The sequence below is a fragment of the Meles meles genome, chromosome 15 (assembly GCF_922984935.1).
Source record: "Meles meles chromosome 15, mMelMel3.1 paternal haplotype, whole genome shotgun sequence".
Lineage (NCBI taxonomy): Eukaryota > Metazoa > Chordata > Mammalia > Carnivora > Mustelidae > Meles > Meles meles.
Window position 1 is genome coordinate 19,494,163 of NC_060080.1, and position 65,476 is coordinate 19,559,638.

Consider the following 65,476-nt stretch of genomic DNA (forward strand, 5'->3'; position numbering starts at 1 on the left):
TCCGATGAGAGAGATTCCAGCGAAGGACGCCCATTGGTTCAGTTTGGGTGACACTCCCAGCTCATGGGCCATTCTGGGTGGCTAGGAAGCAACGGAGACTTTGGCAGCTCGTCTTGAAAGCGTGTTTGGGGAGAGTAGAGCAGTTCCCCAAAAGAGCATTGTGCTTTCTCAGGTGAGAACATACATCATTCATCATGAAAATTACAGCCCTCATGTGAAGGCTTCCGAGAGACCCTGCCTTCTGCGGGTTGGCCCTGCAAGGCTTTCACTTCCAAATTCTGGGTTCCCAACAGTCTGTTACTTAAGGATTCTTGTTTCCAGGGACCAGTAACTGAATGAGTAAGTTGTTCAGCCGAGAGCTGCATTATTAAAATAGGATGGTAATAGTTTTATCTGAATTTAAAATGCAACACAATATCAGTTATCTTTTTTTTTTTATTATTTGACAGACTGAGAGAGATCACAAATAGGCGAGAGGCAGGCAGGGAGAGAGGAAGAAGCAGGCTCCCTGCTGAGTAGAGAGCCTGATGCGGGGCTTGACCCCAGGGCCCTGAGATCATGACCTGAGCCGAAGGCAGAGGCTTTAACCCACTGAGCCACCCAGGCGCCCCAATATTAGTTATCTTTAAGGAATCAAGACACGGGGCACCTGGGTGGCTCAGTGGGTTAAGCCTCTGCCTTCGGCTCAGGTCATGATCCCAGGGCCCTGGGATCGAGCCCCACATCGGGCTCTCTGCTCAGCAGGGAGCCTGCTTCCTCCCCTCCTCTCTGCCTACTGTGATCTCTATCTGTCAAATAAGTAAATAAAATCTTAAAAAAAAAAAAAAAAGAAATCAAAACACTTTCACCACGACTTAAGAAGGTTAGAATTACCTGATGGACTGAGGAATAAAATTTCCTCCATTTCCCAACTGGAAACTCAAGCAAGATATCCTCTGTAGGGCTTCAGTTGGTGAGGGCCTGGGCTGCTTCTAGACTAGTACGTTTTACATTAAAGACCAGCATCTAAACAAAAAAGTGCAGGCCACAGGCCGGTGTTCAAGTTTTGGCTTTATTTTATAAAAATACACAACTTAAATACATATGACACTCTCTATACAAGACATAAACAACTGTTAGATTTAACATTTTCAGTTATTTCAACAGAACGCAAATATGCAAATTACCTCGTAAGAGCGAAGGGTATCGTTAGAGACTCTGCATTCACAGTCAGAGGGGACGATCGCCCTGCAGGAAGCCGGACACTAACCCAGACCGTCCAACCTGCCGACAAGTCACTTCACACCAGGGCCTTTTTGGCACGGCTTAATATTGCACTGCTTGTTAGACACACTCTAATTTCCCCATGTCACAAATCTAAGCTTTTGTCTTCTCTAGAAACATTTAACGGAAAAACCAACGTACAAACGTTACATTGTGCTAATACCAAACATGAGAAGTGTGAACCTTTTTTCACTTTGCAAAACTTGCAGTGGAAGGTGGGTAGCTCTCTTGTGCAGCTAAACTCATTTTCCAGAAGTTTTGCAAAAATGTTAGCAGACTCAAGAGTGAGCTAGGTGGAGTGCGGTGGGGCAGGGAGTGACAGGCCAGCGCCCACTGAAAGTACCTCTGAGAAGGGCGCTGTGACTGTCAGCGGCGATCCGCGCGCGGATCCACGCTTTCTAACGTGGGCCCAAACTACCCTCCTCCCCCTCGAGATTCTGTCACCGTTCCAGGAGGAAGTGTGGCCCTGATACAGGGCTGACAGGGGCTGCTTACTTACTCTGGCTTTCTTTCAGAAATTTAGCTGCCTTATCTATGGCTCTTTTAACTAGCAGTGAATTAGATACTGGTTTCTGGGTAGAAAGAAATTATTTACCAGTTGGGAATTCAATGCATGAGAACACACTAGAGTGAGTTTCCTGAGGTAAATGTGAGCCTCAAGAGAAGTGTGCCAACGACAGGATCTCCGCAGCTTTTCCTGGGTGGCAGCACAGTGCTCGAGGCCTGGACTTTGAAGTTCACAGGCTAACAGAGCCGAGGACACATGTGTGGGGGAGACGGGAGACGACGAGGCTGAAAGAGAACGGTTGACAGGCGAGAACATCAGTTCAGAAAAAGCCTCAAAGGGGAAGAGGGGGAGAAAAGGACGGTGTATTTTAAAGTGCTTAGGTAGGCTGGGCAATTAGTTAGAAATACCTCAAGGGATTTCTAACAAGCTTTAAAACTGCTCGTTCTCGATGACTCAGACGTGGAAGTAATGGCTTTAATACGAACTGTTCCAACTTCTTATTCTTTCCTGAAAAACAAGATTCTCCATCAAATATTTTTAGCCAATGGAATGATTCTGCTAGTTGTTAATCTCACCAATGTATTTTGAGATCCTAACTGGCTGAAGGAATTTCATAAAGTTGAACTACAAAGTATATATTTGCACCGAGAATATAAATTTAATGCACAGAGGTCTACAAAGCTTTGTATTAAGTTAGTACCAAAAAACTTTGCATTGCAAATCATGCTTTACTATCCCTTAATAGTCTACTCAAGGATTATGGCACTCCGACAAATTACAGGACCCTGAAGCTTAACTTTCTTCTTTTCTTTCTTTTACATAAATGAAGTAGTTCATGGCCATCCTTAACATTAATAATGAAGGTGTTAGGAACTGAGTTCTAAGACCTAAGAACCAAAATCAGGCTAAATTTCCACAAGTCACTCGTTATATAGGAACGGAAGCACTAAGAAATTCTGTTGTAACTGTTCGTCTGCACAATGTAGTTGAATGAGGAGACCAACCCGGTCTTTAGCAGCAGTGATGAAAACGAGCAGAGGCTCCAGACAGGGCCACACACTCAGTGAGCGGTCATGTCAATTTGGGCTGACGCTTCCATGCAGTCCCTCGTTTATTTAACTTTAGTTCCTTTACAAGAATAGACCCACATTTTAATTACTTTAGGCGTGATGAAGGCCTTAAGTACAATTTAAATTCAGAAGCACTTTGGGTTGGAGTTTTATAGTCCCAGAAGCTATTTAAAATTACAAGTCCAGAGGAAAGTCCCCAGGAAATCATGTATTAGACTCAATTCGTAAAAAAGAAGCATTTTCAGTATTACCAAGATGAAAAGCCATACTAGAAAACAATGCTCTGGTTTCCTGAAAATAAGCTCAATGCAACCCAAGGGCAGACACGCAAAGGGAAGCTGCTTTGGAGAGGAGCTTCCAGAAGACTGCAGAGGGCTGGAATTAAACCGAAGTGGCTTTTCTTTTTAGGTAGGTGAATGCTATTTGGTGATCAATATGGGATGGCTGCTTGAAACTCACATTTTATGCACCTTAAAGCCCAATTAGTGCAGGGTGGTTGCAGCCAAAAATGAGTAAAGTACCGAGATTCACAACACAATGGGTCAAACAGCGAGACCAGTTCTGAAAGCTCTGGAGGAAGGGCCAGTCCTAACACACTTGATCTTCCTCTGTTCTGTGGATATGAAGGAGGAGACTATGGCAAGAGAATGGATTTCTCTACATTACATTAGCTTTCATAATCTAGAGTGTAAATATATTACTATTTAGAAATATGGAGCCCAAGCAAAAATTAGAGATTCTTCCCACACAGGCTTTATGATCTCTCCCTCCACCAACACCCAGAGGATCCACACTTGACTCCGGTCAACCAGGGCTTGTGCGGGAGGACTGTAAGGTGAAGCCTCGTGAGGGAGGATGGAAGAGGCAGTGGCCAAAAGCCAGGCAATCAAGAGAAAAATGACAGATGTGGTACATTAAAAAAAAATAAATAAATAAGGAAGAGAAAAGGAAAAGGAAGGAACTCAAGTAGGTAAGTGAAGAGGCCAGGAGGTAGAGCAGTGGCCCTACGTTTCCTACCTACCTGTGGCAAAGGACGCAGGAACAAGAAAAGGCAGAAACCTCATCCACAGGCTCTCTGAGGGGCGTCAGACAAGTCCAAGCCAGGCCGGCTGTGCACTTGCCTTGCCTCTGGCCTTGCCTTTGGGGATGCGTACACAAGCTCTCATGTGACCTGCAAGCACGTCTGTTGTGGGACCTGACTCCTGCTTCCTGGGTGCCCGATGCTCCCTACTGCTACCGGCAAGGCTTCCGGGGCTGGAGAAAGGCCTCAGATCCAGGGGCAAGATGAGCAACAGCCAGTGTTCCAGAACTAGTGGCTGCCACTGCCTTTTCTCTCCTAGGACTAGCCTGTCTCTCCCCCTGGTGGCTGGAGAAGGGCACAGAGTGTATGTCCACAAAGGACTGCTCAATTTGGAACGGTATTACCTTGATTCACAAACTTCCAAAGGGCTCTCCAGAGTTCATTAATTATAGATGGATCGGTGGTTCAAATCCTACTAAGGAACTTGTAAAAGAAGCGACTTGCTTGTGAGGTCCCACCACACTTTGGGGGATTTTGTTATCGTTTTCTTCTGTTTCTGCTGTCTCCTTCTCCAGTGAACTTTTAAAAAAGGAAAAGAAAAGCGAAAGGTCCTCCTGCGCCCCTTCCTCCCTCCAGAAGCCTCCTGGACTGTCCTGAGTCAAGTGCATGAGGGATGCTACCATTACCGAGCTCACAAATGGAGGAGGAACAAAATTCAGATTATTTGGAAATGAAAGGAACTATACGTACAAGTGGCGCTTGGTTGTCTTCACTGCTCTGTAAAATGTCTGAAATGGTCACAGGCACCTGAATTTCTAATTTACAAATGACAACACAAGAGAAAAAAGCAGTAAGATTTTTGTGGAGAAAAAAAAAAAAAATCCATGGCGGTTATTTCACTTCTAGGGACAGTCAGCTTATACTTGAGGGCCGCACTTGTCTTTTTCTCTGACTTCCTACTTGATGTTTTTCAGGAGGGCTGTCCGGGCATTCACCACCGCTTTGAAGGCATCTTCACTACCAGGCGCCACGCACTTGTCCGGGTGAAGCAGCACAGCGAGCTTCCGATAGGCTTTGTTGACTTCATCCCTACGAGAAAGAATCCAAGCTCTGTGTCAGCGACAGGGTCGGCCAGCCCCCACCCACGGCAGTTTGATGTCTGGACTTACATCATATCTCTTGCATTACTACTTTTTCTCAAAAGTGGGACTAAAGGGGGCGCCTGGGTGGCTCAGTGGGTTAAAGCCTCTGCCTTCGGCGCAGGTCGTGATCCCAGGGTCCTGGGATCGAGCCCCGCATCGGGCTCTCTGCTCAGCCGGGAGCCTGCTTCCCCCCTCTCTCTGCCTGCCTCTCTGCCTGCTTGTCATCTCTGTCAAATAAATAAACAAAATCTTAAAAAAAAAAAGTGGGACTAAAGGACTTGGAAACAAAAAATAAGTAAATAATACGTTACAGACGAGTAGAGAAAGAAATATAATGTGGAGTATCGAAATGCCAAGAAAATGCCTGGTAAAAGAAAGATCCACGGAAAGGTCCTCGGCACAGAGCAGGCATCTGGCAAATCTTTGCTGTCTGAAGCGATGAGGGCACGGGGTGATCGGGGAAGGTCTGTGGGGTAGGGTTCTGAAGGAGATGGGGGGACACTGAGCCACCGGGAGAGAGCCGGCCGAAGTTAGGAACCACGAACAGCATGGCCATGGCATGAAGTTCCACAAGGACACTGCCAGGGGTAACAAAAACAAAGTTGGCCAGGAAGCACAGGCCAGAAAGAGAGGGGCCTTGAAATCAAAACAACAAAAAAGTAGACTTGATAAACAATGACATTAGTAAGTGTTTCATGACAAAAAAGGTGCTGAGAAAGCTGTTTTTCGAGGTTAGGAGATTGTTACGAGAAGCCAAGTACGAGTACAAGAGTCTGGATCAAGGGAGGCTAACGGATGACACACAGAAAGAATCGGCAGGAGCAGGTGACGAGCTGGACATACAGGTCGAGGAGATGGAAGAAAAGGGGCTGAAATGAGTTCCAGGGTCAAGGGGACGCTGAGGCTCAGGGAAGATGGTGACACCATTGACCAAGAAAGGGACGCTGCAGATGGGGGTACCCGAGAGCTCCAGTGAGCTCCTGGGACCAAAGAAGAAAAAGAGAAGGGAACATTACCCATAAAGGAAAGGGGCAGTACAGTGAGTCCCAAAGACCAGGAGAGCTCCAGGAGACCACCTGTCCCTTTCCCTGCTCTTCATCATCCTCTGGTGTTAGGCCTCCAGAAGCTTCTAAGTACCCAGCTCCTCCTCTGGTCAGATGTAGTTCTGTCCTTACCAGATAGTTTTATTTCCCACCTTCTTTTTGTAATTCAGGTGTCCAGTTATGCTATTAGCCTGGATATGGTGCTTTCCCAAACACTCTAGTTTTTCTCCTTTATGTTTTTTGAGAAGGATTTCTACTTGGCTCTCCGAATTAGAGAGATGGTCTAACGTCTTGGGTGTCCACTTGGAAAGACTGAGGTCACAGGGCCATGTTCATAGTCCTCTAGGCTTGGGTCATGTATTCTAAGGCTTTTTCTGCTTTCTGCTCTTAAAAAAATCCTGAATTCTCTTATTCTTCTTTTTTTGTTGTTCTTTAAAGATTTATTTATTTATTTAACAGAGAGAGAGAGACAGTGAGAGAGGGAACACAAGCAGGGGAAATGGGAGAGGGAGAAGCAGGCTTCCCGCTGAGCAGGGAGCCCGATGTGGGGCTCAATCCCAGGACCCAGGATCATGACCTGAGCTAAAGGCAGACACCTAACGACTGAGCCACCCAGGCACCCCTTGAATTCTCTTGTTCTAAAACATGCATGGGGCTTTTTTACATAGACAATTTTGATATTAGCTAACAAGAATCATATTCTCCCTCTCTGAAGAAATTCGAATTGCCAGAATTCTTCTCCAAAATAACAAATGTATTAACAAATACATTTACAAAGTAACAAATACCTTAATTCTGCTGAAGATGAAGATTTTCTTAAAGTTCAAGAACAGTAAACATGACACTGAACAAACATTAAAACTCTTTATAACTTCAAAACGCTGTTTCTAGGTTCTGTTCAAATGTGCTCACTGCCATACAAAATTAGTTTGATGGACCCAGAGAAAGAGAGGTAAGAGGAGCACATGTTTGTGTTGGTCAGTGATAGAGAACTTGTGAAGTCCCGTATATTTTGGTAGATTCCAATTAATACAGATAGTGAATAAGTAAGGAACCTGAAGTTTCTTTTTCCTTAATAAACACTGTACTAACTTAACTAATAAGTTTCTTTCTTTTAGAGCCAATCTCCCTTGGAGGTAAACAGAAGATGTTAGAATGAGACTATGGAAATCCCAAAGGACATTTAAAAGACACCAATTAACTGTGCTATTTACACAAGATCATCTGAAATGTTCGTGTGTTTAAAGCCTTCTCTGTAAGGCCTGGCAAGTCGAGGTGACCAGTAACTGTTTTCTTCTTCCCCTGCCCTCTAGCCTTCTGGGCCTGAAGACAGGCTAGGAGACCAAAGTGGAAAAGAGAAACTTAACGCCATTGGTATCAACAAGGTGTTTCAACACGTACTTTGTGTGCGTGTATGTGTGAATCAAGGTGACAAAGTAGAAAGGGACAAGGATGGGGAGGAAAGTTATGGTGCAAAATAAAAAGACCCGAGAACACTTACAATTACAATAAAAATCATAATATGTATAGTAACAGAAGCCTTCTATTGTTAAAAGTTACATAATCATACCAAACAAGGATTTATTCTTGCACAAGCAACAAAGAATAGTGATTGTATTTGTCTTCCTCCCAAATATTTCTTTTGGCTAAAAATAAAACCATTTAACATAAATTCATACACAGACGAGGACCTAGCAGGATTCTGAGGGCCACAGAAAGAGACAGAGCCAGGCAGACACACAGTGTTCAAGGTCAAGAACCAATTCTACCATGAACTCCCAGGGTCCTTGAACATGTGTTTAGTCTCGCTGAATTCCAGTTTTCTCACCTATAAAATGAAATGTCTGCAGAAGCTGCTAATATCCTTTTCCTTTTCTAAAATTCTATGATTTAAGATTTCTCTTTTGTAAGGTATTTTTTTAAGGTTACATTTGCTTCAAGGCTCCTATTCAACACAGACCAAAGCAGAGCACACCATTACCGAAAGTATTCATGCAAACACACTGCAGAGTTCCTTCATCAGGCCACTGTGTCCTCTACTTTGTTTCTCTGGCTTTCAGTTAATTCGCTGAAGAAAAGTTATTACATAAGCTAATGCATTTCCACACATCTTCATATTTCCAGTCAATGACAAGAAGATCTATCAGACCTACGATGTCGACAGCTGAGTTTTTCCCCAGGACAGAACTTGGAACTAAGATCCTAGAGCACCGCTTACCTTGAGGCCCCAGGTTTGACTCCCAACATGTCCCAACTGTCTTTACTGTTTCGAATTCTGCGAATGGTGTCTGCTTGTTCTTTGGTGAAACTAGCATTGCTATTCGTGATAGGACGTTTCCCTCCATTTTCACATAAGTCAACTATGGATACATAAAAGGTCTGCAAAAAGAAATCATCCCAGAGGAGAACTGATTTTATGAGAATAGGAATTTCTTTTAAGCATAACTTAAAGAATTTTAATATATTACAATAACTTAAAATTCACCATAAAGCAAATATATAGTTTGGAAGGTTTTTTTTCTTTTATCTTATATGCGTGTTTATGTGTATATGCACATGCTTATGTATTTTTTTAACACACAAAAGTACAAGGAATAAACTTTAAATGGCTCATAATCTTCCTCTTAAATAACACTCTTGAGGTTAAAAGGTAGTAGGTGAACACTGTTAGAAAAATTCAAATAGTAAATAAAAGTGTAAAATGAAAACTGTCTTCCTGCCCCTCAAGTTCCTCTCCTAGAAGTAACTATTATTAATATTTTTTGAGTATCTTCCCAGAAAAATTTTCTATCAGAATACCAGTATATCAGGTGCCTGGGTGGCTCAGTGGGTTAAAGCCTCTGCCTTCGGCTCAGGTCGTGATGCCAGGGGCCTGGGCTTGAGCCCCGCATGGGGCTCTCTGCTCAGCAGGGAGCCTGCTTTTGCCTGCCTCTCTGCCTACTTGTGATCTTGGTCTGTTGAATAAATAAATAAAATCTTAAAAAAAAAAAACAAAAAAGAATACCAGTATATCCATCTCTACACTGAACACTGACATAAGAGAAAACAGGTTAAACATACTGCTTAGCTCCTCAAACTTTTTCACATAAAAATACAGAGGCACCTGGCTGTTTTAGTTGGTAGAGTGTGCAACTCTTGAACTTGGCATTGTGGGTTCGAGCCCCATGTTGGGAATAGAGATTACATTAAAAAAAAATCTTTTAAAAAAATACACCTTGGACTCTTTCTCTAGAGAGAAAGTGCATATAGACACTTTCTTCATCCTTTTTAATGACTGTTCAGTATTTCACTATGTGACTGTAGCTTAATTTATTTAACCAACTCCCTATTTCCCCAATTGACAAGTCAATTATTTCCAGGTGTTGCTATTACAACACAGTGCTTTAATGAAAACTCTGTGTGTGTGTGTGTGTGTGTGTGTTTGCACACTAGTGGAGATACTGCTTTTGGATAAATTCCTAAAAGGAGAAGCACTAAGTAACAGTGTACAGGCATTTTAGTTTTTGATTTTGACAACTTTCCTACAAAATGACTGTGCCAGTTTACACCCCCATCACAGTGTCCGACACACTATTTCTCTATCTCCTTGTCACTATGGGGTATTCTCGCACAGCTTCACTTTTGCCAAACCTATGTGTAGCTCACAGTTTGGATTTAAAATGTCTTTAATTATAAGTGAAACTGAGTGTCTTCTCATATGCTTAGTGCCTTTCCCTTTTCTCTAAATTGTTCAGATTCTTTGCCCATTTTTTTGATGTTTTTCAAAGCGAAAACTGTTTCTTGATCCTGCTCATAGTTCAGTTACTATTGTTAGATAACTTTGCTCAAAAGACTCATTTAATACACTATAATGCTCTCAAATTGACACATCTCCTCTTCCCTCCATCTCTTTTTTAATTTCTCTTCTTTTTCAGATATTTCTATAATTCCTGTCATTGTCCCAAATTTTTCCATTTCTCTTAGACTCCTCCTTCTTATCTCCAGTAATAGCTAATAGACTTGACAACCTAAACAAGAAGACCGATTTCTGAGGAGGGTGCCAAAGGAAAAGCCACTAGGTACCAAGACAAAAGAAGAGTTAATGTGAATAGTCTGTCTTACTCTCTGCTCACAATGTGAAAAAGACAAAACTAAGTTCCTTTCTGACATAAAGTGTCTATAAGTGGATAGGAAACAAAGAAAATATTTATTAAATTGAGCCAGCAGGAAAGCACTGCTTCTAAGCATTTGCTTACATAGGTTTTTTTTTTTTTTTTACATTCCTTGTTAGCCTGTTTTTAAACAGACTAATTTATCCCTGAGTGCTGCTCCAGATTTATCTGAAAGGATAAAAGCAACCTAAAAGTCATCACAGTTCACTGATGTTTGCTTGTGCTTTGTATCAGTAAGGTTTTCTTCCAGTTTATCAGTTAAACTAAAATATAAGCACTCCCAGATCTCTGAGGACACAAGCATTCACTCGTAACACACATGGTTTAGACGCGCCAGCTGTGGTGTGGCGTACAGAACAGGAGAACGGAATTCAAGGGTCTGTTTACATTTACATTCCATGTCTGACTTCCAGCCATGATGGAGTGACAGGGACCGGGCTAGAACTCCTGCCATAAAATACTATGAAAACGGACAGCCAGAGGAAGCAGCTAGTTCCAGGTAGTGGACAAGAGCAAGCACAGTACTGCCCCTCGGTTTCTACCTGGAGCCCATTTCCTGGCCACGTCACAGAGAGCTGGTCTGAGCAGTCCCACAGTCCCACTGAATGAAAGAGACCGAGATCAGAGTTTAAGGATACTAAAGGGGCTGGAATCTGCAGAGCGGGGCATTGGAGAGGAAGGAGAAAGGCAGGATTGGGCCCCAGAAGTCCATGTGACAGTTCCCCACTAATCTATAGCTGCGGTCCAGGCTATAAATGCACAGGGTGAGATCACCTGAGGCTGACCATGGGATTGAGAAGAGAACCAATATACTAGAAGTCTAGCGGTGCTTTGGGAAGAGGCATTCCAGGAACAGTACAGTTTGACTTTGCTAGAGTGCAGACATTGCTTACTATTTCATTAGTATCCTGGGTATCTAGCTGAGACACCACAGAAAGACTATGGCTTGGTAGTAAACTCATCCTGACCACAGAAAGATTATGGCTTGGTAGTAAACTCATCCTGACAAAACCAAAAACCAAGAGTTGACAAGGTCTAAAAGGAGACAGAATTTGAAGGCTAAGTTCTACCAAATTAGAAGGGCTTAGGCAATAATTTGGGCTTCCTTCAGATCCTTGCTATGAAAGCAAAAAACCAAACCCATGCAAATTCAATGTAATCTGTTGGTAATTGCCTGCTGAAATAAGAACCAGTATTCTGCTGAGGAAAATAAAGAATCCAGAGCCTCTACAATGTATTATCCACAGTGTCTTGGTATTCAATCAAAAATCACTATTCATACAAAGACACAAGAAAATATGATCCATAGTCAGGCAAAAAAAAGAAGAAAAAAGCTGTCAACAGAAACTGAGCCCGAGATGATTCAGATATTGGACTTAGCAGACAAAGACTTTAAAGGAGCTATTATAAATATTTCAAAGAGATAAAGGAAAATATAGTCTTAATAAGTGAACAGATAGAGAATCCCTGCAGAGAACCAGGATCTACACAAGAAAATAAAATGCAAATTCTAGGACTGAAAAGTACGGAGTTGAAAAATTCACTCAGATTTAAAAGCAGCTGAAAGTCAGACCAATAAAGACTATGCAATCCAAAAAATAGAGAAAAAGGAAAGAAAAATAACGTAGTCTCAAGGACTATGGGACAAAATCAAATTGCCTAATATACATGTAACTGGAGTCCAGGAAGGAAATGAGTGAAAATAAACTAAACAATTTTTGAACAAATGATGATAAAAAACACCTGCTTAGCTCTCCGAGAAACTCAACAAACACCAAGCAGAACAGATATAAGGAGAATCACATCTAGTCACACAGTCCAAAGCCAAAAGCCAAAGATAAAGAAAAACTCTTGAAAGTGGCTAGAGGGGAAAAAATCCCCAACACATTATGAACAAAAAAACAAGAGTACGAATGGGTACTAACATCTTATGAGTTGCAAGGGAGGCCAGAAGAGAATGGACCAACATCTCTAAAGGGTTGAAAGAAATTTAATCTTCAATGGTCATTATTTATACCCTTGGACAAGTCATTTCAGTACTCTTGATGTTATAAAATCTGAAATGAGAATAAAACCTGCTACACATTAAATCTCAAATGAGATGAAACAAGTAAACTTTTCCAGAATAGTAAAACACTATTCAAATGATCAAGTACCGTTATTGCACATAAATAGGTACAAACTCACACAGGTTCATGTACTCAATAGAACAGGATGTGGCAAGCCAACATCAACCTTATTTGGTCTTGAAACAGAAGCTATGATGCCATATTCAAACTGTCAGCCAAGGATGAAACCTGTCTTCTAATAGGGGCAGTGACATCTTAAGAGAAAGAAATTCAGCATAAAAGATTAAATAAAATCCCACTCAATAATTAAGAACAACTCTTTATAGTATAGTTACATTATTTGAAATGCTAAAAATTCCCAAAAATATCAAGATATATTCATAAGAGAAAAAAATGCATAATTCATGTCACCACTTACTTCCAAATGTATCTGTAACCAAGAGTTGACTTTATAATTTATTATTTTAAAAAAGCCTTGTTCTGGGGTGCCTGGGGGCATGGTTGGTTAAGCATTGAATCTTGGTTTCAGCTCAGGTCATGATCTCAGAGTCATGACATCGAGTTCCACATCAGGCTCCCTGCTCCGCTCGGGAGTCTGCTTGAGTTTCTCTCTCTCCCTGTCCCTGTGCCCCTCCTGCTCATGCTCTCTCTTTTTCTCTCTCTCTCTCTCAAATAAATAAATTAATTAAATCTTCTTTAAAAAAAAAAAAAAAAAAGTCTTGTTCTGGGCACCCAGGTGGTTCAGTTGGTTAAATGTCCAACTCTTGATTTCAGCTCAGGTCATGGTCTCAGGGTTGTGAGATCGAGCCTGCATTGGGCTTTGTGCTGGGCATGGAGCCTGCTTCAGATTCTTTCTCTCCCTCTGGCCCTTACCCATCTTTCTCTAAAAAAAATTATATAAGTAAATAAATAAACCTTGTCCCTTAAAATTATTCAAGATTAGTAATTTTTAAAAAAATCACCATCCATTCAGGTTGCAATATGAGTACCTCCTTCCATTGTCTACTTGGTGGGTAAGACCTTATTTTTATGTGTGATTGGTGGGACTCTACAATGCCAGGCTCCTATTCTCTAACTGTGCTCCTGCGATATAGGATTATATCAGCTATGGCAAGGCAATTTCGCCAAAGTAATCCTTCCATCTACCTATTCATGCAAATGTAACACCATTAACCGAAGGTGGTTCTCAAGAAAATCTTTGTTCTATTATAAGTATACAATAACTGTTGCTAAACTTGATGATCATCGGAATCACCTGGAAAGCTTTTCCAAAATATAGATTCTCGAGCTCCATCATAAGCACTAAGCTTCCAGTAGTTCTGGAGCCTGGAAACCTGTGTTTTTAAGAATTTCCCAAAGTAATTCTGATGATCAGCCAGTACAAGTACACAGCAGGCAGATACCACACACAGACACACACACACACTCTCTCTCTCTTAATCTTTTTCTCACCAGCTTCTGAAAAGAACACACTTATTCTAATGAGAAATTCCTATTATATGTTTGCTTCTCATAATTTAAACTAAAATTTGGCATGGTCAGCCTCGGAACAAACAAAACAATGCCACCTTACCTGGAACATCTCATTGATTCCCTCTCCAGTCTGTGCTGAAGTTTCAAAGTACAGGAAGCCTTTGCTTTCGGCCCACAGACGCCCTTCACTTTCATCTACACAGCGGTGCTTGGTACAGTCAATCTGAAATAGAAAGTTGGGGGGCAGAGAGAAGACCCCAACCTTGACCCACTAGCACAGGCCCTGAGGTCTTCATCAATCTTCTTCTGAGGCAAAAACTACTCTTAAATGAACCCCAGCACCAGTATATACAATTACGAGGACCAAAAGAGACAAAAAAAAATTTGCCAATATTGAACATAGACTGATTTTCTATGGCAAAATGACAAGTGCCTGCTCCCACACTTCCCACTTTATCCTTGAAGAAAACTGCTCACCTCAACTTCACCTCTGTGAAAGTTGGCTTCATGGTATCTCCCACACTCAAGTCTGCTTTCCATTCCTTTCCATAATCCATGCTGTGTACCTAATTACTGTCCCTTCTCTAATCAAGGCCACAGTGTAATTATTAGGATCCCCTTCTCCTGCTCTGTCACTAATATCCTTCCCCACGTATAGCACCAGAAAAAAATGGATAAATACCCCAACATATGGGAATTTGTGTTTTTATTCTTTATGTTTTAGGGATGTATGTTTTGAAAATCTGTTGATTCCTATAGTATAGAATAAGGATTTCTTTTTTTATTTTCATTTGTTCCCCAAAACTCAGAGCTGCACTCTTCCCATAATGGATCCGGAAAGTTGAGCATACAATGTCCAAAGCAGTTACCTTGTTGGCACACACTGCAAATACAATATTTTCCATGTTTCCGTGAGGTCCAAGATCCTGCTTCATCTCTGCCAGCCACGCATCAAGGGCGTCAAAGGAATCTTTCTGCCCAACGTCATAGACCAGTATTACACCCTGTGTATCCTTGTAAAACTCATTACGAACCTTCACATAAAAGAACAGATGTGCAAATTGGAGGTTTTGTGATTTTATAATCTATCTCACAGTCATTAACATAACAAAGGGCGTTCTTTTGTGCATACATAGTATTTGCTATTGTATCTCAATATCTACTGGTCTTTAGCGGACTTTTTATAAAATCAAAGTAACATGATAAGAAAAACCCTAGGAGGACAAGGTCCTGTGATGAAAGTAACAGCTTCCTGCCTCAGCCCTTCTCACCTCCAGCTCCACTCCCTAGAGGCAATCCATCTTTAGTTCTCATTAGTAGATCTTAAAATAACACAAATTCTATAGAATAAAGCTCTTCTCAGGAAGAATGAAGAACTTCAGGCAAAAATGACATGAGCATCAGCAAGAGGTACGGCCATTTATGTACCAGAGCCTGGAGGAGGCTCCCCAGGATGCTGGGCAGAGCTTCCCTGACTCTCGGGTCTCCACACCAACTTCAGAACTCCAAACTCAGAGCCCCAGTGATGTGATGGCTATAGAGTCACTCTTACTTACTAGTTGTGTGATCTTGGGCAAGTCACTTAACCTCTCTGTGTCTCAGTGTCCTCATGTATCAAATGGGGACAGTACTACTTCCTTCACGGGGTAATTCCGAGGATTACATGAGATGATGAAGGCAAAGTACTTAACAGCGCCTGTGAAACAATGTCTATTTGCATCTTCTGCCTTTCTCACCTTCCTCTGATGGTCCACCTTCGATATTTTTGCTAGAAATGGCAACTCACTTCTGGGGCATAACTATAATTCTAGGAAGCAGCAGCACAAAGCATAGGGCACATGAAAGTGGCAGAGGAAGGACAGGTCGAGTGGGTGTGGAGTAACATTGACAGACCAGGGATTTCAGGCCAAAATTCCAGTAAGAACCTTGACAGAGGCCATGTATTACTCATTTGTCTCAGAGAATTCCAGTAGGCACACGCCCATACCAGTCTGTAGTAAGAAATGAAGACTTCTTACACACATCAGGCATGAAATTTAGGTTTCTGGGTACAGACAGACGCCTGGGCCAAGAAGGCAAATGTCTATTAATTTGTAGAAACAGAAGCAGTTATCTCCTAAATTAAAACCAATTAAATCACAAAGAATTAAAGTGATGAACAGCAGGTCTTCTCCCCTCAGTCCTCAAGGTCCTCAGCCCACCTGCAGAAGTGAAAATGGGCCTCTGCCTTCTTCCCCGAAACTCTCGCTGCCTTGGCTCCCATACGCCACGTTCTCGGGTTCTTTCTTGTGGTCTCTTACCAACTCCTCCTCTCTCCATTGCTCCCACTCCAGTTGGCTGCTGTAATTCCCCTAATCCCATCCCAGGCCTGCAGCCTTTCTTTTCCAATCCTTCCTTCCAACTCAGACAACATAACCACCTGCATAATTTCAACTGGGAGAAGCTCCAAGGTGAGCCTTTTCATTTGTGCTTCCAGACCTGCGTTTCTAGTTAACCCTAGACTCTCCCCGCTCAATGTCTTGCTGGAATCTCAAATTCAATATGTACAACAGGAAACCCTCCAACTTATTCCTTCCCAATCTTTTCCTTCTCTTGAACTTCTAGTGATGAAAGGAATGCACCATTCTCTGAGCCATGTGGATTGAAAGTCTAGTGTTAACCTTTGCTGCTTTCCTCTCCTTTTTCACTCTGCAGGTACAAGCAATCCCGTAGGGCCTGCCTCCGCCAGATTCCCTGCACCTGTCACTTCCTTTCCGTTTCTGTGTGCCAACATTAAACTACCTCTTGACTACTACTGTAAGAATTTTCTAAGTAACCTCCCAGCAACATTATACACATTACATATTTATCTTTTCAAAGCCCTGGTTCAAAAATTCTTTAGCGTTTCCCTACTGCCAACCCCTTAAATTTCAAATTCTTTTAACTGGTGTTGAAAGTTTCTGATCAGTCCTCCACCAGCTTTCCAGTCTTATCCTCCTCCTACCTCCTGTCCTTCAAAGTGGATAGTCTCTCATTCCCTAAACCTGCCCTGTGTCTAACTCCCTCTCGAAACAGACACCTCTTTATCTTTAATCTTTCTTTTTTTTTTAAAGATTTTATTTATTTATTTGACAGGCAGAGATCACAAGTAGGCAGAGAGGCAGATAGAGAGAGAGGTGGAAGCAGGCTCCCCGCTGAGTAGAGAGCCCGAATGCGGGGCTCGATTCCAGGACCCTGGGATCATGACCCGAGCCGAAGGCAGAGGCTTTAACCCACTGAGCCACCCAGGCGCCCTTTATCTTTAATCTTTCAAGTTTAGCTATAACACTGCATCTTTCACGGAGTTTTTCCTTCCCCACACCTTATCATCTAACCCCCAACCCCTGCCAAACAGGCTCTAACCCCTATATCCCTGAAATACCACAGCCTTTGTGCTTCTAGTAGTGTTCATATTACTTCCTGTCTGGTTTTATAGTTGGTAGCACGTACAGCTGCCTTCCCCAGTAGGCCGCAAGTGACAGACATGTGTCTTGATATGTCCGTCTTTGTGTCAGCCAACAGGGCCTACCAGGTGTAAGTATTCAAGACATTTTAAATCAAGAAGAGCTGAATGTAGGGAATGTAAGAAGAAGCCAAAGAATTTCAAAATGCAAATTATGCTATCCAGAGGGAGATTTGTGTGTAAATAGAGGTTTAGGCAAGCCTCATGGATTTCTCTTTCAACTGACTCAAGTTCAAGTCTGGGCTCAGCAACTGGCTACCTCTGTCATCTTGAGTAAGTGGTTTTGCCACCTCCAGCTTTGGTGTTCCCATCTGCAAAATAAAAACGGAGAAGCCTCAACAGTCCCCCATGGCTCTCTTATTCTCAGCCCCCAAACAGCTCTCTGATGTTAGTCCTAGAAGTCTTGCAGCACCCAAAGTTTAATTAAATAGGATGCTAAGGGATTATTTCTTAGGGCAGAGATGGCAAACTTTCTAGCTTGTAGGCCACAGAAAGCTGTTAGTTTAATATCACTCGGGTCTCATACCAGCAAGTCCCAGAATGATGTGTGCATCAGTGGAAGCAAAATCACTGTGAAGATACAGGCCTGGCATTCCCTCACGTTCCTCTCTTTGACACTGTCCTCTGAGAGTGGTCTCTCACAGGCTAAGCACACTGGCCTCTCTCAGTAGGCCCTTTGGGTAAACCTGTCGAGAGGACAGATGACAGTAGTAGCTTCAACGGAAGACAGGCCTCCAGGACGGGGGGAAGCCAGGGGTCATGACAATGGCTACAGACGCTTCACCCGCTGTGTGCTGAGCAAAAATATACTTTGGTCAGTTTGGGGCTTAGGGAGGAGATGGCTTTGGTCTTGTCAAAAAGGAGGGTTTGAGTTACAGACAAGTAAATACTTGACAAAAAAGAAAAAATCGAAGCTATTCAGAGAAAAGTTACTTCAGAAGTGGTGATTTCAAGAAACTTCTATTAATTACACTGGGGGGACAGCTATTGTAATTTCAGTTTGCATCGATAAGACGTCTAGCGTCTAATGACAGAAAGTAAAGGAACACTCAGTGTTTTTCACAGACAATATCTGGAATGTCGTGCTCAGTTGTCAGCTTCCCGTTAGCCAACTAGAGGTTATCTACCAAGGATGTTGAGAAGCCTAGCTGGCTGGGGCAGGACTAGAAAATATTTTACCGAAAAGGAGCGGATTAACAAATATTAGAAAGGTTATACGGTAGAAGCACAGACTCAGTCTATGTTGTTCCAAAAACAAGGCCAAGATCAATAGTGAAAGTCAAAGGAAGACAGCCTTCAAAAGGGCGTTGTTAATCTAGAGTTTTTAACGGTGAAAAGGATGAACTTGTGAGGCAGTGTGACCCCATCATGAGAGACATTCATTCTCCAAACTATTACAGTCTGTGTCACTCAAAACTATCCTTTGTATCACATCATGCCTGGATTCCCACCAATCTACATAATTCTTACTTATCCATCAGTGCCTACTTTAAATGTTGCTTCCTTCAACAAGACTTCCTGTCCTCCCAGATACTAGCCTAGATATTAAATGCTCCCAAGCATTCTGTCATTTGTTTAACATCCGTCTTCTCTGACATATTTATGTTCCACGAGGACAGGGACTGTGTATGACCAGCGTCCAACACAGAAACTGACACACTGGTATGCGGTGAATGAATGGTGGCCATCGATCAGGAAGGTATAAAGCATAAAAGCAAGAGTCCTTTGAAATTTAAAATTTCTTATCTAAGTGTTTGAAACATTAGCAATGGAATTTCCTACCACTATCTAAGGGGATGGAACAAAAGACCAATAGGTTTCCATTCAGTTAAGGCTCAGAAAGGAAGCCACACCCACCAGCTAAATTCACCTAATTTTATACATGATTTGCATACTGGTAGTTTCTAATAACTCCGGACCTTTCCCTAACCCACTGACAATACTGGACGCAGATTTTCTCAAAAAGGCTCTCTTACCTCATAGAAGAAGGGATGGCCAGCCATATCAAAGATGTTAACTTTGATTTCTCTGTCTCTGACTTGTACCCTGAAATGTTCAAGTGAAAACAATTCCAAAGAAGGTTATGGCTTCTGCATTCCCATTGAAAACATTTACATCATTTATTAATTTTAAAAAGGTATGTATATGAAATTTAGAAGAGGCTTTCTTAGTGCCTCTTCTTGGTAACAGATAATCATTACAACAGAAGCTGGTAATTTGGCAGATCATCTTGCCCTCCTTATTTTCCGAACACTGAGCCCAGGTAATAAGCACCCTCATTTACCTTCAGCTTACCTCAAGATACTTCAGTCTGTCACTGACTGATACTTCAGTCAGTCACCACTAACAAATGGTGGCTATTACCATGGAACTAAGAAAACTGATGTGGGGCAAGTAGGACTGAGAGGAAGGAAAATAAAATATTTTCACTTAAGAAGACATCTTAATTACTAGTGGTTATGCTTGGTTACCACCCAGAACAATAACTAAAGTGTTTTTGTTGATCTTCATTGATCAAAAATCACTAAAGTGTTTTGCGATCTTCATTGAGCAAAAGCAAGTCAACTTGTTTTCAAAAATTTTTAAATAGAGAAAAGAACAAAAAGGAAAAATAATAACCATTCATATTAGAATTAAATACTTTCAACATGGTAGCATATTTGCATCTTGACCTTTTTATTTTTTTTCCAGAAAAATCACTACTGGCAAAAAAATTAATGAAATATTGTAAGTATTTCAAACACTAAAGAAAAATACAAAGATGAAAGTTTAAAATTTATCCCGAATCCTAACACCCAGAAAAAACCTTCGTCAATATAGATGAACATCACTGCAGTCTTCTTCTATGCATAGATACGACTGATGAGCATAAGTATTTTTTAATAAAAATGAGATTATCCTATTTTAAAATAAAAAGTATGAAATGTACTTGTTATTGAATTTAACAAAAGAAAAAGGAACTGAAGTGAACTAGAATTATTGAACTTTAAATACGTTTCCTCATCACAAGAAATATTTCCTAAAAGACCCCTCTAAGTTAAGAATAGGAATTATTCGCAATAAATTAACAGGGTAGAATCATTATGTTTTTAAGTGATGTGTTTTAGTTTACACAGCACTGACATGAAACCCTCCTCCAGGATACAAAGACATCGGTACTTGCTCTCATTGTCCCTGTACTACCTCCTGGTTTGTTTATTGTTATTATTACCTTGTCCGCATCTATAACATCCACTTTCTATTCTGAAATTGTAATTCCTACAGTTGTTTTATATTACTTGTAGACTTAAATTAAGCTAACCACTAATCATTTCTTTATTCCTGAATTTTCTACCATATTTCATCAATTCCAAAATGCATATTTGCTTTCATTTTAACATCTGTGAAATCAGGATCCATCTTACAAAAGAGGATGTGAGAACAGCAAAACAAAATAACAACAGAGCCTGAGAGCATCTGGAGAAGATCTGGTATAATAATTTATACTAGAAAATTTTGCCTTAAAGAGATAGCAGCTGAGAGGGGATGTAACTAAAGGCCATAAAGTCAAAAATGTATTCACACATTGAAACTCAAAGAGGTTAATTTAATTCAGATGCCAGACAGAGGCAATTACTTTAAGAAAAATGATAATTCATTACCTCAAGGTTGTGCTTTCCTAGATTATGGCCTGAAGACCACCTGTATCCTTATTATGAGAGACTGTTAAAAATGCAGATTCCTGTGGCCCATCTCAGACCTGGCAAATCAGAATTTTGGTGGGTGTGTCCTAGGAATCTGCATTTTTTAAAAAAAGATTTTTAATTTATTTATTTGACAGACAGAGATCACAAGCAGGCAGAGAGGCAAGCAGAGAGAGAGAGGGGAGGAAGCAAGCTCCCTGCTGAGCAGAGAGCCCGATGTGGGGCTCGATCCCAGGACCCTGGGACCATGACCTGAGCCGAAGGCAGAGGCTTTAACCCACTGAGCCACGCAGGCGCCCCAGGAATCTGCATTTTTATAAACTCTACAAGTAATTCTTCGGCATGTTGGAATTTGAGCTTCACCATGTTGGAAACAGGGAGGATGGAATGGGTATCTATTATTTTGACTATCCCAGAGTATTCCCCTTTCCTCTTGTAGTTGTGGTTCAGATGGGTTCGGCTCTATGTTTAGTGATGCCGCTCTGTTGGCCGTAGTCAACTGAGCTGGGGAAACACACCTGTCCCCACCTGGACAATCAAACCTTCTCTGAGTTGTTTTTTTTTTTTTTTTTAAGATTTTACTTATTTACTTGACAGAGAGAAAGACAGCAAAAGAGGGAACACAAGCAGGAGGAGTGGGAGAGGGAGAAGCAGGCTTCCCGCTGAGCAGGGAGCGTGATGTGGGGCACAATCCCAGAACCCGGGGATCATGACCTGAGCTGAAGGCAGCCACTCAATGACTGAACCACCCAGGCACCCCTTCCCTGGGATTTTTAAACTTGGAATACTAACTTTGGTCCCTCTCTGGAAGTAAAATTCACACTGTGAGTCTGAGATCTGCTGGAAGCCATGTAGAGGAAGCTATAAAGTGGAGAGAGATGGAGTGAATGATCTGGCTCTATTCTGTCCCTGCTTCCAGCCATCTCTAAGGCCCAGCACCCTTATAACTGAATATGAATTTATTAATATCCTTTATTTATGGTTATTATTGTTATTATTATTATTTTGCTTGAGCTGGTTTGACTTGGGTTCCTCTCAGTTATAGCCTCCTGATTCACCATGGGACAACCATCTTTCTCCCAGAAACTTTCAGCCCGAAATAGAATAGTCTGTTGACTAAACGACCACAGTTCTCTGGCATAATATGGTGATACTCATTTCTCAGGGGAATAAATTAGCTACTTACATGGATTCAAAACAGAACAGCCTTAAACAGGATCTCCTGCCATATCACTGATGAAACTCTGTGTCCTGAAGTACAGATACACCCACCACTTTAGTCCACCTTTTTTTTTTTTTTTTTTAAGATTTTATTCATTTACTTGACAGAGATCACAAGCAGACAGAGAGCCAGGCAGAGAGAGGAAGGGAAGCAGGCTCCATGCTGAGCAGAGAGCCCAACGCAGGGCTCGATCCCAGGACCCTGAGATCATGACCTGAGCCGAAGGCAGAGGCCTTAACCCACTGAGTCACCCAGGCGCCCCTTTAGTCCACCTTCTTGAAAGCTGCCCTCATATTCTAATCTTGCAAACTTCTTCTTCAGTCCTATCTTACCTAATAATACATAGTTTTTGAGTATCTACTCTGTACAAGCACTGGATCAGGCACTTGGGGATGATTTATACGAACAGCCCCTTCTTCGTGGAGCTTATAATATAGCAGGAGACATTAAACATATAAAAATAACGACATGTGGCAATTTACTCTAAGTACCATAAACAGCATAGAAAAGTTTAATATTTCTGTCGTTTGCAACCAAAAAGAGCCTTCACTAATAAAGGAGGTATTCCAAGACCACATGGGAACAAGACCATTTCACATCTTGAAAAGTCTGACAGATGGAGAGATGAGGGGAAAGGACATTTCAGGTGGACAGAATAAATAATGGCACTGAGACAGGAAAACATGAGGACAGCAGTGCAGTGTGGAGGGAGGGTAAAGTGTGTAAAGGAATGAAACAAGAGGGAAGAAGAGGCAGGTTAGGGCCAGAATAGTAAGTCCCTAAAATTCCACCCTCCGGGAGAGTGCTGTATACCTCAATTCTATGCACTGGCAGTATTATTTCCTGCTAATGTAATCCTACCTCCCCAAGCTCAACCCACCCGATTCATCTCCAGGTAAATCCCCACTTCTTTCCAGTTTTACTTCTCCCAGATCATTTTCTAGATACCAACAGGCTATAAAGATCATAAACCAATAAATGATGTCATCTGGTAGAAAATTTTCCACATAATATTCAGACTTTTTAGAAAGAATGTCTCAAAATGCTCTATGAACACATCTGCTAATAGGACCCATTTATACAAACAATGTGTCATAAAAAGGCACATCTGTCAGTTAGGCTTTCTATTAACTTGCTCATTGCTGTAGACCCTATACCTAAGGGAGGGCCTGGCAAAAAAGAAAGTGCTCGGTGATGAACAAATTATATGATCACTACATTTCTGTAAAGGTCTCTTATTACTATCTTTCCTGATTTATTTTCAGAGTACCAATTTCAAGATACATCATTTTATAGGAGTTCAAAGGTCCATATAACTTAATGGTATATAACCCAAAAAACAATGTACTTACTTTGTGACTCCATAGTCAATTCCAATGGTTGCAAGATATTTAGACACAAATCTTTTCTCACAGTATCGTTTTATAATACAGCTCTAAAAAGGTAAAAAAAAAAATGCAGGCTTTTAGTAAATACACTCTGGAAACATACAAAATAAGCACAGTTCTTCATCATGGTTTCTTCACTCACCACAATGAGAGAGAAAGCATTTTCAAAGAACCAAAACAAATGCTAAAAGTGAAAATTTTAAGGAAAAATTACTTAAATACTCTTCCTTAACACCAAACATATTTTCAGTTTAGTTCTCCATTCTTGTGCTCTTTTCTTTTGAAGACTTACTCTTATGCTTTCAACAATACCACCAAAACGTTGGCCTCTCTTCTCAAAAACACATTTATACATTCAATACTAAGACGACTTTCTACTTGGGTGTCCTGCTGTTACCTCAAATTCGACATGTCCCCAAATGGCCTAATCCTATACATAAAATCAGTTCATCCTGCTGACATCCTGGTTCTGTTAATACCACCATTTTCCCAACCACAGAGGATCAGAGCCATGTTTGATTCTGAGCTTTTCTAAACCTTCTGAAGGTTTCCTGCCTCCTCCTCATTCCAATTCCCACTTACACCTTTTGGGTTTAGATTCTCATCATCTACTCCTAGACAACGGCAGGAAATTCTTTATTGGTCTTTCTGCCTTCCTTTCCTCCCAACCTCAGTCAATACGGCACCACTGACATTTTACTTCCCTAACTCAAAAATCTTCAGTGGTTTCTCAGTGCCAAGTTTGAAACCCAAATTCCTTTGTCCTTTATTTAAGCTCTCCATAATCAGGCCCTAATCTGTATACCCTGTCTGAACTCTTTAATATAAACTCTCCATTTTTACAAACTTCCAGACACCTGACTTCCCAGCTTTTTTCATTACTTTCCCTCTACTTGGAATGAGCTTTCTCATTTCTTTCCAAATCTTATTTGTCCTTTAAGGCCCAGCTCAAGTTCTGAGCTCCAGGTTTTAAGAGATCTTGCCTGCATCTGAACTCTTCCAATACTTTACACACATACTAATATACACACATATATTTTACACACACACACACACACCAGCAGTCATACATGGTTTTGTATTGTAAGTTATCATTTCGCATGGACATATTCACATTATCTCTTCAGCTAGATGGTAAACTATTTGAGGACAACAAATGCTGGTATCTTACTTCTATCTTTTTGCTCATGCCATTGAAATTTGCTCAGTGCCAGTGAAAACCAATTTTAAAAGACTTGTATATTAACAACAACCCTTAGCACTCATGAAACTTACAGTTTACTTGGGAGTGCTAGTAACGAAGTTTATTTTGCTCAAATCCTTCCCCGATGAATGTTAACCTAAATTAAATAAGACAGTTAATTTAAAAAGCAGTTAATAAGCTTACTGTGAACTGAAGGAAAAATTTCTTTGGAGTGACTACTGCTAAGAGGCTATACTTTTAAAAGCATTTTATAGCTTGAACGCACTTAAATATTTTCTCTCACAATAGCTTGGGAAAATGAATATAGCCTTTTTCTAAATTATTCATGAGATTAAGAGGCCTGGCAGTCCTTTAACTATAGTACACTATTTAAACACTAGTTATAAGTATTTCACAAGACACATATTTAAGTAATTGTATTAATAACCACTCTCTATTATCATAAATAGGGCTCCTGGTCCTTAGGCTCTTATAAGCTCTTGTAAGTTAAATAACATACATACAGAGAGAATGTTTTGCTCTCACTATTTTTCTTAAATAGATTTTTAGGCACTTTTCTTTTTTTACACAAATTCAGTTAAAATCTTAACAGGTTTGGGCCTCTGTTTTTAATAGAATTTTCCTAAAATTCATGTGAAAGAACAACTATCTGGGAAGAACTAATCAAAATATGAAAAAGAGGAATGGGGCAGGACAATAGAAAGAAGAGGGAACCTACCTTAATAGATATTAAAATACAGTCTGAAACCAATCAAGACAATATTACATTGGCATAAGAATAGACAAATAGGTCAGTAGAACAGAAGAGAGAGCCCAGAAATAGAGCCTATGAAAAGAAGAGAGTTTAAAAGTGACCAAGGTGATATTTAAAGTTAAGAGGAAATGGGTGGCTCAGTTGGTTAAGCAACTGCCTTCGGCTCAGGTCATAATCCCGGACTATCAGGATTGAGTCCTGCATCAGGCTCCCAGCTCCATGGGGAGTCTGCTTCTCCCTCTCACCTTCTCCCCTCTCATGTTCTCTCTCACTGTCTCTCTCAAATAAATAAATAAAATCTTTAAAGTTAAGGGGAAAAGAGTGACTTATTTGGTAAAATGCTACTTACACAAGCTAGGCCTTTCTCTAAATACAGAATAATTCAGATGAATTTGTGATTTCAAAATTTAAAAATAAAACTACAAAAATTTCAGAAGAAAATGTGCACCAACACTTCTCGGCCCTTTGGCTAAGATCAAGTGCAAAAGAAATGTGCAACATACGTACAACCTTAGGGAAACATTTTCAACCAAGAAAGGAAACTCAAAAACCATAAAAGAAAGGACAGGAATGTGGGGGTGGCTTAGCCGGTTAAGCCTTTGGCTCCAGCTGTGAGCCTGGAGTCCAGGGACTGAGCCCCTCATCGTGCTCCCTGCTCAGCAGAGAGTCTGCTTCTCCCTCAGACCCTCCTCCCCCCAACCAATAAATAAATAAATCTTAAAAAAAAAAAAAAAGGAAGGAAACAAGGACAGGCACAACTGAGTATATAAAAAATAACAGGGGTGCCTGGATGGCTCAGTGAGTTAAGCGTCTGCCTTTGGCTCAGGTCATGACCCCAGGGTTTTGGGATAGAGCCCACATCGGACTCCCTGCTCAGCGGAGAGCCTGCTTCTCCCTCTCCCACTCCCCTGCTTGTGTTCTCTCTCTCGCTGTGTCTCTCTATCAAATAAATAAATAAATTTTTAAAAAAAGAAATAATAATAATAACAAAAGCAATTATATGGCAAATATTTGTAAAAATATTAAAGGACAATGACATATCCAGACAAATATTCATTACTTATATGACTGGCAAAAGTTATTATCTCTGATGTCCCTGAACCAGAAAAATTGATAAGACACATTATCCAATAGAAAAATGAATATGGAATATAAATATACAGAACAGCAAATCCAAATAGCCAATAATCATATGAAAAGGTGCTCAACTTCATCTGTAATCCATGAAATGCAAATTAAAGTAATAATTCTCACTAACCAGACTGGGAGTCCTTAAAAGAATGACAACACCTGTGTTGGCAGGGATATGGGAAAAAGGGTACCTCCATACCATATTGTTGGTAGAAACACAGTTTTTTGAAGAAGAGTTGGCAATAGCTATGAAAATTTTTAAAATATGCTCTTAAACTCAGCATTCTACCCCTGGAAATCTAGTCTATAGAAATTAGAAAACCAGTATTTATGTGTGTACACACACAGACACACAGACACACAGACACACACACACACACACAGAGTATTTATTGCAACATTGTTTGTAGTAGGGGAAAAGCTGGAAATGACATGAATTCTCATCAACAGAGGAATGTTTGCATATTGTGGACTATATGCAAATGAAAAAGAGTAGAGCTGTATCGGATTACTTGGAGGGATTATCATATCTATTGTTAAGACAGAGAAGTAAACTCCAAGAAGTATATACAATATTTAAGGACATTTGAAAACTCAATTCAACTAATTTAACAGGAAAATATTTATTAAATATAACCAGAAATCTAAAATTAGGGCAAGCTTCAAAGTTGGATGTTAGAAAGAGTCTGACCCTAGAGGACACTGATAACTGGACTGGGTCTTTGGAGTAGGTTGACTGCCAAGGCAGAAAGCTCAATCAGATATACACAAAGACCACAGAGAACTTGTAGGACTCTTCCATAGAGAAGATCAAGCCCTTGGAAATCCCCTTTTTCTTACTGAATTTCTAGAACCTCTAAAACAATGCTGAGTAATAAAGGAAAATAGCTAGTATCCTTTTCGTACCTAATTTTAATGGAAATAGACTTTGCTATGATGTTTGCTGTTGGCTAATAATAAATATTGTTTTTCATATTTAAGTAGTTTCATTTTATTCTGCTTAAAGTTTTTATTAGGATTGACTACTTGATTATAGCAAATGTTTTTCCAGTACTGAAAAAATTTTCTCCAGTAGTCAGTTAATGTAACAAATTATGCTGATGAACTTTTTTTTTTTTTTTAAGATTTTATTTATTTATTTGACAGAGATCACAAATAGGCAGAGAGGCAGGCAGAGAGAGAGAGAGAGGAGGAAGCAGGCTCCCTGCTGAGCAGAGAGCCCCATGCGGGGCTTGATCCCAGGACACTGGGACTATGACCTGAGCCGAAGGCAGAGGCCTTAACCCACTGAGCCACCCAGGTGCCCCTGTTGATGAACTCCTTAATATTGAACCATGTTTGCATTCCAGGGATAAACTCTCCTTGCTAGGTGAATTATTTTTGATATACTGTGGAATTCTATTTGTTGATATTTAAGAAATTATACATCTCTCTATATTTGTGAAATTGGGATATACTTTTCTGTTTTGATACTATATCAAGTTTTGCTAGTTAAGTTACCACGACTTCATACAATAAACTGGAGAGCTGTTCACCTTTTTCTTTGCCTTAAAATGATTTAAGTAACTGAAATTATATGTTATTTAAAACTTAAATAAAGCTTATTCATGAAGCCATCTGATCCCGATACCTTTTAGAAGGATAAATCTTTTTATTGTTTTTCTAATTCTTCTTATGTGACTAGGGGATTAGGTTTTCTACTTCTTTTTGAGTCAGTTTTGGTCATTTATATTTTGCTAGGAAGTCCTTCATTTCCCCTACATTTTCAAATGTGCTTCTACAGAACTGGATGTAATATTCCCTAGTCATTCTTTTAATCTCTTCTAGTATGTGATTATGTCTCTCTTTCAGTACTAATCTTGTAATTTTTCATTTTCTCTATTTTTTTCTTAAGTAGATTTTTTAAGGCACTTTTCTTTTTTTATTAACTTTCATTTTCCAAACTTTCTTTTGGCTTATTTTGTGACCTTTTCCTAATGTCTTAGGTATTAAGTTCCTTTAGTCTTTTGAAATGAGATATACCATATTACAAAATTCACACTTTTAAGGTAAACACTTCAGTGGCTTTTTGTACACTCACAAAGTTGTAAAACCATTAAGTTCCTTTAGTTTTTCTCTTTCTCTTCTTTAGAATGAATAAAATAATGTGTTTTTCCTTTGACTACAGGTTTAATTTTGTCCTGAAGTTTTCAGTATAGAATCTCCTTAACTGCTTTCTAGTTATTTTGTCATTTGTTTTGATTTGCCATTTGAGCCAAAGATTATTTACTAGGGTATGTCTTAATTTTTAACTGAAAATTGTTTATCTTTCTATATTTTCCAAATTCTTTAAAATGAATATGTGTTACTTTTATAAGTAAGGCTTTTGTTTTTTGAGAGAGAGAGAGAGAGAGAGAGTGCATGAGGGGAAAGGAAGAGGGGGAGGGACAGAAAGAATCTTGAAGCTCGATACCCAGCGTGGAGCCTGACATGGGGCTCAATTTCATGACCCTGAGATCATGACCTGAGCCAAAATCGGGAGTCAGATGCTTATCCAACCAAGCCATCCAGGTGCCCTGGCAATTTTTTTTTTCTTTTAAGTTACATTTAAATCTTTGATCCACCTAAAATTCATTTTTGAGAAAGCAATGCAAGAGGAATCCACCTCACTCCTAAACAGTAAATAGTTGTTCCAGCAGTACTTATTAAATGGTCCCTACTTTCCTACCACTTTACTATATTTGTTATAAATTTGTATTGAATTTCCTTATGTGTTTGGATTTATTTCTGGACTCCAGTCTATGCCACTGATGTCTCTATGTCCTTCTCAGCATCAATAGGAAAAACTTGGTAATTTAAAATATGTTTTATTATCTGGTAGTGTTTTCTTTTTTTTTTCAGTTTTCTTAGTTATTCTCATATTTAATTTTTCATAAGGACCTTAATACTTTCTATTATGTTCTGAAAGGAAAAAAAGAAAACTATTTTTATCTTAACTAGTATTTTTTTTTAAGATTTTATTTATTTATTTGACAGAGGGAGAAAGAGCACAAGTAGGCAGAGAGGCAGGCTCCCCAATGAGCAGGGAGCCCCATGTGGGACTCGATCCCAGGACCCTGGGATTGTGACCTGAGCCGAAGGCAGTCGCTTAACCAACCCAGGTGCCCCTTTAACTAGTATTTTTACTAGGATTGAATTACATTTGTAGATTATTTTAAAGAACTGACATCTCTAAAATATTGAGTGATCCTAATTAAGGGGAAAGTATATCTTTCCATGTGCCTTAATAATTTTATGTCACTTTGTAGAGCTTTAAATTTTTCTTTATATAGGTCCTACCTACTTCTTCTTAAGTTTAAACCTAGGCATTTTATTTTGGCTGTTATTGTAAATTAAAATAATTTCTCAATTATATACTAAAAATACCATTTGATATACTACAGCTGTTAATTTTTCCATATTAATTTTGCTTTACTGAATTTTCTTATTGTTTCTAAAGGTTTTTCAGTTAATTCTCTTTGGGTTTCAAGATAAATAATCATATCATTAGATAAATAATAATAATTTTGCCTTCTCCTTTCCTGTATCTCATATTTTTTTTTTCCTCTTGTCTAATTGCATTGGCTAATAAGTATAGAACAATGTTAAAAAAATGTGACACTGGGCATTTGGGGCTATTTTTAATGTTGCACCATTAGGCACAGGAAAGTGGTAAAAGTGATGCATGCTTACTTAGTCAGCTCACTATTAAACCTTTTAAAGGCTTTATTCTTTTCTTTTTAATGCCTGGCACATAGCTGGTGTTCGATAAATGTTGAGTTTCAGTGAACTTCTGTTAATACATACATATACAAAGATACATAAATAGTACAGGATATTGCTAAATGGAAAGAAAAGGCACTAATAAACATTTACTGAGCATCAACTATGGGCAGAGCACCCGCCTAAACACCTCCATTAAGGGCTCTTTTGATTTTCACAGCATACGATGATGGAGCGAGAACTGCAATAGGCTGTGAAGACTCGAGTTTTAATCCTGTCTCTGTCATTGATTTGATGACCTTGGGAGGTTCTTAACCAACAGCTTCCACTTACCCAGAAAGGGAGACAGTTTGAGTGAAGAGGAGACAGTTTAGAATTCACTTGGGGTAAGGCCTTTGGTCCCTCTTGCCCCCCACCCACCGACAACCCCCCCCCCCCCCAAACTATGGGAGAGCTTACAGCTGGGACCCACTAGATCCAGCCAAGAGAAAGGTGGTAGGACGAAGGCTTTGAGAGAATGAATATGATGACACCACCGGAAAGAAAAACAAAAGCAATACACAAAATGCAGGCTCCGTGACTTCCACTGCACTTCCCTTGCGAAAAATGTCACCTTCCGTTGCGTTCTTAAAATAGATTCTGGGCTCCATGTCCGCGGAGCAACATTCACAAACTCCAATCCTCACATGCATCCCGGTAAGGTCCCTTAGGCTCCCAAGAACTGCTGGGGTAACTAAACTTTTATTCTCCACCTCTAAGTCCTGGACAGGTCACCTAGAAGGCAGATAGGGTAGTATGCAGACGACCTGACATAAAGACCTAGGCCTCCTTACTCTTTTGGGGATACATTCAAGGGTTAGCGGCCACAGGAGACACCTTCTTATGGAGAGTGACGTCAGTGGAGGGGGGGCAACCAAAGGTCAAAAAGGTCAGGAGAGTTTTCCTCACGGAGCCGCATCCCCTAGCAGGAGACCCGGGCCTGCTCAGGGGCGGGGAGGAGGCCGGGCCCCGGGCAGTTGAGTGGCCGCCCTCCCAGCCAATGGGCACGTCGCCCCGCCGCGCTGAGGTCCCGCCCCTCCCAGCGCGGTACTCACTTTTCCCACTTCAGCGTTGCCCATGGAGATGACTTTGATGCGCAGGGACTTGCCAGGCTCCTTCCGCTTCGGCATGTTGGCCTCCATTGCCCTCGCTCTCTCGGGGCCACCCGCCTCGCTATCTCCTTGTTCACCAGGCTGGCCCGTCCCTCAGGGCTCCTCGTCCAATGGTGGGCTCGCTGCTATCGTCACCGCCCCGGCTCCGCGGCTCGCCATCCCCGCCGCTGCCTAGCAGCGGGCGCGGGCGGTTGGGAGCACTGGGAACTGGGGGGTGGGAGCAGACAGTCTCGCGATGCTAGAAAGGGGCGGCGTGACGTCATCACCGGGCTCTGGGGACGAGGTTTTGATTACCTGTTCCCAGGAGTCGCGCAGATGTGCGGGGCTGAGTCTCTCCGCAGGAAGTCGGCGTTGGGGAGTGCTGGGTTTATCCCCGGAGCGCGGCGGGGGTGCGGGAGCGCCAGGACAGCGGCGTTTGTTAACGTTTCACCTCCGAGTGGTAGAAATGTATTGGGGGTTTGGGGCAGATCCTCGGGCTGGGAGTATTTGGAAGTGAGGGTCCAGGCCCAGTCGCGCTAAAAATTCGGAAGTAGACCATAGTATGTTTGGGGGTGTTTTTCTGAATTCTTCCGTCCCTGTGGGCCCGTCTGCACTAATAACCCCCGCCTTCCCATATTATGTTTCTCTTGCGGGGAACTGAAGAAGTCGGTGCCCTGGTTCTGGAACAGGGGCGTTAGGCAAGATCTGAATCCCGTTAACTATTGTTAAAAACATAGCTTGTCCATTTAGAGTCAAGACTGATTTTAGTCGAGTCATTGCTCTTCTTATTACATAGTCCTTCTCTGTAGGAAGAAAGCTCAGATTAGACATTTCTTAGACTTCCAGTTCTATGAAGGGGAGTGTGTGTGTGTGTGTGTGTGTGTGTGTGTGTCCTTGTAGCTGTTTGCTCCTTCATTTTCCTCTCCCTCCCACTCACATTCAAACTTAACCCCATCATCTGTGATCGTCTATGAAGGGGAGTGTGTGTGTGTGTGTGTGTGTGTGTGTGTGTGTGTGTGTGAAGAAAGCTCAGATTAGACATTTCTTAGACTTCCAGTTCTATGAAGGGGAGTGTGTGTGTGTGTGTGTGTGTGTGTGTGTGTGAAGAAAGCTCAGATTAGACATTTCTTAGACTTCCAGTTCTATGAAGGGGAGTGTGTGTGTGTGTGTGTGTGTGTGTGTGTGTGTGTGTGTCCTTGTAGCTGTTTGCTCCTTCATTTTCCTCTCCCTCCCACTCACATTCAAACTTAACCCCATCATCTGTGATCGTCTATGAAGGGGAGTGTGTGTGTGTGTGTGTGTGTGTGTGTGTGTGTGTGTGTGTCCTTGTAGCTGTTTGCTCCTTCATTTTCCTCTCCCTCCCACTCACATTCAAACTTAACCCCATCATCTGTGATCGCCTTCCCTGTACTGTTAACATGACGGTAGAATAACAGCGAATCCTAAAATAACGACTTTTCTATTCTCATTCAAGGGGATGAGAAAAGGATCTGCTTAGAGAAAAAAACAGTCCGGAAGGAACAGTAAATTTTTGAGTCATCATCTTGAGTTACAGAAGTTAAATAGAACTTGACAGATGATTAGTACCTTGAAAAAGAATGGCTACCGACTTCCGAGTAAATTACACGGGCGAAAGTAGCATTATTTTTGTTCTCACGTAGCTTTAAACATCTTAAAGGAAATACATCCCAGGAAGACAGCGAATAAAGCCTTAAAATTTCTTATTTTCAAACATTTTATTTTTAAAACATGATTTTTAAGAAAGAAGCTTACTCTGGGTTGTATTTATAATCACCAAGTAATAAAATTTAGTTTAATGAAGCTTTTAAGGTTTTTTACAACCATGAAATATAAGTCCTGGTCAGAATTTTGATATTTTAAAGTTCAAAAGAATTGAATTTATACTGATTCTTCACAAATCTAGATGCTGACCGCTCAGTGTAATTTAATAAATCAAAGCAATAAACTTTTTCTTTGGCCCTGTAATACAACTGTTGTGGAAGAATAATTGCAAAATGTCAAATCTTCACTTATTAAAAGACTGATTATGTATGACACTATTGAGCATATGGGCAGTAAAACAGGCCAAAGATTAAAATTTATTACCATTTTTTCATATTGATGTTTCTGAGGTTTGAAAATGTACAGCCATATTTTCTATTGGGTGTGCAATTTAATTTGAATTGAAAAGGCAAACAAGTTAGCTTTCTTTTCCAGTCTTTTTTTTCTTCTTCTTCTTCTTCAGGTTCTCCCCACCCCTTTTATTTTCCAGTCTTTAATACAGAAAGAAGAAAGAAATGTGCGGATGCCTGAATGGCTCAGTTGGTTAAGCAGCTGCCTTCAGCTCAGATCATGATTTTCAGGTCCTGGGATAGAGCCCCATATCAGACATTGTGCTCATCAGCGAGTCTGCTTCTCTCTCTCTCTCTCATTCTCTCTCTCTCTTTCTCCCTCCACCCCTCCCCACCCCTCATTCTCTCTCAAATAAAAAAAAAATCTTTTAAAAAATAATAAAAGTTTTTTTTTTTTTTAGAAGAGGAAGAAAGTGTGCATTAGCTGTTTATAGTACAAACCTAGAAAGTGGGGGTTACGGATGTATGCTCTGGGTTAGGGACATAAACTCTGGAGTCAGCCTTGTTATACTTTTTGTTGGCATAAGATGGGCATGTGGTGAGGGTAAGAATTGCAAGTGATGATACACATGAAGTACATGATAGTTCCCCAGCAACTAGCTGTATGCTTTCCTATATATTAAAGAGTACATATTTTAAATCTGTGTTTTTAAAGTAAATTATGAAATATTTTGGACCTGGTTAAAGATACAAAGAATAATATAATGAACACCGCTGCATCTGCCACATAGCTTAACAAATGAAATTTCACTGATACTGTGTGTACTTTCCCAATACATCCATCCTCCCTCTTTCTAAAAGGTTGCAACTATCTGAATTGGTGCTTTTAATTTCCAGGCATTTAAAAATTGTTTTACTACCGATGTATATACCACCTTAAAAATGTAGTGTTGTGTTGCATTTTAAAAAATCTTTATTATGAAATAATTTCACTCAGAAAAGTTTTAAGAACAGCAGAAAAAAGTTGTATATACATTTCATCCAGATTCATCCATTTTTTACATTATATCTCTTTTACTATATCAGTTATTCATATATTCATATATATATACATGTATATATATACATACACACACACACACTTTTTTTTTTAAAGATTTTATTTATTTCACAGAGATCACAAGTAGGCAAAGAGGCAGGCAGAGAGAGGGGGAAGCAGGCTCCCTGCCAAGCAGAGAGCCCGATGTGGGGCTCCATCCCAGGACCCTGGGATCATGACCTGAGCTGAAGGCAGAGGCTTTAACCCACTGAGCCACCCAGGCGTCCCCCCCCACACACTTTTTTTTCTGAATAATTTGAGAGTAGTTTACACATGTTTCTTTATCCATAAATACTTCAATTTGTATTTCCTAAGGACTTTCTCCTGCATAGCAATAGGATATTTATGGAAATCAGGAAATGTAACATTGTAACAACAACACTAATATCTAATCCTATGGCTCTGGAACTGTGCAGTGGGGTGCCCCACATCCTCTCAGGGTAATCCAAGGGGTTATCTGTGGGATATTTTACATTCTAAATTTTCAAGGCAAACAAAGTGAAAACTACTAGCTCAAGGTTGTTTACAATTTCAACAATAGGTGGCACCATATTCCTTGGCTATATCATGTATTTGGGAAGCTGGATTTTTCAGGGGTTGCTATGAATAAGCAACTATAGCACCAAAATCAATGAGAATCAGGAAATGAGGGTGCTCTTGTCTAACCTGATTCCAAGGTTTGAGAAGTTGTGCAATGCCCAACAGGTGCACAAATCCTATTGTGGTTAAGATGAAATAAAAAACTTTCTTTCAATTTATGTGTATTATTTTTTTAAATGGCAAATAAATTGTTAGGGCATAAATATTTAATAAGTTGTTTGAACCTGAATATTTCCTTTGACCAAGGAACACTCTGAAAAAAAAAAAAAATGGAGATACTAAGGGTACCTGGAATGAAGGACATTTGGAAGACCTTGACCTAACCCACAGTTCATCATTAGTGCCAATAATATCCATTATAGCTATGTTCCCCTCTCCCCCCGTCTGGAGTCTCATCCAGCATCATTTAGTTGTGATGCATCTTTCGTCTTCTATCTAGCAAGATTCCTTAGTTTTTCTTTATCTTCCAAAATGACAGTTATTTTTGAAATATCTCTCAGTTTGTGTTTGTCTGATATATTCTTACAATTAGATTCAATAATGTTTGGCTAAAATACCACAGGAAAGGCATCATGTCTTTTTAAGGCTATCATATTAGAAAATGGGTGATGTCAATTTGTTCCACTTAATAGTATGTTAACTTTAGCTATGGTCCAGTGTTTACTAGGTTAATTCACAATAAAGTGAATTTTTCCCTTTGTAATAAGTAATCTATAAGGAGATACGTAGAAATTATATAGATATCCTTTCTCCATTGAACTTTTTTTTATTTTTTTTTATCTTATTTATTTATTTATTTATTTATTTAGTTTATTTACAGCATAACAGTGTTCATTGTTTTGGCATCACACCCAGTGCTCCATGCAGTACGTGCCCTCCCTATTACCCACCACCTGGTTCCTCAACCTCCCACCCCCCGCACCCCCCCCACCACCCCTTCATAACCCTCTGGTTGTTTTTCAGAGTCCATAGTCTCTCATGGTTCATCTCCCTTTCCAGTTTTCCTCAACTCCCTCTCCTCTCCATCTCCCCATGTCCTCCATGTTATTTGTTATGCTCCACAAATAAGTGAGACCATATGATACTTGACTCTCTCTGCTTGACTTATTTTGCTCAGCATAATTTCTTCCAGTCCCGTCCATGTTGCTACAAAAGTTGGGTATTCGTCCTTTCTGATGGAGGCATAATACTCCATTGTGTATATGGACCACATCTTCCTTATCCATTCATCCGTTGAAGGGCATCTTGGTTCTTTCCACAGTTTGGCGACCGTAGCCATTGCTGCAATAAACACTGGGGTACAAATGGCCCTTCTTTTCACTACATCTGTATCTTTGGGGTAAATACCCAGCAGTGCAATTGCAGGGTCATAGGGAAGCTCTATTTTTAATTTCTTCAGGAATCTCCACACTGTTCTGCAAAGTGGCTGCACTAACTTGCATTCCCACCAACAGTGTAAGAGGGTTCCCCTTTCTCCACATCCTCTCCAACACACGTTGTTTCCTGTCTTGCTAATTTTGGCCATTCTAACTGGTGTTAGGTGGTATCTCAATGTTGTTTTAATTTGAATCTCCCTGATGGCTAGTGATGATGAACATTTTTTCATGTGTCTGATAGCCATTTGTATGACTTCGTTGGAGAAGTGTCTGTTCATATCTTCTGCCCATTTTTTGATATGATTATCTGTTTTGTGTGTGTTGAGTTTGAGAAGTTCTTTATAGATCCTGGATATCAACCTTTTGTCTGTACTGTCATTTGCAAATATCTTCTCCCATTCCGTGGGTTGCCTCTTTGTTTTGTTGACTGTTTCCTTTGCTGTGCAGAAGCTTTTGATCTTGATGAAGTCCCAAAAGTTCATTTTTGCTTTTGTTTCCTTGGCCTTTGGAGACATATCTTGAAAGAAGTTGCTGTGGCTGATATCGAAGAGGTTACTGCCTTCTCCATTGAACTTTTATCCACAAATTATCATAATCCAATGAGGATTCATGACCGATGAGATTATTGCTATGATGGATGAGAAATGGTGATTTTTAAAACTCCATAATTTCTCCTACATTTATTACTTAGTAGTCTACCACAAGGGAGGGCTTTCCTTTCTCATTCATTCATTTATATCAGGATGCCCTCATATATGCTTATTTTACTCCATGAATGTTCTGTATTACTATTATTTGTTTTGATGCTAAAGCTGACTCATGTCTTTTTGATATGTCTCCACCATTTTTTTTGTTGTTTTTGAGTACTTCTGTGCCTTCTGGCACAATGAGCCCTGGATCCCCAAGTCCTTTTAGTGGAGAATGGTATTTAGAAACCATAATTTTAGTGCTAGGTGTATTCATTGATCTGGGAGCCTTTGCTTTGGGCCCTTTCAATTAATTGAGTAAAAAAAAAATACATATATGTATGTGTCTGTGTGTGTGTGTGTGTGTGTGTATATATATATATATATATATATATATATATGCACCTAAGTCCATATATTAAAACATATTTCACACTGATATCCCCATTTTAGCACAACAGAATTCATTCTAGTCTTCCCCCTGTCCAAATTTGTAACTCTCTGCTTCAACAGTAAGAAACCTGGCTCTCATTATCTTCAATATATTTACTCATTTCCCCAACCCACAGTACATAGGAAGTACTTTCAGAATGCTAAACCATACCATTTCAAAAAATGGGAACATTTTAAACTAGAATTCAGTATTTATTTACAGCTATTGTTATAGCTTTTTGTTGTTGTTGTTATAGCTTTTTTTTAAACAAAGATTTTAATTATTTATTTGGGAGGGAGAGAGAGAGAGTAACAGAGAGCCCAGGTGGGGAGGAGAGGGAGAAGCAGGATCCCTGCTGAGCAGGGAGCCTGATGTGGGGTTCCATCCCAGGACTCAGGGATCATGACCTGAGCCAAAGGCAGACACTGAACTGACTGAGCCCCTCAGGCACGCCATAGCTATTTTTGTCTCAAACTGACAAATGTAGTTTTTCATATAGTTTCATATAGTATAAATATTATGTTCAAAAGTTAATTGGGTTAATCCTTTTTTCCCTCTTCTGTGTGCTTATACTTTTCATTTGAAATGCAGTTAAGTTCCTTTGTTTCTGTTCATACTTTATTCTGGTTTTTTCCCCTTCATTACCATTGACTTTACTAATTTTTGGAACAAATAAAACATGAATGTAGTTTCAAAAGTCCAAATGATAAAAACTGCTATACTCAGCAAAGTGTCACAGTCACCCCCATTGCCATCCTCTTCCTGTCTTCCCACTGACCTTCTGGGGGCCACCAACTACACTAGAATCTGGTTTATTCTTTCTTATGTTTTCGTTTTATAAAAAGTAAGCTGTTACATGTATGTTTTCTCATTTCTCCTTTATTACACAAAAGTGTGTGTGTGTTCTTTTGAACTTTGCTTTTTTCACTTAACAATATATCCTAGAAAGCACCTCATGTTAGTTCACACAGATAATACTCATTCTTTTTTGCAGCCATGTGAAACAGGACTTCATTGTGCAGATTTACTATGGTTTTTTCAATATATTTCTGGGCATTTATGTATTTTCCATATTGTTGTGGGTATGTCTTTAGGGGCAATTTCTTAAAAAGCAACATTACCGGGTCAAAGGTAAGTGCATTTCCAGTTTTGTTATATATTACCAAATTCTGTAAGGTAACATTTTGAGAAATTTTGCATTAATATTCTTAATATTGGAATTAAATAATATTCTTAAATAACAGATTAAGTAATTGTGTGAAACTTTAGCTCATTTAAATATTTATGTTCTACTTGCTTCATAAAAAACATTGGGAAATTTTGTCTCATTTTCCATGCTGGAATAATTTATGTGACAGAATTCATACAATAATTTATGTGAAGAGAGAATAATGTAACCAAGGCTCCATATACTCATTTCCCAGCTTCAGCTCTATCAACAATATAAGAGTTGTTTTCAAGATAGAAAGATTATTCTCTGTGGGCCAGATTTAATCAGATGAGTCCTTAAATAGGACTGGCTTCTTCTGGCAAGAGATATTCAAAGAATGAGGGGGATTCGAAATGAGGGAGGTTCTCCATTGCTGGTTTTGAAGATGGAAGGTACTACATACCAAGGATGTAAGAGTGGCCTTTCAGAGCTGAGAGCAACCCCTAGCCAACAGCTATTAAGAAAATGGGCACCTCAATCCTATAATCTTAGGTAACCAAATTCTGCCAAAAACCTACATGAGACTGGAAAGAGCTCCTGAGCTCCAGGTGAGAACATAGCTCTCTGTCTGATACCTTGATGGCAGCCTAGTGAGATTTCTGGCTTAGAAAACTTAGCTACTCCGTTTCTGAGCTCCTGACATACAGAACTGGGAGATATCAAATGCCTATTGTTTAAGGCTGTTAAGTTTGCAGTAATTTGTTATGTGGTAATAGAAAAGGAATGATGGAAAATGAAAAATTTTTATCTACAGATTCCATTTCTTGAGAAAGTCTATCTTCGATGTGGCAGTGCAAGTCCCTGCAGACCAATAGTCCCACTGACAGCTACAAACTCTGGGGGAAAATGCAAAACCGCTATCTGCAGCAGATTGTGAAGAGTAATAAAAATCAGACAGATGGTGGAGGGGAGTAAAAGCCTTGGAGAAGTGACTGGCATGGGATGAGTTTCTCCCGATCAATACAAAGACTTGAGTACACACCAACTCTGCTTAGCCCTTTCTGTCTTACCTATTAGCATACAGGATTTTAATTCTGAGCATGTACAACATCGTATCAAAGGACAGGAACATTAGGATACTATATAGACATCTACACACTCATTCTACTACCATCCCAAGGACTGCGTGGCAGTCTGCATTTTCCAAATAGGGATGAAACACTATCTCCTATCCCATATGATTTATTTTGGTAAAATTAAAATGCACAGAAAATTTGCTATTTTGACCATTTTTAAGTGTCCCGTTTAGTGGCATTAAGTATGTCCATATTGTTGAACAACCACTGGTACAGTACCAGCCATCTCCAGAATTTTTCATCTTCTCAAACTAAAATCCTGTACCCACTTGAATCCCTGTTTTTCCTCCCTCTTGTCCATAGCAACCACCATTCCACTTCTGTCTCTATGTCTTATATAAGTGGAATCATATAGTATTTGTTCTTTTGTGCCTGGCTTTTATCACTTGGCATAATGACTTTAAGGTTCCCTCATGCTAGTCTTACAATGGGACTGACACGCCTCCCCTTGATGGGAGTGGGATGTCCATGTTCCCTCTCCCTTGAACCTGGATAGTCTTGTGACTGTGGTGTAACTGACATCACAACACTTTGAAAACTAATAAAAGGCAATGCAAATTCTAGTTTTCTTGGAATACTCACATTTGGAATCTAGATATCAACTGTAAGTAGCCCTAGCAGTTCATGCAGAGGCCCACATAGAAAGGAGCAGAGGTCCTCCACACCCACCCACAATCACAGCTGAGTTCCCATATGCCAAGTAGCACCAACTTGCCAGCAATGGGATTGAGCCATCTTGAATGTGCCAAGGCAATGAAACAAGGATGCCAACAGAAGCAGAATGTAGCAGTTAAGAAATATATAGCAGATGATACTCAGTAATGTAGACAGGTAGAAAATTGCCATTAACCTCATGAAGGAATTTGAGCACAGACCAAGGTGCCAATTTTAGGGGAGGCATCCTGGGGTACCAGGTGAATTATAGAAAGAGCTCAAATGCCATCTTCCTTCCATTCTTGGGATGCCAAGTTCATTTGAACTTCTTGGCCTTTGTACTTAGTTTCCTTCTGCCTAAAACACTCTTCTTCAGATCTCCATGTGCTCTAGCCATACTGGTGTGGAACCCCCCCCCCCCCCAAGGAGGAGAGACTTAGGCATAAACCAAAATTTCCATGTACAAATCTAGTTACAGTTAATGGCACTTCTCACTGCCTAATAACAAGTTAAAGAAAGAAGGGAAGGGGCGCCTGGGTGGCTCAGTGGGTTAAGCCGCTGCCTTCGGCTCAGGTCATGATCTCAGGGTCCTGGGATCGAGTCCCGAATCGGGCTCTCTGCTCAGCAGGGGGCCTGCTTCCCTCTCTCTCTCTCTGCCTGCCTCTCTGCCTACTTGTGATCTCTTTCTGTCAAGTAAATAAATAAAATCTTTAAAAAAAAAAAGAAAGAAGGGAAGGGAAGGGAAAGGAATGGAAGGGAAGGGAAGGGAAAGAAAAGGTGAGGAGAGAAAAGGAAAAGAAGGGAATGACAAAAATTAGAAGCATAGAAGGAGGGTGCCTGGGTAGCTCAGTGAGTTAAGCATCTGACTCTTGATTTCAGCTCAGGTCATGATCTCAGGGTTGTGATTGAGCCCCACCTCAGGGTCTGCAAGGGAGCCTGCTTGTGATTCTTTCTCTCTCCCTCTGCCCCTCCACTCCCCCCTCCCCCCAAAAAACAAGAAATGAAGAAGAAAGGAAGTCTTTAGTGCTATGCCATAGGACTCTGCTTCTTACCCAGCTCTCTTCAGTAGTTCAGGTCAAGGTAGAGCAGAAAATTTGACAAGAGTTGTCAATAATCATAAAAAAATAGGAACTCTGATGATTATGTTGGCAAGATTTTAAAAAGACCAGTCTGCTATAGATTAGTCATGCATCTTCATAGCTCGATGCAATTTTAACGTTTTGCAAAATCCACCAAAATTTCTGGTGTCCACATGTCTATGGGGCTGGATTGCTTTGTCATAGGGTAGATATGTATTCAGCCTTGGTAGCTGGTACCAATAGTTTTTCAAAGTAGACTTTATCAATTTATACTCACCAACAGTGAATAGAGAGTTCTAGTCCCTCCAAATTCTCACTGGACTTCAGTTTCGTCGGTTTGTTCATGTAGCCTCCCTTATAGGTTTGTAATTGTATCTAATTGTCTAATTGTCTAGTCTCCACTTGTCTACCCCTGATGACTAATGAGGTTGGGTGTCATTTCATTGGTCTATAGGTCATTTCCTCTTATGTGAAGTGTCTGTTCAATCATCTTGTCCAATGGTTTATTGAGTTGTTTATTTTTTCCTCAGTGATTTGAAAGTCTTTATATTCTCTGGATATGTGTCCTTTGTCAGATAGATACAGCTGGCAGATGTAGCAGTCCTATAAATTGTAGTCGAAAACTGGAAGCAACTCATTTGTCCAGCCGCGGAGGAACAGAGATGTTAAGTTGCGGTATATTCTTACAATGGACTATTATGCTGTTGCTGTACAATACTGTACAACTTGTGTGAGTCTCACAAACACAGTATTGATTTTAAGAGGTTAAACAGAAAGGATATTGATCCAGTTATATAAAGTTCAAAAATAGATAAGATTAATCAGCGGTATTAGGAGTCAGGATTCAGGTTATCTTTGGGCACAGTGAATGAAAAGGGCTGTAAAGAGGGTTTCCGGATGCTGGCCTTGTTTATTTCTTGATCTGGGTTGTGGTCACACAGGTGTGTTGATGTTGTGAAAATCCACCGGGCTACACACTAAGGATTTGTGCACATTCCTGTATTATATTACACTTCAACACAAAGGCGTTTATAAGGACAATTCTTACCTAATTTTCAGAAGGGCCTAAGAGCTAAAAAAGCGGCCTTGGCTCGATGGTTTTTCTCTGCTTGGAGTATCTCGTGCTGTTGCTGTGATAGATCTTGGTGTCCATGGAAACCAGACAGAGTGTGGTGGGAAAGCAAGTAGGGGTTGGAGCCTGGGGAAGAGGCACGTGAAACAAAGGAACAGACACTCTTGGCATCTCCTCCCACCCATCCCAGCGTACTCCCAGATCCCACTCAAGCTACCACCAATTCCCCGCTAACACAACTGCCCGCCTAAGCCAACTGTGACAAAGACTGCTTGTCGTAACTTACTGGGAATCCACTCCATAACCAGCTCCAGCTCATCTTCTCCATGACTGGTTTCCACTTTCCTTAACCCAGCAGGAGCGCTGACCTGGCAGGAGCTTGAAATAGAAAGAGCCTTCTCTGGATGAGGCCCGGTAACATCTCACTATCTAGAGCTCACCTATGGGCTGACTTGGGTTCCAGAGTGGAACCTTCCTGCAGGCAGTAACCTGAGAACGTCTTCGAACGGTGACCATAAATGTTAGAGTCTGCGCGTTCATGGCTGTGCACTTCACCTACAGCAGAATTCTTCAGGTCTTTGCTCAGAGCTTACTAATTCTTATTTTAAACATAGTTATATCCCTTTGATATCCAGTGTTCTAGGTCTATAAAAAGACCAATTAAAAGTGGGGGCTGGTGGTGAAATTTTCCCTGAAGCGGTGCACGTGTGTCTGGCTTGGTAAGTTTGAGAATGATTCTGGATATATCTGGAGATGGGTAAGTAAATCTATGGAAGTCTATGTGTACACCAGTGGGTTGGTTCTGATGAATGTGTGTGAGAGAGCATGTGTAGGTTTCCATCGTGTACATCTGTCAGTTTCGTGTGTGTATATCGGGTGTGTGGTGTGCGAGGACATTTGTGAATGAGTTTGTCATTTTGTGTTTTTATATACGTACGTGTGATCAGATGTAAAATATGTAAATGAGAATTTACACTTATGGAAATATGTAGGCTGTACATGAGAGAGCATTTGTGGGGCTGCTTTATAAGTTTGTGTCTTGGAGCTAAACTGTAAGTTTGTATGATGGATTCATGCAGGGAGAGCTCCAGGAAAAGCTTTCAAGTCATATGGTTGGACCATAAGGAACTGCCATTGTTGTGGGGTAAAATTGGTTAAATATTCAGTGATTTTTGTGTGACTCATCCTGATGTGTGTATGCCTGTACATCTGTATCCATATTACACACATACGTAAGTCCAACATAGCCTCTGTACCACCTTAGTATGACTATTAGAGCTAAGAAGGAGATGGCACCCATGGGTGTGATATGGGGGGAGAGGGGAATTTAACATGGATCTTGAAGGAAAGATAAGACACGGAAGGAATGATGACTAAGGCAACAGAAAGTTGCAATGGGGACATAACAAGAAATGAGATCAAAAGTTCTCTACTCTGGCTCCATGGGTTAAGGGTGGGACCCTTGAGCTCAGTTCAGGTCTTGAGCTCAGGGTTGTGAGTTCAAGCCCCATGCTGGGCTCCACACTGGGTGTGGAACCTCCTTAAAAAGTTATTTACTCTGGGCACCTGGGTGGCTCAGTGGATTAAGCCGCTGCCTTCGGCTCAGGTCATGATCTCAGGGTCCTGGGATCAAGCCCCGCGTCGGGCTCTCTGCTCCGCAGGGAGCCTGCTTCCTCCTCTCTCTCTGCCTGCCTCTCTGCCTACTTGTGATCTCTCTCTCTGTCAAATAAACAAAATAAAATCTTTAAAAAAAAAAGTTATTTGCTCTGAGAAACCTTCTCCAACACTCTTTTCTTTTCTTTTTTAAACCTACCCTCCCCAAGTTCTCTGTCATGGGCTTCTGCACCAGCTATGCACTCCCTCTCTGATAATTTGTCACACAGAACTGCGGTCATTGCCTAAAGTGGCTGTCTTCCCCTGTAGACAGCAAGTTTCCTGAGGGCAAGAGCCGGGTCTCTGTCACTCACTTACTTCCCAGCACTGGGAACGAAGCTCGGTACAGAACAGAATCTCAGTTGGTATTTATTGAAGAATTGGATGACTAAGAGATAGATATTCTGAGGAAGCTGTGCCTGTGTGACTTCTGTATTGGCCAAGGTGTTTGGCTTTTGTTCTAAGCAGCTGATAGACACTTTGGGGAGGGGATTAACCCGCACAGAATGCCATTTTAGAAAGATTCATTTAGGGGTTGTAGAAAGTGTAGCCAGAAGTAGAGATGGTTGGCAACAAGCCCAGTAGTTACCCAGGTGTGTAGTACTAAAAAACCTACACTCTGGAGGTGCCTGGGTGGCTCAGTCAGTGAAGTGTCTGCCTTCGGTTCAGGTCATGATCCCGGGGTCCTGGGATCGAGACCCCGCTCAGGCTCTCACTTGCTCTCTCTCTCAAATAAATTTTTAAAAATCTTAAAAAAAAAAAGAAAGAAAAACCCTACACTCCAATGACAATGGGATGTATAGCAAGGGACAGAGAGAGGAAGAACAATAGAAGACTCAGTAATTGCTAGGCATGGGGGAAACAGAGAGCGGGAAAAGGTGACCCCAAGTTTTAGAGCCCGACTGAGGTAATGCTGAGAACACGGACAGAAAAAAGGGTAAGCAGCGTACACGGTGGTGAGGTCTGTGTTGAACATGTTGCAGATTTCTGCTATGTTGAGCATGAATTGAGGCTAACAAGGAAAAGAACATCCTAATAAAGATGACCATCAGGCATTTGAATATGTGAAAAGAGCCCAGGCAGGAGGCTACGGGTATAGATCTGGTCATTTCCTCAACTATTTGCTCCGTACTTTTTGTGTGCCAGGCAATGGTCCATTTAGCAGTGAACAATTCTGCAGACTTTTATAGCTTCCTTATCCCTGCAGATATTCATGAACCATTCTTATATTTATTTATTTATTATTTATTATTATTTAAATCCAGTGAGCATCGTTATGTTATAATCTGTACCTCGAAGCTCTACGTCTGACATCCTTGCTGGTCTATTTCCATTGCCTCTTCCTTCGGCCCGCCTTCTCTCATGCTGGCTTAGTTCCCTTCATGCCGGGTTATCTTCGAGTGGGAAAATTATTTGTAGAGATCTCCTGAGAATTAAAAAAAAATTAAAAGTATAAAAATGTCAAAAAAAAGTATTAAGATGTCAGTTCTTCTTAAATTGACCTACAGAATCAATGCCATTAGAGGTATAATCCCAAAAGGAACCAGATATGGTGATTCTGCATTTTATATGGAAGAGAAAAGGACAAATACTTGTTAAGACACACCTGAAAAAGAACAAGTTGGGAAAACTTCTCCTGCCAGGTAGCCAGACTTATTGTAGACCCTCCAATGTGAAATATAACACCTTCCGTCCATGAGCTCAGATTGTCTGTTACCACGCCCCACTTTCTGGATCCTACCTCATATTTCCATCCTTCCTCAGCATGCAATGCTCGTTGGAGTCCATCTGGTGTTCTCCCTGTCTTCTAACCTTGGGCTATTACCTTCCCTCTCTTTGCCTTTGCTCTTTTTGTTTTCCTTGCCTTTACTGCTTTTTTTTAAAGATTTTTATTTTTAAGCAATCTCTACACCAATGTGGGGCTTGAACTCACAACCCCTACGATCAAGAGTTGCATACTCCACCTACTGAGTCGGCCAGGCGCCCCTGTTTTCCTTGCCTTAACTCATGAATCCCTCCTTTCTACCAGCCCCTGGCCCAGCCCAATTTAAATACTCTCTCCAAAAGCTCTTTTTGTTTATCTCCAGCTCATGTAAATTTCTTTCCTCCAAACTCTTATGCTCCCTATTGTTTATGCCATTTATTTTGCTATTTTATCATGTATCGTATAAAAACAGAGGAGAGAAAAGAGAGAGGGGAACCTAGAGATGAGTATTCAAAACTGGCCATATGTATGCCTGCTGTCCCCCATCAGGAGATGCTCAGTCTTCTTGAGCAGGTATCCAAGATCTGACAGAAAGCCTGCCAGGAGTCATTAAGCACTCACCAGCTGATTTGTGTGGGAGATGTCATAGAGTCAGACAAAGCCTTATGCAGGATGGGTGACAACCTTGAGGCTGTTGGTTTTCAAGAGCTATTTTCATCTCTCTTCATCTGATTAACAGTTTCAATCATGAAAACAAAGACTAAAAGATCAGAAACCACCCATGCGTCCTTTGGGAGGAGCTTTAGTTCTATGATGGTATGACCACAGGCAACTAGGAAAGAGAATGAGGCAGCTCTGTGTCAGTGAGGGGAAATTCTCTCCAAGAGACAGATAAGGAAAAAGCCAGGTGGAAAGCAGCACCACCATGTGGAGGTTTCTTGTTGGTTGGTTTGTTTTAAGAATATGCACACCCATGGTTTTGGACCTGCAGAGAATCTGGCATTTGTGGGTACCTGGGGAGAGGGGCTGAGGGCTGGAAAGTAAGAGGAGGGGACCCCACTGAATGCCCTTTTGTACCTTTTGTATTTTGCACCATATGCAGCTGTTGACCATTCAAAAAATAAATGTTGAGGAGAAAATCATAAGCAACAAAGATATTGAAACAAACAGCAAAATAGATGATGCCGAAGAAGAGAATTTGGATTTTTTCGTGCTCTATCTTATGGGGCCAAAAGGAACGGTAATGAGGGACGGAATACTCCTCATTAAGATGAAGATGAATGTGTTCAGGGTAGACCTTCTAACCTGAGCAAAAGCCTTTCAACTAAAATGTGAGGCAGAGGAAGGACAGAGCCAAGCTCTGGCTGCTAAATTCAACGCCTCCAAAAAGATACTAGCAACAGAGATATAATTGGGAGAGAATGGGTTGCTTAGCACTGGCTATTTGGTTCCAGAAAGAGAACCACATTAATAATCACACTAACTTGAGGAAGCCAAAAAATGCCTGTGTGTAATTGTAAACCAGATGCTAGTTTTTAACTTGCCTTCTACTGGAAAGGGGCAGGAGTTCTGTGATACCTCCAGGCTCTGTCCAGCTCCACCCAGGAAGAAGACCAGGTACTCTCAGGTGGGCTGTGGGACCACCGCTTCAGGTTCGTGGTTGCTAGAGATCAAAGAAATGTACAGAAAGGGCAAGATCGGGGATCTGAGAAAGTGCTTGAGTCATGGTCAGCACATGCCTGGGCACTGGAATAGGAAGGAAAAGCCCTGGGGGCCAAGAAATGCCACCGGCCAACTGACAATCTTCCAGAGTCCTCTTCTGAGAAGTGTTTATGGACCTCAAAACAGAAAAACTATAATTTTGATGTGAAGCTTCTTTATTCTCTGAAGAAAGAACAGCAAGCTGAATAGATAATTTGGGGGATCCAAAGGTCAAATTCCTAACCTGCAAGAAGAGGAAAACAGATCTATGATGCGTTCCTGCTAGAGTGGGATGTTCACAGGGGTCAGTGGAACAAGGTCTGCAGAATCAGGGACACTTGAATCAAGATAACGTAAGAATGATTGTATATTAGAAAATATGTGCTCAAGATGTACCACAACCTCAAGGGTCCCACTGAATTCTCAGTATTGGCAAATTGTTCAGGGATGAAGATGCCAAAAGGAAACCAGGATGGCTCTTAAAAAAGAGAACAGATGGGGGGGCGGGGATTAGGGCCTAGAGCAGCAAAGGAAGTGGTGTAGCTGGGCCTCTGTCCCTCAAGCCAGATCTCTGGTCAGTGAGTTTCAATGCATAAGGGTCAGCAGCCCTCCAAACCCAATCAAAGCCAGGCAGGCTCAGATTGGAGACTTCGTGGCCCGGTTTGTGCTCAGACCATAAAGTGCATCACAAGCAGTATCATTGTGAATACTTGGTCACCAACCCCTTGGCATTTCTCAGACCCCAATTATTCACCACAGTTGAAAGTTGGGCAGACAGGGGATGGCCCCAATATTTGCTTTAGCTATGGTAAAGAGGAAGAGCCAGTGGGAGTCTGAAGTCTTGAGGATTTTTACCCAGTGAACATATCTTTTCTCGCATAGGATAAGGCAACTCCTCCTAGAGAAATTCTGCACTCCTTAACTTTAAGAGTTTCAGGCAGAAACTATGAATAACTAAGAATCTGGCAGCAGCTCTAGAGTCCTCCATTAAGATTGCACTCCCCCAACAGGGGGCTGGAGTATAAATACAAGGAACAGTGGATGGCCTAAAATGATATGTATCATTCCTCGTGGAGAATCACACATGTTGTACTGGGGGAGAAGGAAAAAGAATTGACAGTGTTGAAAGAGAGACATGAGGACCAAAAGGAATGGTGGAGAAGGAGATTTTTATGATGTACTACTGTAAGTTATGAATAGGTCTTTATTAATAGTCTTTGAAGGAGGCAAATAGAGATTACAATTTCCTTTAAATACTTCTGGTTTCCAGACTCTGTTTATTGGACTGTGACACCCTGCAGAAACTGGGGACCATGGAACTCGGGCTAAATTTTGGGTTACACCAGGCTGCACCTTTTTGAGAAGCAGAGAAGACTATAAGTGACAGTATTTTATGCTTCATAAATATTTGTTGTTGAATAAATAAATGAATTGATTAATGAGAAATTGCAGATAGTGAAGAGAAGAGATGACATGTAAGAGAAAGAAGCAGGGGCGCCTGGGTGGCTCAGTGGGTTAAAGCCTCTGCCTTCGGCTCAGGTCATGATCTCCAGGTCCTGGGATCGAGCCCCACATCGGGCTTCTCTGCTCAGCAGGGAGCCTGCTTCCTCCTCTCTCTCTCTGCCTGCCTCTCTGCCTACTTGTGATCTCTGTCTGTCAAATAAATAAAATCTTAAAAAGAGAGAGAGAGAAGCAGTGAACTGAAGGCGAGGTAACAATGCATTGTTACATACAGCAGAGCAATTAATGGACAAATGGGGTCATTGTTCTCAGAGGACAAGAGACTAGAAGATGTTTGAGATAAAGAAGAGGAATGGTTGTGTGGGTTAGAAAAGCTAAGTCCAGGAAGATGGAACTGGTCATGGCTTTATGCAGACACCAGAGAGAATGTTCTCAAGATACTCAAGGCATAGTGGTTCCATATTGGCCTTGGATTCATTCTCTTAGCAAAGGTTTATCGAATGCTTACTTATCTGACAGGTATTGTATTAGGTCCTGGAGGCTAATCATAAACAAGGCACAGCTCTGACCGTACAAATCTTACAGTCTAGAGCAAAGCTCAGCAAGCTGCAGCCAAATCCAACCTGTTTTTGTAAATAAATGTTTGTTGGAACACACTCATTTGTCTACATATTATCTATAGCTGTTTTTTTTTAAAAATAGCTTTATTGAGATGTAATTCACATACTGTTAAGACTCACCCTTTTAGCATTTACGACCCAGTGGTTTTTAGTATATTCACAGAGTTGTGCAGTCACCACCATTATCTAATTTTATCCCACCCGCCCCAAACCCATACTCATTAATAGTCATTCCCCATTCCGTCCTCCCACCCAGCGCCTGGAAGCCACTAATTCACTTTCTGTCTTTATTGATTTACCTATTCTGGACATTTCATCTAAATGGAATCATACAGCCTTTCGTGTCTGGTTTTTCTTACTTAGTGTATGTTTCCAAGGTTCATCATGGTAGAATGTATCAGTATTTCTACATATGGTTCTGTGATGGCTTTTGCACTCTATTGACAGAGTCGCATGGTTGTAACAGATTCTATAGCCAGTAAAGCCCAAGAAACTTACTAATATTTATTAAATATGATCAAAAAGTTTGTGGTGTTTGGTCTAAGGTGGGGAAAGAGATATCTTAGAATCTTGGTCTCGGTGAAAAGTGTACAAGTCAGAAAGTTTAACGTCTCACCTAATTCTGGGATCTCTTCATTAGCATCCCTGTGAGTCTTAGTATGTTGAGAGGACATCTGATGGATTCTTGACTTGACTTGCCAATAATGTATCAGGAAATATCGAGAAAGAACTGACTCCTAATGGAGAAGTCATGAGAAAGTGGAAGGAATGGGTGGGAACTGGGGGCATAGTAAGACCAGTACCTTAGATTTTAAAAAAAACCCAATTTTAGAAAACCAAAGAAAAGAATAAGTTGACCCAAGAGTTAAAAATTCAAAAAGGGCCCAGGTAAATGAATGGGAGGATGTCCATGTTCATGGATTGGAAGACTTCATATCATTAAGATATCAAGACCACCCAAAGGGATCTTCAGATTCAGTGCAATCCCTGTCAAAATCCCAGTGACATATTTTTTTTAGAGAAACAGAAAAATCCATCCCAAAGTTCATATGGAATCTCAAGAAACTCTGAATAACCAAAACAATCTTGGAAAAGGACAGTCCCCCTGGGAGGTGTTTGGGATCCTGTGGGAGCCATTTTGTTTGCCACAATGATTGAAGAGCCCCAGTGGCTTGCAGAGATGCTGGACTGTGTGCGACGTGTGGATGGACCCGCACAGTGAAGAACCGTCTCACACAGGTTTCCAGTACCACCAGATGATCCATGTAGGAGAAATCCTTCTTATGCTTATCCAAGCCTAGAGGTGAACTCCATTTTACATATGAACACACACACAGTTTACATGGCTTTACTGTATATAGTGAATCTTCCCCAAGGGCAACTGCTGGTTACATTGAAAGAATATTCCACTTGGTTTTGTTGGGAACTTTACCAAGAGTTGCTCGAAGTTTCAGAAAATCCTATCACTTATGGTAACGTTGCTTGCAATATTTGAGTATACCTGTATCAGCCTGCATTTGTGTCTGTGCAAGCTATGGTGTTTTTATGGCTTGCAGAAGCACATTTGTTTAACCTTTATTTCTAAATGTTAAATAGGAAGGTAAAAGATCAACAGTGTCCAGATGCACGTCATCTTACTTCTCTTAAATCCAAACTTATTCATTATAAGGAGTCACAAGCATCTGCCTGTTTCATGCTATCTTCTAGCTTAGCTGTGCCTGAGTGTTTATGTATTAAAATACAAATTGTTTCATTATAAATTACTTCCCGGGGCGCCTGGGTGGCTCAGTGGATTAAGCTGCTGCCTTCGGCTCAGGTCATGATCTCAGGGTCCTGGGATCGAGCCCCGCGTTGGGCTCTCTGCTCTGCAGGGAGCCTGCTTCCTCCTCTCTCTCTGCCTGCCTCTCTGTCTACTTGTGATCTCTCTCTCTGTCAAATAAATAAATAAAATCTTTTAAAAATAAATAAATAAATAAATTACTTCCCTTTATTTCTTCTTTAGGTCATAGGAATATATCGATTTTAGGAAGTGATGGGATTATTTTATCTACATTGCTTTTGAATTTCATTTCAGGGTGTTGCAAATATTTTTAATAAAAAGTTAATGTTAGGGGCGCCTGGGTGGCTCAGTGGGTTAAGGCCTCTGCCTTCGGCTCAGGTCATGATCCCAGGGTCCTGGGATCGAGCCCTACATCAGGCTCTCTGCTCAGCAGGGAGCCTGCTTCCCCCTCTCTCTCTGCCTGCCTCTCTGCCTACTTGTGATCTCTGTCTGTCAAATAAATAAATAAAATCTTTAAAAAAAAAGTTAATGTTAGGTCTTGCAGGATTGGACCACTGTTCTGGAATATTAAATGAACTTTTATTTTTATTTATTTTTTAAGTGTTTATTTATTTTAGAGTGAGAGGGAGAGTGCATGTGAGCAGGGGGAGGGACAGAGAGTCTTTTTTTTTTTTTAAGATTATTTATTTATTTATTTGACAGAGAGAGAGAAATCACAAGTAGGCAGAAGTAGGCAGAGAGGCAGGCAGAGAGAGAGGGAGATGCAGGCTCCCTGCTGAGCAGAAAGCCTGATGTGGAGCTTGATCCCAGGACCCTGGGATCATGACCCAAGCCGAAGGCAGAGACTTAACCCACTGAGCCACCCAGGCGCCCTGGGACAGAGAGTCTTAAGCAGACTCTCCAACGTGGGGCTTGGTCCCACGACCCTGAGATCATGACCTGAGCCAAACCCAAGAATCACATGCTTAGTTAACAGCACCACCCAGGCACTCCAAAATGAACTTTTATTTTATTTTTTAAGAGATTTTATTTATTTATTTGACAGACGGAGATCACAAGTAGGCAGAGAAGCAGGCAGAGAGAGAGAGGAGGAATCAGTCTCCCCGCTGAGCAGAGAGTCTGATGCAGGGCTCGATACCAGGACCCTGGGATCATGATCTGAGCTGAAGGCAGAGGCTTTAACCCACTGAGCCACCCAAGTGCCCCCCAAATGAACTTTTAAATATACCTATAGAACTATAGTTCACCACACACACACACACACACACACACACACACGCACACACACATTCACATCTATGTGTCCACATACGCTGCCCATGCAAAGCAAATCCCTTCTTAGAACATAGCTTGTTATCATTACAAGCAATCAGATAGAACATGTGTCAAATAATATCCCCCGGGACAAATCAACTTCCTATGGAAAAACTGAATCTAATTTGTCTTTAAATATCCTTCCTGGCCAGGCTTATTTTCTTGGAATGAGACCAAACGAAAACTGTATGGGTGCACGTTACTACTTTTCTAGCATAAAAGGAGCCATGGTTCTTGTCCTTGAGGTTTCAAAGCCTGCAGAGCACGGACTAATCTGTGCTACACACACGCTGTTGCAGTGCAAGTTACAGTTGCTGCCATTATGGTAATATCCTCTCATAACATTAGTCCCCTCTTCCTTCCGAAGTGACTGGACTGCTGGACTGTGGAGGGAAGATGCTTTGTCTCATCATTTTCTGCATTCATGATTGCAGAGGCCATGGGGTAGGTCATCTTCATAGATTCAAAGTTCCAGGGCCTTTGTTCCCTTGCTATTTCTCTCCTTCCTCCCCGCCATGCATCTGTGTTTTCCTCCTGGTCCCTTCCTCCCTCCCACTCTTTTCTTCCCTCTGCTGGGCCTCCACACCGCTTGAGTCACTGCCTCCCGTCCTGAAGGCGTGATCATTAGTCAGGGATGCAGGCGCAGCGTTCGCCTGGTTTTCCCTCTGTGTGCAGCCGTTCCGGCTCTGCAGGATTCTGGGGAGACTGCAGGGACAGCTCGGCTGCTGGCACGGCCCCGGCTCCTCCAGAGTTGTGGCAGGGGTGGCCATGGTGGCCGCAGTGACCACAGGAGAATGAGGGCCGTGCGCTGATAGAGGCTGCGCAGGGGAGACTGGAGGGGCTGTGTGTGTGTGGAGGGAAACCCAGCAGGTGCACGAGTGGATGAGCAGATCAGGGCTCTCACCTGCCTGCCTGGAGAAACGTCCTCGGAAACCTCACGCACTGTGTAGACAGTAAGCGAATCGTCCGCCTGCAATGCCGCCTGCCCTGTGACAGGCACCCAGAGGCATGCGTGCCCACCCCCCACTGTGCCAGCCCTTGGCCTTCCCTCTGTCTCCTCTGTGCCTCCTCTCTCATCCTTCCTCCCACTCCCTCTGGAGAAGAAGTGCTCATGGTACTTTTAATAGTTGCAGTGACATAACGCTCTGGAATCCCCAGGTACCCGAATTCTATAAGCCAGAGGACTCTGAGGAAGTAAGTGGGCGCTCAGAAACCAGTCCCGCAGGCAGGAGGGAAGCACAGTCTTCTCCTTCCTCTCCCTGAGTTCTCCCAGTTGTTTCTGGTTCTGTTTTCAAAATCTGGGGCAGTTCTTTGGAAGCTTGCGGTCCACACACTTTCGTGCCTTTTTCAACCTCCAGTCCAGGGCAGAACTGGGACCAAGCACGGCAAGAGGTTTGAAGAGATGAGCTCTGCTCTCCTCCATCTCGCTTCCTTGTTCCAAGCCAGGTTTCTGCCTCTTGCCTCAGCATGAAATTTGGTAGCAAGGGTCAGAAAAACTAAAGTTCAAAATTGGAATCGATTCCAAGGAGATGAAAGTGGGGATGGCCATCTCCCTTTCTATGAAACTCGGGGACATCACACGATGGACTCTTACTACTTTTCAGCCCTGCGTCTCTAGAAAGGATACGTTTGGGGTAGACCAGCAGCTCTAGTCTTAAGTGAAATTGAAGAGAAATTATCATTTATGTTGGGCGTACTCCTTTCTTTTCTGGGCCCATGTCTTTGCATTGCCCTTTCCTTCTAATTTACTTCCCTCCAGGGAATTATGTTCCCCGTGGTGCTCTATCCAGAAATGCCCCAGCCAGATCTCCTGGGGCAATAGTGCACACTGACTTCGCCTTCGTCTTCTTCCACATTTCATCACAATTCTGGTTCCCTTGGACTGGGTTATCTCACCTGGTAGTTAGGAGAAAAGCATCTAATTAAGCTAATTCAAATTAAAGTCATGACAAAGCTCTTCTTAAAGAGCTTGGGTGTTTCCCCAACCTCTTCAAATAGCCACACAGGGTACCCAGTTGGCCTGAGATGAGGGATTCCTCTTTAAACCAACACTCTCCTCCTTCCTCCTCTTGTGGCCAACGAGCTCTGCTGGCTACCTTAGAGAAGGCCCACGTTTCTCTCCTTCTCTCAGGCCTCACCGTGAAATTTCCCATACATGTAAGGTGAAAGCTAGGAAGTGCCTCTAGGGACGATAAAAATGCATTCAGCATTTTTAACTCAACAGGTCCTTGAGGGGCGCCTGGGTGGCTCAGTGGGTTGAAGCCTCTGCCTTCCGCTCAGGTCATGATCCCAGGGTCCGGGGATCGAGCCCCGCATCGGGCTCTCTGCGGAGCCTCCCTCACCTCTCTGCCTGCCTCTCTGCCTACTTGTGATCTCTGTCAAATAAATAAATAAAATCTTTAAAAAAAGAAAAAACAGGTCCTTGAGTGAATGTGTCTAGAGGTAGCCCTGATCCTTATCCTGGACTCCTTAAATCCCCTAGAAATCAAGAGCTATCAGAAGCAGAGTAGATTACTGTTGACCCTAGAAGCAAATAGATGCAATGTACCAGTTACAATGAGGAAGAAATCAATCATCTGGAACAGAAATAATGAAGATGCAAGCCAGCCATTACCATTTGTGACATGTTGCCTTTTTTTGGGAGGGGGGGAACCAAAACACAGCAGGATATATATATATATATATATATATATATATATCCCCACTTTCATTATATATATATATATATATATATATATCCATATATATCCCCTGTTGGGTTTTTTGCCCGTCTGGAGAAACCTCACTAATACAGAGTTTCTACCTAATTTCCCCCACATCAAGAAAGGACTAAATGGAGGCTCAATTCTCATGCTTTATCTCAGTTTACCTGCTTGACCAAATGTGGAATGTCATGGGATCTGATCTTGTATGTTTGTCAGAATTTTGTCAACTTAAAAGGCAAGAAGGAAGGGATTTGTTGGCTCATGCATCAGGTTGTCCTAAACATGACTCTTCAGATGTGACTGGGTTTAGAGGTTTAAATAATGTCATTGGTTCTGTCCTCCCATTATTGACTTATTTGTACTGGAGTTGGCTTCCCAGCCAGGCAGGTTCTCCCCACCTTGTAGCAAAGATGGCCTCTGGCAGCAATAGACATTATTTTCCCTTCATGTCTTCCTCAATAGATCCTTCAAAAATCCCGAGGATGACTCTGATAGACTTGTCTTGGGCCAAGAGAACCAAACAGTCAGGAGGATGAAATCCTTTAATGGCCAGTTCACATTGTGGGTCCACCTTGCGTGGGAAGACCGGGCAAGAGATTGGCCATCCTGTTAGGTAGAGGAGGAGGAATTCTCAGAAGGAAAATGCGCCAGGTGGATAAAAAGTAATGTATTGATACATTTTTTAAAAGATTTTATTTATTTATTTGACAGAGAGAGAGAGAGAGATCACAAGTAGGCAGAGAAGCAGGCAGAGAGAGAGGGGGAAGCAGGCTCCCTGCCGAGCAGAAAGCCCGATGCGGGGCTCAATTCCAGGACCCTGAGATCATGACCTGAGCTGAAGGCAGAGGCTTAACCCACTGAGCCACCCAGGTGCCCCTGTACTGTACTTTTATAAGGGTCAACATTCTTTCTGAAAATTTAATTCAAATTAGCAAGGAATAGGGTGAGACGTGTGAATAATACAGAGATTTTTAAGACATGCTTTTTTTTATCCTTAAATAACATTTATCTAGTTGTTTTGAAACTGATCACATTATTTAATAATTTAAGGAAACACAAATTATTTCATCAGAAACTATGTTCTGAGTGCTTAGTGAACACTAGACATCATGCTAGATGTCTGTTGTACAGAGATAAAAGACAAATTTCTTCTCACAAGGACCTTACAATCAGGTGGGAAAGACAAGCAAACCAGGAAACATTTTCAACGTGGGGCCACAAGTGCAATTATAGATGTGGGCATAGGCGCCATGAGACTCCCCCAAGGGCACCTATTTAACTCTAGGGTTTGAGGAGCTGATACATGAGCCAAAGTTTGAAAAACAAGTGGGGGTCAGATGATGTTGGAGGATGGGAAAGAGTCTTGCAAGCAGAGGGACTAGTGTGTACAGGAGAACAGGGTCACAAGGTAGGGTACTGTGTTTGAAGAAGTATAGATAACTTGAATGGCGTACAGGTGGGGTGCAGGGAAGGATGAAGCTCGAAAAGGTAGGCTGGAGACAGATCACACAGCCCTGTGCCAAGCCCACAGATTCGAGTTTATCCCTGAAGGATTCTAAACAGGGCGTGATGTGTCCAGATTTGCAATTGAGCATGCTGCTCCTGGCAGCAGATGGAGCGGAGTGAGCCAGACTGGAGGCAGGAAGAATCGTCAGAACACTGCTGTGGGTATGTAAGATACAAGGAGAACGTCTTTACAGAGAATGCCCCTTAATAACATAGGGGAAGTAGCAAAATCATTATTTTGCAATTCCAATTCAAGCAAGGATTATGATTATCCACCGATGTTAAAATGTTCATATGGTCTTAAAGAATCACTCATTGGATTATTAATCACAAAGGAGAATCCATGTCTTTCCAATGGAAAGATCTGGCGGTCATCACCTTAACCTTGAGGTCAAACTTAGCACAGTGGAACAATCCAATGTTCTACGCCTTCTGCTGTGAGACAGTAAGAGTCACATAACTTCTCTTATAGTCTTTCCAAAGATGTTTAATCTGAATTCAAGCATGAAGAAACAGACAAATCCAGAATGTGGGAGCTTTTCTAAGAAAAATGGCCAGAACTCTTAAATAATGTAGTATATGGAAAACAGAAATACAAAATGTGAGGGGAATGTTCTAAATTGAAAGAGGTTAAGGAGAGCCAACAACCACATACATATGTAACCCTTCCTGAGATCTTTGATCAAAAACTTGAAACAGCTATAAAAGACATTTGGGGGACAATTTGGGAAAGTTGAATATGAATTAAATATTAGATAACAGCTTTCTTAGTGTGACAATGGTATCATTCCCACGTAAGAAAATGTCTTCATTCTTAGGTGATGCTAGAGAACTGCGAAGTAAAGGGTCTTGATATCGTCAACATAGTTTCAAATGGCTCCATCAAATGCATAATGTATATACGTGTGCAAATATGTTATATACGGAAGCTTTGGCATATATGATGTATGTGTGATATGGATGGGTGCTTTTTCGTATCGAGACCATATATGGTGTATGTGTGTATGTGGGAGAATGGGACAGATCACTATTCTGCAATGTCTTCTTCAGAATTTTACAAGAGTGGGAGGTCATTTTGGAACCTTATTATGATGAAACACATTATATACTTGAGAATGAAATAACTGTCATATTAAAATGTTAAAATATATTAATGAAATATTCAAATGTTTCTTTAATATTATTTGTATGTCCTTATATAATAAAAAGATTTACTGTTTTCTTTTTTAATTTTGTTTGCATTTATTAAGGACTGCATTTTTTAAAAGATCTTGTTTATTTATTTGAGAGAGAGTGAGTACAAGAAGGGGGAGCAGCAGAGGGAGAGGGAGAAGTAGGCTACCCGCTGAGCAGGGAGAGTGACATGGGGCTGGATCCCAGAACCCTAAGATCATGACCTGAGCCAAAGGCAGATGCTTAATTGACTGAGCCACCCAGATGCCCCAAAGATTCACTGTTTTCATGTAAGATATTTTCCAAATGGTGACAACTCTTGGCTCATATCTTCTTGTTCTGATATAAGGCTGACCTGTTACATTATCAATTCAATACCAGAGAATACCAGGATAAAGAAAGGACAATGGAAAGATACAGAATTTCTCAGTCTATGATACTCTATCACCGCTTCTGAGCAGCAGTGGTGGGATTTGTAGGGGGTATGAGTATAGTGCTCAAATACTTTACTCTGACATTTTTAGGGGTTGTTTCTAAACTACTTTTGACATCATAAGTAATGCTGTGAATGTGTCATTGTGTAAATATTTTGTTTACCTTTTGGATTCTTTACCTGAGTCTCAATGATCCTGGCTTTATTATTTCATTTTTGCTAGACTTGTAAGTATATAATAGAACCTCTAAGCTGTTTGATTTATATTTCTCTAATTTCTGTCAGTGGTTTAGCCCACAGTTTCTGTTTGCCTGTGTATAAAATTGTCTATTTTTATCCTTTTACACACTGACCAATTGCCACAGAGAAGCTAGAGTAGCCATAAAAATCTTTATTAGATCTAAATTTTTTAAGAATGTAAGCTCCCACGAGTTATATTTGTCACAAATCATTTTCACATTCTGTGGTCTTTCTTTTTTAAACTTCGTTCAGTTACATTATTTAATATGATGTATTAATAGACATTAAGAAGAAACTGTAACAGGATTTGCTCACAGATTCTTTTCCAGTGATTTCTATTGCCCTTGGAGACCTCTTTATCACCCCTGCAATTCCTAACACCTGAATTCTCTGGTCTCAGAACAAGAAAAGAAAATAGCTTTGGCTCAAGTGAGGCCTGGCATACCCTGGGAACACAGCCTCCTCCCGGGGGACCATGACTGAGAGCTGGGCGGCTAGTCCCCAGGGACATTGTTATCTGCACTCTGTTTTTTTCCACTTCCCTATTTGTTCCCAAATGATCACTGTGCTATCCCAGAATTAAATCTCTGGCTGTCCCTTAAATCATGGGGTGAGGAACCAGAACTGACTATTCCCATAGTTGTGGGGGAAGGGGTCATAGGGAGAAATGGGCAAGGATGGTGTGTCTCTTTGTGTCTCTTTGACTCAGTCATGCTTGCTCCAGGTCACTGCGATGACACAGCTGTCCCCTTCCATTATCCTGGGCCCGAACCAGGCATGGCACACTTCCCTGGCTTGGGGCTAGAGGTGTGAGACAGCTCCCAGCTCCACACATTATCTTTATGGCTGTTTCTGGCAGAACTCAGTCGTCTGTGTGTTGTGTGTCTCTGGAGTCTCTGTTGTGCGTTACACCTGTGTGGCAGCACCGTCTGCATCGTCCTTGTGATGTGTGGATGCGTGCTTGGCCCCCAGCTGCCATGAGGAGGGAACTGCTTCATGGCCGCCAAGCCACATTCTCCGACACGGTCATTCTGCTCGGCTGCGGGCACTTGGATTGCAGTGGGTCCTCGAGCTCTCCACTCTGGTTCTGCTGAGGTGTAAATAATATGACCCAGGATGAGAATCCACGGGAAGCTGGGGAGGCTGGGGAGCATGGTGGTTTGGGAATAGGAGTGGTGGAGGGGAAGAGGAGTGTGGAGATGGTCTACCACTGTGTTTCGAAGAAGGCGGACTCTAAAACTTAAAGATAAAAGGATACACACATTTGTTTGAAAATGCTGTTAAGAGCTCTGAAAGGCATTATCAACTGCCTGAATTAGAGGACTGCAAAAGCTGGTATGATCTTCCTCAACTTACGGTGGGATTCCATCTTGAGAAACCCCCTCATCAGCTGAAAATACCAGGATTCGAAAATGCATTTCATTCACTTCCCGGGCACAACTGCACTCCCCTTCCATGTGCTCAGAACAGTTCCGCTAGCATAGAGCTGGGCCAAATCATCTAACCCAGAGCCTACTTTGTACTCAAGTGCGGACTATCTCATGTAATTTACTGAAGACTGCGCTGAAAACGAACAGAATGGTCGTGCGGGTGCAGAGGCGTGGTCCGTGTGTGAACAGTTCACCCTCACGGTCGCGAGGCTGGTTAGGTGCTGCGCTCCCTGCCCGGCATCATGAGAGAGGGTCGTCCCGCACAGCGCCAGCCCGGGGAAGAGATCCAAATTCAAAATTTGAGGGATGGTTTCTACTGAATGCACATTGCTTTCACCCCATTGTAAAGTCAAAAACTCCTAAGCTGAATCATCCTAAGTCTGGGAATGCCGATATTGAGGACATGGTGAGAGAGAGCTGTTCACACACAGGCAGAGTGAGAAATTTCAAGGATAAAACAAAGGAGGGTAAGACTCAGGGCAAACACTGTGTTAAGAAAGAGTCGGGCGGGAAGCGGGGAGGGGAGAAAGAGTGGGGCAGGACAGGGCTGTCACTGGCAGGGCTGACCCCATAGGCAATGCGGTACAGCCAGCAATTCTTCATTCTACCCATAAATAGCTCTCTGAATACGAGGCCATAGGTACCATTATTTGCTTAGTATTTATAATGGACTTTCCTTTTAAAATGTAAGCATCTGGGGCACCTGGGGGCCTCAGTCAGTTAAGCCTCTGCCTTCAGCTCAGGTCATGATCTCAGGGTCCTGGGATCGAGCCCCGCAGCGGGCTCTCTGCTCAGCAGGGAGCCTGCTTCCCCCCCCCCCTCTCTGCCTGTCTCTCTGCCTACTTGTGATCTCTCTCTCTCTCTCTGTCAAATAAATAAATAAAATCTTTTTTAAAAAGAAAAGAAAAGATATTTACAGTAGCACACTGTATTTATTGAGCAATATCCGCATATAAGTGGATCCGAATACTTCAAACCTGTGCTGTTCAAGAATCGGCTGTTATTTTCAACCCTCGATTGAACGTGAAGCTGCCAGAGCAAAGACGCATTAGTCTTTTTCATCATTATAGTATCAGGCCTACCCCATTGCCAAGTACATTGTAGCTCTCAATGCAGCACTCAATTCAAGCTGCTGAATGAATGAATTCCACTGTCTAGCACCCTTGAACAATTCTTCCTTTTATCAAAATCTTTTCTTAGCTGAACTTTCAATCTGCAAAATATTAAGATCTCTAGATTTAAAGACCAAATGCATTACTGGCCTATTTGTGTGGTCCAGCTAGCCAGTGAGCTATTTCCCTGCAGACGGTCGGCTCAGAGTCCCTCAGATCACACTTATGTGGTGGGGCCTCCTGTTTTGCTTCACAAAATAGCAGTGTGCATGATGGGTGACGGCAGTCGCCCAGGTTGGACTCCTGGGATCCAGTCTCCGATTTCTCACTTACTCACTGTGTGACATTGAGCAAGTTATTGAGCATCCCATGACTCAGTTTCCCCATCTGTAAAATTATACCTGCCTCATAAGGTTTTTTAAAATGTTTTTGACATGGTGCTTGGCACACTGTAAGTGCTAAGAAAATTATCATTATAGCTACTAGATGCCTTTCTCTGTATGCTCTCCAGTTTGTTACTATCTCTTTTTCAAAGTGTAACCAGTCAATGGGGCACCTGGGTGGCTGGGTCGGTTAAGTGTTTGCCTTTGGCTCAGATCATCACCCCAGCACCCAGGGATTGAACTCCATGTCGGGGTCCCTGCTCAGTAGTGAGTCTGCTTGTCTCTCTGCCACTCCCCCATATGTGCTCTCTAACTCACTCTCTCTCTCTCAAATAAATAAAATCTTTTAAAAAAAATAAAGTGTAACCAGCATTCTAGTCTGACCAGAGCAAAAGGTACAGGAGACTAGCATTTAAGTTCTAGATATTTTACTTATTTTTAAGGATTTTTATTTATTTATTTGGCAGAGAGAGATCACAAGTAGGCAGAAAGGCAGGCAGAGAAAGTGGGGGAAGCAGGCTTCCCGCTGTGCAGAGAGCCTGATGCAGAGCTCGATCCTAGGACCCTGAGACCATGACCTGAGCTGAAGGCAGAGGCTTAACCCACTGAGCCACCCAGGCGCCCCTAGATATTTTACTTATTTTAATACATTCTAAGATCACACTGGTTTTGGTTATCATACTGTCGAGCCATATTGACGTTGCATTTAGTAAAACCTTCATGCCTTTCTATGTGAATTTCTGTCCAAATAGCACTTACCCTTCCTGTCTCTGAAGAATTGTTTTAAAAAAAAATGCAGAGCTTTTACGTTTGTTCCTATTAGGTTTAATTTTGTTGGCTTAGACCTGGTATTTCAGTTCATAAGGATCATTCTGGAGTTTGATGACATTGTGCCATATTTGTTACCATTCTTAGATCTATGGCGTCTGCAAATTTGTTAAGTCCATTTTTCTAGTGGCATATCTAAATCGTCCACAAAGCTTTTGAACAGAAAGAGGCCAAGGGCAAAATTCATGTAGCATTAATAAAGTCTCTGCAAATTAACATCTAATGGACCAGCAGCATTCTTCACACGACATCATCCAGCCTAGAAATCTCCATCTGGTCCATAAGGATTCTAGATTACCACTTCTCAATAAAGATGCCCGTAAAAACTAGGGTCTAACGACGTTTGTCGAAGTACTATTTATAAAAGCAAAAAAATAGAAAACCATCTTAATGTCCCTTGAGAGGTAATTGATGGAATACATACTTCCAATGGATTATTGTCGTTGCAAAAAAATTAAAATTCTGCAGACTCATGGTTTCCAAACTTATTTTGAGCCATAGATACTATAGAAATTTGCTGGTTTTGCTCCCTAGTTTTCATACCCTCTTCTGATAATGTCATTTGGACATCCAGGAGGAGATTTCCCTTTCCCCACTGATGTACTTTTAGTAAAACTAATAATTTTCCTTTTGCTTCCCTAGCCAGAGGGTATACCCCTGACCCAACCTAGGACAAGTGGGTTCTCTCTCCTAGCACTTTAAAAACAAAAAGTTGGAACTGATGCACCACAACAGTCATGCCCTCCTCCAGCTGGTTGATACGACATTCCTGCTGCTGGAAGCCCAGAGCTGCCCTGGTTCCTGCCCGTTCTGATTCTGATTTTTCACCTATGCCCTTGTATTGATGAGCGACACATAACCTTCTAATGAACTGCATTTTTGTTTCAGTTATCTAGTGTTAATTTAGGTCCCTTAAATCCAACATTCTATGAATGGTAACAGAGGGATGCTACAATTGTGGCAAGCCTAGCATAATGTATAGAGTTGTGGAATCACTATGTTTTACACCTGAAACTAATGTAACATTGCGCGTCAAGGTTACTTCAATGACAAATAAATTTAAAGATTAATTTTAAAACTCTAACTCTAGAGCCCTTTAATACTTTGTTAATCCATTTCTAAAATTCCAATATATAAACAAAACAAAACAAAAATCCAGAGTGTCCATGTTAATGGGAGGTCTATCCATTTGGTTACCTCTTGCCCCATATAATAAAAGGAAAAGGCTCTACAGACGTAGTGTAAAATGGAAGTCATCTTTCATTGGTGCAATATTTTCTCTTCCTTCTTTGGGGATATTAAATGTAGTTTTCTACTACTACCTGCACTGTCTCTATGTCCTGCAAATCCTTTTTACTGTTTTGTGTTTTGTTCTCTATCTTTCATGTTAGATGCTTTTCTTAAGGATCTGATGATCTTTGGCTTTTAGTTTATATTTAAAAGCAACCCACTAAAACATTGATCAGAAATGTGAATGGACAGGAGTCATATCCAGTTCTCCTGTTTTCAGCTCCACTCCCTACATCTGGCTCTTAGTGCCTGTGGTCCTGAGAATTCCTGGAGTCCTGCTGTCCACATCGCCTTGTTTTATTGGCATCTCCTTTGTGGGCACTTGTTTCCCACTCTCTTTGTTCTGCCAAGTCAGTTCCATACATCTACTTTCCTTACTTCTATCTTCCAAAAATGTGTTGTCCTCTATGGTCCTTTTATCTCTTCTCCTCGTCTCCATTTCCTTGTGGATTCTTATCTTTCTTATTCCTTTAATGTAATTTTAGTGGGGAGGAAGTACGGGTAATCGTTGGAGCTCATTTCACTAGGAAATTCTATCTACTTTTCCATAATTACCATGGTTTCTTTTTATACTAAAAGCAAATAATGGTATTTTTAAATTTTTAAAGACACAGTACTTATAACATTTTCATTTTGTCTACTGATGGTCAAAAACCAATTAATGGATTAACAGATTGAATGATTGATCAATTGATTCAAAAAGGAAATAAAGATGGTTACTATGACTGGTCTTTCATAAATTCATACTGGCTCCAAGTGTTCACTTAATCATTTTCTAGGTATTCACAACAAGCAACCCTGTTTAACCAAGTGATTCTATTAATTGTCAGCATATAACACAAATCTGGTAATTAGCAGAATCCACACTTTTCCTTCATACAAGGTCAATTCAATTTCAATTCCTTTCTAGTTTCTCATGAATTTTTAAAGTTTATTGATAGTTACTTTGCAATCCCTTTTCCAAGACTTCCTAACATCTTAGAAAGAAATTTATCTAGACATGGAGATTTTTGTTAAAATAATTAATTCTAATAAACAACTTTTGCCTCCCTTAGGCTTTGTCTTTTTGCTGTTTGTTCTAAATCTTTTCAGTTTAAAGACCATAGTAGACTTTTTCTGGGGGGAGTGGAATGGGGCCACCTAGCCACCTAGCACTAGAGAAACGCTCTTCTCATGTGAGGGAATCCATCATCTGTAGGAGACAAGGTTCCACTTTCACTACGGAAACCAAGAGGAACAGCTCTCCTTGTTCTCCACACACCAACTAAGTGTGTGGTCTACAACCAGTGAAACAGATGCTATTGTACAAGA

The 65,476-nt window shown here is 41.3% G+C and overlaps 1 protein-coding gene across 6 annotated transcripts; it reads right to left on the bottom strand.

Moving 5' to 3' along the window:
* Positions 1-1,032: 1,032 nt before the first annotated feature.
* DNAJC27 (DnaJ heat shock protein family (Hsp40) member C27) lies at positions 1,033-31,671 on the bottom strand. 6 transcript variants are annotated; one of them, XR_006815166.1, is made up of 8 exons: positions 31,439-31,671; positions 23,479-23,561; positions 19,198-19,267; positions 14,610-14,774; positions 13,841-13,963; positions 8,266-8,426; positions 4,267-4,951; positions 1,033-2,278 (listed from the first exon to the last, which is right to left on the bottom strand). XR_006815166.1 is itself a non-coding variant. In XM_045979990.1 (7 exons), exons 1-7 carry the CDS (start codon positions 31,523-31,525, stop codon positions 4,819-4,821), a joined length of 822 nt encoding a protein of 273 aa, XP_045835946.1. In that variant the 5' UTR covers positions 31,526-31,671; the 3' UTR covers positions 1,033-4,818. The 6 variants fall into 6 exon arrangements, 3 of the variants coding, with proteins under 3 accessions (XP_045835946.1, XP_045835948.1, XP_045835947.1); XR_006815165.1 differs by having other exon boundaries at positions 3,863-4,951; XR_006815167.1 differs by having other exon boundaries at positions 1,033-2,055; positions 2,179-4,951.
* Between the last annotated feature and the right edge of the window lie 33,805 nt (positions 31,672-65,476).

Bases quoted from the DNA above. Each gene is read 5' to 3' on its own strand.
- DNAJC27 (XM_045979990.1), bottom strand. From the start codon at position 31,525: ATGGAGGCCAACATGCCGAAGCGGAAGGAGCCTGGCAAGTCCCTGCGC. The intron at 13,964-14,609 runs GTAACTGCTTTG...TTTCTATTTCAG, and splicing joins TTGCAGTGTGTGCCAACAAG to ATTGACTGTACCAAGCACCG. The intron at 4,952-8,265 runs GTAAGCGGTGCT...TCTTTCTCGTAG, and splicing joins GTCAAACCTGGGGCCTCAAG to GGATGAAGTCAACAAAGCCT.